Source organism: Eurosta solidaginis, chromosome 3, assembly GCF_040869045.1.
Source record: "Eurosta solidaginis isolate ZX-2024a chromosome 3, ASM4086904v1, whole genome shotgun sequence".
Classification (NCBI taxonomy): Eukaryota; Metazoa; Arthropoda; class Insecta; order Diptera; family Tephritidae; genus Eurosta; species Eurosta solidaginis.
The window spans coordinates 162,486,774-162,558,862 of NC_090321.1; the positions used below are offsets into that span (position 1 = coordinate 162,486,774).

General features: G+C 39.6%; 1 protein-coding gene and 2 long non-coding RNA genes across 6 annotated transcripts; all 3 read right to left on the minus strand.

The window, feature by feature from the left end:
- Positions 1–7,319: 7,319 nt before the first annotated feature.
- Positions 7,320–18,331, minus strand: LOC137244519 (uncharacterized). The gene is made up of 3 exons (XR_010951075.1): positions 17,540–18,331; positions 17,240–17,468; positions 7,320–8,516 (listed from the first exon to the last, which is right to left on the minus strand). It is a non-coding gene; the product is annotated as an uncharacterized lncRNA (long non-coding RNA).
- A 2,152-nt stretch (positions 18,332–20,483) lies between these two features.
- LOC137244518 (probable pre-mRNA-splicing factor ATP-dependent RNA helicase mog-4) lies at positions 20,484–24,104 on the minus strand. 4 transcript variants are annotated; one of them, XM_067773598.1, is made up of 6 exons: positions 23,893–24,104; positions 23,642–23,832; positions 23,432–23,579; positions 23,117–23,292; positions 22,792–22,855; positions 20,484–22,698 (listed from the first exon to the last, which is right to left on the minus strand). In XM_067773598.1, exons 1-4 carry the CDS (start codon positions 23,912–23,914, stop codon positions 23,243–23,245), a joined length of 411 nt encoding a protein of 136 aa, XP_067629699.1. In that variant the 5' UTR covers positions 23,915–24,104; the 3' UTR covers positions 20,484–22,698; positions 22,792–22,855; positions 23,117–23,242. The 4 variants fall into 4 exon arrangements, with proteins under 4 accessions (XP_067629699.1, XP_067629698.1, XP_067629694.1 ...); XM_067773597.1 differs by having other exon boundaries at positions 20,484–22,855; positions 23,189–23,292; XM_067773593.1 differs by having other exon boundaries at positions 20,484–22,855.
- A 22,791-nt stretch (positions 24,105–46,895) lies between these two features.
- LOC137244520 (uncharacterized) lies at positions 46,896–48,252 on the minus strand. The gene is made up of 3 exons (XR_010951076.1): positions 48,127–48,252; positions 47,253–48,053; positions 46,896–47,188 (listed from the first exon to the last, which is right to left on the minus strand). It is a non-coding gene; the product is annotated as an uncharacterized lncRNA (long non-coding RNA).
- Between the last annotated feature and the right edge of the window lie 23,837 nt (positions 48,253–72,089).

A 72,089-nucleotide genomic window follows, 5' to 3' on the forward strand; every position in this document is an offset into this window, starting at 1 on the left:
TTATAAGACAGCTTGATCCAGGCGACCCCCAAATAAGGGATATAAACCAACGCATCAGATTGCTTGTGGACGAACACAAGCGGGCGAAATGGGAAGAGCACCTAAGAGGTTGTAACCTCTCTACCGGTGTAGGTAAACTTTGGTCCACCGTAAAGTCCCTATCGAATCCGACTAAGCACAAAGACAAAGTTTCCATCGCCTTTGGCGATAAGGCGCTGTCGGATGCGAAAAAATGCGCGAGCGCTTTCTGCCGACAATATATAATGCATCCTACGGTCGACAAAGATAGACGGAGAGCCAATAGACACGCACATAAACACAAACTCAGCGCGTCACCAATTACCATCACCGCTGGAGAGGTTGAGGACGCCATTGGTCGCGCTAAACCATCCAAAGCAGTGGGCCCAGACGGCATAGCCATGCCGATGCTTAAAAACCTAGGGAAAGAGGGTTTAGCGCATGTCTTCAACCTGTCTCTTTCCACCTTTGTCATACCCGAGAAATGGAAAATGGCCAAGGTGGTCCCGCTACTAAAGCCTGGGAAACCAGCTAACGTAGGTGAGTCATATCGTCCGATATCTCTCCTATCGCCAGTGGCAAAGACGCTTGAAGCCATTTTGCTCCCTTATTTCCAAGCACATTTGCAGCTAGCCCCTCATCACCATGGCTTCAGAAAACTCCATAGCACTACCTCCGCGGTAAATGTCATTATAAAAAAAAAAATAAATGTAAGGCGCGATAACCTCCGAAGAGATCTAAGGCCGAGCTTCTCTTCCAATTTGTGTCGTGCTCCTTTTGATTTTTCCCTACAAATTGGCCGGACGGGACCTACATGTTTTATGCCGACTCCGAACGGCATCTGCAAGGCAGATGAGTTTTCACTGAGAGCTTTTCATGGCAGAAATACAATCGGAGCGCTTGCCATACACTGCCGAGGGGCGACCCCGCTTAGAAAAATTTTCTTCTAATTGAAAAATCTTATTTCTAAAATTTTGATGTTGCTTTGCCCGGGAGTTGAACCCAGGGCATACGGTGTGATAGGCGGAGCACGCTACCATCACACCACGGTGGCCACGATGGCTTTTGATACGGTCAACCATGGCTCGTTACTGCAAGACCTGGAAGGGTCTACCCTTCCCCCATGTCTTAAAAGGTGGACCGCAAATTATCTGGGTGGTCGGCAGGCATCGGTGCAATTCAGAAACGAAACATCAAAACAAAGGAGAATTAAGCAAGGGGTGCCACAGGGTGGTGTCCTATCCCCGCTTTTGTTTAATTTCTACATATCTAAGCTACCTTCACCACCGGAAGGAGTCACAATCGTTTTCTACGCCGATGACTGCACAATAATGGCCACAGGCCCAGGCCCAGAGATCGATGAGCTATGCAATAAAATAAACGGCTATCTCCCTGATCTCTCCAGTTTCTTCGCCTCGCGAAACCTGGCATTGTCACCGACTAAATCTTCCGCGACCTTATTTAATTAGCGTTTGGGAGAAAAACACATGTATGTATGCATAGAACTGCATGGAAGGGGAGGAAAAATTAATTATTATCAGTAGATTTGCAAGATTTTTGTCATTTTCCCTGCATCGCAGTTGTCATTACATTGCGATAAGAGAGGACATCAACACTTTACTACCCACAGCCAGTTAAAATTTTAGTAAATTTTGCTCTTTTCATCACTGTTTCAAAACGTGGAAAGTTATATATCGAGCATTCCATGGAGAATGGTACATTTTAGCAGACTTTCGCATTGCCGGCATTATTAATATTCAATCCCTAGAAGGTTTAGTGTAGTCATATCAATAGTTCCCGAGATGGTGGGGCTAGTACCACAATGGTGCTTGTTACCGGAACGTAGATAGATAGATAATTTATTGAGGATTGCACAGTGACTTGCACATCTCCTTCACAGCACCTCATCCTAGCCGACTTCCTTTATGAACCCCAGCAGTGTTATTGGCTTCAGGGATTCAATGTGGGAATGCTCTGGCCATGGTGAGCCCATAAACTTAGCCCTACGTCTTGAAATTGCGCCGCAATCTAGAAGGATATGGTCCACCGTCTGCTGATCCATCACAAAATCGGTATGTGTTGTTCGATATTATACCCAGCTTTTGCTTGTGACTGTTCAGCCTATTGTGTCTTGTAAGAATAGCCGTTAGGGTTCTTAGGTTATCTTTTTGAGAGGCCTATTAATGCCCTATATCGAGTTGTGCTGTAACCCCCTAACAGTAACTTAGATTGACTCAGGCCTGGCATATTGCGCCAGTGTTCTCTCTTTTCCCACCCTTCTGCTAATAAATGCCCCTGTGGGCCAACTGGCAGGAACGGCTCGAGATCGATGGGTCATGCAGTTGCTGCCTCTCTTTCCGTGTTGTCCGCGTGCTGTTGTTGTTGTAGCAGTGCTTCGCCCCATCCAATAGGTGCGACCGATCACAAATTGTCATCAATGTCCTCTAACGGGAGTCCAAAGAAACTTTCTGTTTCAACAGGGGTGGACCATAATGATAGGAGTGTTAGAGGCGTTGGTTCCACAATACAGTTAAAGAGATGGTTGGTGTCATGTGGGCACACATTACAAGCAGGACAATGTTTTGTATGTCGGGGTTGATTCTGGATAGGTAAGAGTTTAACCTGTTACGTTATCCAGCTCGAAGTTGAGCTAGAGTGACTACTCTCGTTTCCCTAGGGAGAGTGCGTTCCTCCTCTGCTAGTTTTGTTCTTTGAGTACAGGAATCACCGGCTTAGAGGTCCGACGCCTGTTTGTGGAGTTCACTGAAGACATGCTTGTGTTTTTAAGCTTCATATGGCTGTGTTCTCAGGTGCCGTATTTCCTCATAATGTAATGAGGCCGTGAACAACAAGAGCCACAAAAGATTTATAAAAGTTACGAGGACGCTGGATTTTGGAATCTAGCCCAGATCAACCTGTCCGATGCAACTATCCCTTGCACTTGAAACACTGACAAGAGTATTTATTTTTTTAATTTAATTTATTTATTATTACGGCTGTTTAGGCCTAAAACTTAAACTACTAAGTACAATTCATTGTTATAATCACTTATTTCTATTGAATATGCTGTTGGAATGCCATGTGATTCCGATCAGCATATTTACTAGCATGACAAAGGGACGAGTCTGGGAGCCAGTGCTCCCAGCTTAAGGCAACAAAATTTGGAACTTATATTTTTCAATTATATGTGTATTTTAAGCTGTCGGAATGTATTAGTCTCCGATCAACACAGCTAAACATGTCTTTGGATGTTGGAAATTGATAATAACGTGTATCCAATCACCCCTCAACTTTGTTTAGTAAAGACGCTGTCGGAATGCATGAAGATTCCGATTAGCACAGCTCAACATATAATGGGAGGTTGAAAAGGACATGTTTCCAATCCCCCCTGCTCCAACTTTTATTTGGCCTTATTTTCGTTATTTTTGTTACACATTATATAACTTTATTGTTATATTAATGCTGTCGGAATGCGAGTGATTCCGATCAGCAACAGTAAATACCAGCTGGAAATACCGAATTCCAGCGAAATTAGTTGTTGGAAATGTCTGGAGTTACATGTGGCGACCGATTTTCTTTTCCTTAGGGCCGGATGCATTGTATTTTGCTGCTTCCAATATTACCATTCCCTTTTCGCGCTCCAGTATCGGATATATCATGTAAAAAATAAGAGGAGAAAAACGTTATCTTATTGGAAGGGTTTTACAATGCTCCAATAAACTTTTTTTAAAAGTATTGAAGTTATTACTACTTTTTATGTGATTAGGAAGTTCATTGAAATATTTCAGGCCCTTATATATATGACCGTCGTAAAAAGATTCTTTTCCAGCAAATGCAGCAAACTCATTTCTCAGGACCGGGGTCAGGAGAAGGACCCGGATTGGGGTCGATACCTTTCACGGAAGAGGAGAGTATGGCGCAGACCCGCTGCAAGGATCTGCTGGGAGGATGAGAATTTGTGGGAGGGACGCAATAACTTAAACACTGAGTCCGCCTGCTCATTACCCTCTATTCCCCTGTGGCCTAGGACCCAGGGCAACAGTACTAGGTTGTGTGCTCCTAATTGATTTAGCTTTTCTACGCACTGAAGGACCAGTTCTGACTTTATTTCGACCGCCGCAAATGCCTTTAGTGGGGCCTGACTGCCTGACTGAGTATGGCAATTGTTTCATTGGGGTATCAGCGCTGAAGGTTCAGCTTAGCGCCATAACTTATGGAGAATACTTCCGCTTGAAAATGCTCGGATGTGCTTTTAGAGTTACTGATGTTTTGGCTCTGGGTCCGAAAACTCTGGCTCCAATCCCCTCTGGCGTCTTCGAGCCATCTATGTACCATACGATCTTGAGCAGACTAGTAATACATTGCACCCGCCCATACCTATACAGCCGTACCAAGAGACAGAGCAGCCCATTACATTTTGGCACAACCGGAGCACTGCTGGACATCCAATCTATATGAAAGCTATGTATTCAAAAGTGTTTGTACCAGTGACTGGTGCACACCGAACTGGACCAATGTATGCTATATTGATGCCTGCACAAATACCAAGCTATGCTTATGTGAATAATGTTACTGCTTATGTCCATTTGCACGGTTGAGCACATACAGTACCTACGTTTATACAAGGTGGAACACCACACTATCTACATGGCGATTTAGCCACCGATCACGTTGTTGTAAGAGATTAATTAAAATATGTTATTCATAAACACTGATTCTTATATTTTCATTATCATTAAACTGTAGACTGTAGACTCATGACGGGTATTCTTACTGGGCACTGCCTTCTGGCGTCACATGCCTTTAAATTAGGCTTGGTCAGTGATAGCAGATGTAGGAAGTGCGGGTTGGAGGAGGAAACGATGGATTACGTTCTGTGCTCGTTCCCTGCGCTTGCCATGCTAAGACTCCAGCTGACAGCTGTCAGATCTAGAAGCAGCAAGTGGCTTAAGTTCTAGGAAGCTTCTGGTATTTGTCAAGAGGACGGAGTTATTTTATAACATGTCCTGCTTGTTGATAGGGTTTTTAGCTTGGTCGTTAAAACAAACTTCTGGTAACACTACGGACTCATTCAGTCTATGTGAGGTCGCCATGAACCCGCCAGTTCAACCTAACCTATATTTTGTTTTGGTTTTTACTTTAGAATCAACCGTTTAAGTAAGCGATGTCAGCTAACTAAGCGCCTTCAAATGTAGATCCATAAGGAACATGGGGTCGCCACAGCCTCGGCTGTTAAAGAAACAGGATTCGCCACGGGTAGGTGAGGTTCACAATTGGGTTGGAGAAGCTATATATTGCGCTGGCAACCCATTGAACGGGTTGCGCTACACAGCCCCCTGAACCAATTTGGTATTTTAATCGCCTGTTGTTGTCATTTTAATCGCCTCTTACGCAGGCATGCCTACCGCGGGTATACTCTAAGCCCCCTAACCCGCTGGAGCCATGAGAAGCGTTAGTGACCTTGGGTGTCCCAAGGTAAGTTCCGTCGTGTCTTGTGTTGTTGGGTGAGCGGCCAGGCAGCAGCGTGCAACAAATGCACCATTCAGGAGGATACCCTTGCAGCAAACGAGTATATTCTGTAATAGCATATGATCAACTTGGAGATAACCAAACGTTTACTTTCCTGTCCAACAGGGAACTGGTTCTAGACCCTGCTGCTAAATAAGGATAGGCGTCGTCACATCCATTCGTTCCCGGGTTACTCGGGGAAATCAGTTTTAGCAGTACTTTGCACTTTTCATACTGCACGTCCATACAAGAACTTCGGATAATGAATTAAACAGTTGTTGTTGTTGTTGTTGTTGTTGTTGAATTAAACAGTCATCTGCATTTGTTTGTTTTTGTAGCACGTCTAATTTCCATCGTAACATCAATCAATTATCCCTTGTTATAATGTTGTGTTCTCTATGAATGCAACAGCGTAGTATCCTCGGGTACCCCTGATTCTAGTTATCTGAAATCTCCTTGAGTCCCTTGTGCCTTTGGCCTCAGAAAAGAGCTAATTGTGGAGCCCTATTTATAGAACAATTTTCGGGTTGAATATATTAAAAACTTTAATCTATCCTTACTGATATTACTTTCTTTCTCATTCTAGGTAATTTGTTTTTGACGATGTGCGCATAGCAATATCCAAATATTCCAGCTGTAGCTGAAGGAAGAACATAAATTTGCTCAAATTATAATAAAACTGCGACAACTATCCCCGCGCCTTTTTAGTACCACAGATAAGGCGCTAACAAGCATACTATGGGAAAGGGTCAAGACCAAAGGATGTTGTTGTTGTTGTAGCAATGCTCGCCCCACCTAATAGCCGCGACCGATCACAAATTGTCATCAATATCCTCTAACGGGAGTCCAAGGAAACTTGCCGTTTCAACAGGGGTGGACCATAAGGAAAGGGGTGTTAGAGGCGTTGGTTCCACATTACAATGAAAGAGATGGTTGGTGTCATGTGGGGACACATTGCAAGCGGGGCATACATTTTGTATGTCGGGGTTGATTCTGGATAGGTAAGAGTTTAACCTGTTACAGTATCCAGATCGAAGTTGGGCTAGAGTGACTCGCGTTTCCCTAGGGAGTGTACGTTCCTCTTCCGCAAGTTTAGGCTATTGCTCTTTGAGTACTGGATTCACCGGGGAATTCCTGACATAGAGGTCCGACGCCTGTTTATGGAGTTCACCAAGGACCTGCTTGTGTTTTTTCGCTTCATACGGCTGGGTTCTCAGGTGCCGTATTTCCTCAAAATGCTCACGGAGATGACTCCTTAGGCCCCTAGGCGGTGCTGGTTCGTCAATCAGATGTCTGTTGGGATGCCCAGGTTTCTGGGTATTCAACAGAAACTGTTTGGTCAGCATCTCATTTCTCCCCCTGATGGGGAGTATTCTCGCCTCATTATGCAGATGGTGTTCTGGGGACATAAGAAGACAGCCCGTGGCGATTCTGAGAGCAGTATTTTGGCAGGCCTGTAGTTTCTTCCAGTGGGTGGTTTTTAGGCTTGGCGACCATATGGGTGACGCGTAGCACGTAATCGGCTGGCTAATTGCTTTGTATGTGGTCAAGAGCGTTTCTTTATCTTTTCCCCAGGTACTGCCAGCAAGGGATTTGAGGATTTTATTACGGCTCTGAATTCTTGGAACAATTGCGGTTGCGTGCGCACCAAAACGTAGATCCTGATCAAACGTCACACCCAAGATGTTGGGGTGTAGGACAGTCGGTAGCGTAGTGCCATCGACGTGAAGGTTCAATATGGTCGACATTTGGGGCGTCCATGTTGTAAATAAGGTCGCGGAAGATTTAGTCGGTGACCTTATTTACAACATGGACGCCCCAAATGTCGACCATATTGAACATCCACGTCGATGGCACTACGCTACCGACTGTCCTACACCCCAAAATCTTGGGTGTGACGTTTGATCAGGATCTACATTTTGGTGCGCACGCAACCGCAATTGTTCCAATAATTCAGAGCCGTAATAAAATCCTCAAATCCCTTGCTGGCAGTACCTGGGGAAAAGATAAAGAAACGCTCTTGACCACATACAAAGCAATTAGCCAGCCGATTACGTGCTACGCGTCACCCATATGGTCGCCAAGCCTAAAAACCACCCACTGGAAGAAACTACAGGCCTGCCAAAATCTTGCTCTCAGAATCGCCACGGGCTGTCTTCTTATGTCCCCAGAACACCATCTGCATAATGAGGCGAGAATACTCCCCATCAGGGAGAGAAATGAGATGCTGACCAAACAGTTTCTGTTGAATACCCAGAAACCTGGGCATCCCAACAGACATCTGATTGACGAACCCGCACCGCCTAGGGGCCTAAGGAGTCATCTCCGTGAGCATTTTGAGGAAATACGGCACCTGAGAACCCAGCCGTATGAAGCGAAAAAACACAAGCAGGTCCTTGGTGAACTCCATAAACAGGCGTCGGACCTCTATGTCAGGAATTGTCCGGTGAATCCAGTACTCAAAGAGCAATAGCCTAAACTTGCGGAAGAGGAACGTACACTCCCTAGGGAAACGCGAGTCACTCTAGCCCAACTTCGATCTGGATACTGTAACAGGTTAAACTCTTACCTATCCAGAATCAACCCCGACATACAAAATGTATGCCGCGCTTGCAATGTGTCCCCACATGACACCAACCATCTCTTTAATTGTAATGTGGAACCAACGCCTCTAACACCCCTTTCCTTATGGTCCACCCCTGTTGAAACGGCAAGTTTCCTTGGACTCCCGTTAGAGGATATTGATGACAATTTGTGATCGGTCGCGGCTATTAGGTGGGGCGAGCATTGCTACAACAACAACAACAACAACATCCTTTGGTCTTGACCCTTTCCCATAGTATGCTTGTTAGCGCCTTATCTGTGGTACTAAAAAGGCGCGGGGATAGTTGTCGCAGTTTTATTATAATTTGAGCAAATTTATGTTCTTCCTTCAGCTACAGCTGGAATATTTGGATATTGCTATGCGCACATCGTCAAAAACAAATTACCTAGAATGAGAAAGAAAGTAATATCAGTAAGGATAGATTAAAGTTTTTAATATATTTAACCCGAAAATTGTTCTATAAATAGGGCTCCACAATTAGCTCTTTTCTGAGAGGCCAAAGTCACAAGGGACTCAAGGAGATTTCAGATAACTAGAATCAGGGGTACCCGAAGATACTTCGCTGTTGCATTCATAGAGAACACAACATTATAACAAGGGATAATTGATTGATGTTACGAAGGAAATTAGACGTGCTACAAAAACAAACAAATGCAGATGACTGTTTAATTCAACAACAACAACTGTTTAATGCATTATCCGAAGTTCTTGTATGGACGTGCAGTATGAAAAGTGCAAAGTACTGCTAAAACTGATTTCCCCGAGTAACCCGGGAACAAATTGATGTGACTACGCCTATCCTTCTTTAGCAGCAGGGTCTAGAACCAGTTCCCTGTTGGACAGGAAAATAAACGTTTGGTTATCTCCAAGTTGATCATATTCTATTACAGAATATACTCGTTTGCTGCATCCGACCAGTACATCCAGCGGATTAGGGGATCAGAATATACCCGCGGTAGGTATGCCTGTCGTAAGAGGCGATTAAAATACCAGATTCAAGGGGCTGTGTAGCGCAACCCTTCAGGTTGCCAGCGCAATATATAGCTTCTCCAACCCAATTGTGAACCTCACCTACCCGTGGCGAATCCTGTTTCTTTAACAGCCGAGGCTCTGGCGACCCCATGTTCCTTATGGATCTACATTTGAAGGCGCTTAGTTAGCTGACATCGCTTACTTAAACGGTTGATTCTAAAGTAAAAACCAAAACAAAATATAGGTAAGGTTGAACTGGCGGGTTCATGGCGACCTCACATAGACTGAATGAGTCCGTAGTGTTACCAGAAGTTTGTTTTAACGACCAAGCTAAAAACCCTATCAACAAGCAGGACATGTTATAAAATAACTCCGTCCTCTTGACAAATACCAGAAGCTTCCTAGAACTTAAGCCACTTGCTGCTTCTAGATCTGACAGCTGTCAGCTGGAGTCTTAGCATGGCAAGCGCAGGGCACGAGCACAGAACGTAATCCATCGTTTCCTCCTCCAACCCGCACTTCCTACATCTGCTATCACTGACCAAGCCTAATTTAAAGGCATATGACGCCAGAAGGCAGTGCCCAGTAAGAATACCCGTCATGAGTCTACAGTCTACAGTTTAATGATAATGAAAATATAAGAATCAGTGTTTATGAATAACATATTTTAATTAATCTCTTACAACAAAGTGATCGGTGGCTAAATCGCCATGTAGATAGTGTGGTGTTCCACCTTGTATAAACGTAGGTACTGTATGTGCTCAACCGTGCAAATGGACATAAGCAGTAACATTATTCACATAAGCATAGCTTGGTATTTGTGCAGGCATCAATATAGCATACATTGGTCCAGTTCGGTGTGCACCAGTCACTGGTACAAACACTTTTGAATACATAGCTTTCATATAGATTGGATGTCCAGCAGTGCTCCGGTTGTGCCAAAATGTAATGGGCTGCTCTGTCTCTTGGTACGGCTGTATAGGTATGGGCGGGTGCAATGTATTACTAGTCTGCTCAAGATCGTATGGTACATAGATGGCTCGAAGACGCCAGAGGGGATTGGAGCCAGAGTTTTCGGACCCAGAGCCAAAATATCAGTAACTCTAAAAGCACATCTGAGCATTTTCAAGCGGAAGTATTCGCCATAAGTTAGTGCGCTAAGCTGAACCTTCAGCGCTGATACCCCAATGAAACAATTGCCATACTCAGTCAGGCAGTCAGGCCCCACTAAAGGCATTTGCGGCGGTCGAAATAAAGTCAGAACTGGTCCTTCAGTGCGTAGAAAAGCTAAATCAATTAGGAGCACACAACGTAGTACTGTTGCCCTGGGTCCTAGGCCACAGGGGAATAGAGGGTAATGAGCAGGCGGACTCAGTGTTTAAGTTATTGCGTCCCTCCCACAAATTGTCATCCTCCCAGCAGATCCTTGCAGCGGGTCTGCGCCATACTCTCCTCTTCCGTGAAAGGTATCGACCCCAATCCGGGTCCTTCTCCTGACCCCGGTCCTGAGAAATGAGTTTGCTGCGTTTGCTGGAAAAGAATCTTTTTAGGACGGTCATATATATAAGGGCCTGAAATATTTCAATGAACTTCCTAATCACATAAAAAGTAGTAATAACTTCAATACTTTTAAAAAAAGTTTATTGGAGCATAGTAAAACCCTTCCAATAAGATAACGTTTTTCTCCTCTTATTTTTTACATGATATATCCGATACTGGAGCGCGAAAAGGGAATGGTAATATTGGAAGCAGCAAAATACAATGCATCCGGCCCTAAGGAAAAGAAAATCGGTCGCCATATGTAACTCCAGACATTTCCAACAACTAATTTCGCTGGAATTCGGTATTTCCAGCTGGTATTTACTGTTGCTGATCGGAATCACTCGCATTCCGACAGCATTAATATAACAATAAAATTATATAATGTGTAACAAAAATTACGAAAATAAGGCCAAATAAAAGTTGGAGCAGGGGGGATTGGAAACATGTCCTTTTCAACCTCCCATTATATGTTGAGCTGTGCTAATCGGAATCTTCATGCATTCCGACAGCGTCTTTACTAAGCAAAGTTGAGGGGTGATTGGATACACGTTATTATCAATTTCCAACATCCAAAGACATGTTTAGCTGTGTTGATCGGAGACTAATACATTCCGACAGCTTAAAATACACATATAATTGAAAAATATAAGTTCCAAATTTTGTTGCCTTAAGCTGGGAGCACTGGAGGATTGGAAACGCGTCCTTTCCAACCTTCCTAAAATGAGTGGCTCCCAGACTCGTCCCTTTGTCACGCTAGTAAATATGCTGATCGGAATCACATGGCATTCCAACAGCATATTCAATAGAAATAAGTGATTATAACAATGAATTGTACTTAGTAGTTTAAGTTTTAGGCCTAAACAGCCGTAATAATAAATAAATTAAATTAAAAAAATAAATACTCTTGTCAGTGTTTCAAGTGCAAGGGATGGTTGCATCGGACAGGTTGATCTGGGCTAGATTCCAAAATCCAGCGTCCTCGTAACTTTTATAAATCTTTTGTGGCTCTTGTTGTTCACGGCCTCATTACATTATGAGGAAATACGGCACCTGAGAACACAGCCATATGAAGCTTAAAAACACAAGCATGTCTTCAGTGAACTCCACAAACAGGCGTCGGACCTCTATGCCGGTGATTCCTGTACTCAAAGAACAAAACTAGCAGAGGAGGAACGCACTCTCCCTAGGGAAACGAGAGTAGTCACTCTAGCTCAACTTCGAGCTGGATAACGTAACAGGTTAAACTCTTACCTATCCAGAATCAACCCCGACATACAAAACATTGTCCTGCTTGTAATGTGTGCCCACATGACACCAACCATCTCTTTAACGGTATTGTGGAACCAACGCCTCTAACACTCCTCTCATTATGGTCCACCCCTGTTGAAACAGAAAGTTTCTTTGGACTCCCGTTAGAGGACATTGATGACAATTTGTGATCGGTCGCACCTATTGGATGGGGCGAAGCACTGCTACAACAACAACAGCAGGCGGACAGCACGGAAAGAGAGGCAGCAACTGCATGACCCATCGATCTCGAGCCGTTCCTGCCAGTTGGCCCACAGGGGCATTTATTAGCAGAAGGGTGGGAAAAGAGAGAACACTGGCGCATGTTCGTGGCCTAAGATCGAAATTAAGTACCTTTTATCTGAATAGTTTTATTTTTACTTCTCAAGTTATAGCTTTTACTGAAACCTGGTTAAAAGCTGACAATTTTAACTCTGAACTCTTTTCACGTAAATATGTAGTTTATCGGCGTGATCGTGAATCTAGAGCAGGTGGTGTCCTTATTGCTGTTGACTCGACGCTTCCATCTGAGTTGCTGCTATTGGACACCACAAATGACATTGAATTTATAGCAGTAAAGCTTGCCTTGCACAATTTTAGTTTGTTTATCTGCTGCTCGTATATACCGCCACGATCGGATATACACGTTTATACATGTCATAGCACTGTTATTTGCAGTTTGTACTCGCAATTGCGAGACAAAGACCGCCTAGTAGTTCTTGGTGATTTCAATTTATCATCAGTAAATTGGATCAATACCATCGACTCAAATTTCATGACTCCCACTACTCAGCACGAGTTTTTAAACAGCCTGCTAGATACATCTCTTCTCCAAATTAATAATGTTTTAAATTCCAAAAGGAAAATCTTAGACTTAGTTTTTACAGATGACTCTGCGGGTATTACTCTAACCCGAACTCCCCCATTATCCCTTCCTGAAGACCCTCTTCATCCTACGCTTGAGATAGTACTGGATGTTGTCTGTGATGCTCGATGTTTCTAAGCCCAATTCCCGACCCCGGTCGAGATGTTTTTCAAAGACGAATTTTAGTGAGCTCAATAATTTGATCTCTGCCCATGACTGGTCGAGTCTTTATGCGTGTACAGACGTTGAAACAGCGACTTCCTTGTTTTATAGTTCTCTTGATGCTTTGTTTGAAAGCTGTGTCCCCCTTCGTTATTCCAGTACCACCACGGGTAAACCACCTTGGTTCTCAAAGCAACTATTAAGACTTGATAATATTAAATCTAGACTCTATAAGCGTTTCAAAAGATCTGGTAAAGCTATTGATTTATCTAAATATTTAGTGGCGCGCTCAAATTTTCAACGTCTTAACCAGCAGTGTTATAAAGGTTACTTATCATGTTGCAAATTCCAATTTACTAATAATCCGAAACGTTTCTACAGATTTGTTAATTCCAAAAGGAAAATTTCTGGTTTCCCATCTACTTTTATTTATGGGTGCAAAAACGCAAATTCTGATCACGAAATCGCTGATTTATTTGCTGAATTCTTTAAATCAACCTATTCATCCCAATGTGTCCAGTCTAATCTTTACCCATATTGCTTGGAAAGTTCTAATAATATTTTAAACCCATTTATTGATAAAGATACTGTTCTTAATAAACTTCTTGCATTGAAACCGATATCTTCGCCGGGTCCGGATGGTGTTCCTAGTTGTGTACTTAAGTACTGTGCTGTCAGCTTATCAGAGCCTATCTTTAAATTATTTAAACTGTCTCTGGAATCCGCATCATTCCCATCTATTTGGAAACAATCGTTTATTATACCTTTGCATAAAAAAGGTAGTAGGTCTAATATTGAGAACTACAGAGTTATAGCTAAGCTCTCAGCTATCCCTAAAACTTTTGAGCAGATAATTACATACCAGCTTCAATACTTGTGTAGCTCTTTAATATCACCTTGTCAACATGGTTTTGTTCATCGGAGATCAACTACTACCAACTTGCTTGAATTTACGTCTTTTGTTATGAATGGTTTTTTAGTTTGCAAACAAACAGATGTAATTTACACCGACTTTAGTAAAGCATTTGACTCTGTTAATCACGAGCTCTTAGTTACCAAACTTGATCTTCTGGGTTTTCCAGCGCCTTTATTAAGTTGGATTTCAAGTTATCTTGAAAATAGGACTCAGCGAGTTTTCTTTAACAACAATCTTTCAAAGTCGTTTGATGTAACTTCTGGCGTGCCCCAGGGTAGCCATTTGGGTCCATTACTCTTTAACCTGTTCATTAACGACTTACCAAAGGTTATATTACATTCTAGAGTTTTTATGTATGCAGATGATGTAAAACTTTGTTACACATATCTGCCTTCGAACTTGTTCTGTTTTAATCAGCTTCAGGCCGATCTGGACTCATTTCAAAGCTGGTGTACTGCAAATTTACTTTTTTTGAATTACTCTAAATGTAAGCAAATGACTTTTCACCGTGTGAAGCCGGTCCTATCATCTTATACACTTAACGGCGACCCCTTGGAGCGGATATCTATTGTTACTGATCTAGGAGTTATTTTTGATCCGAAATTAAGTTTTACCACACATATTTCAACCGCTATAAACAAAGCAACTGGTGTATTAGGTTTTATCAAACGTTGGGCTAAAGAGTTTGATGACCCTTATTTCACAAAGATCCTTTATACCTCGCTGGTACGTCCTATTCTCGAGTACTCTTCATGTGTCTGGTCTCCGATCTATCAAATCCATGTTGATCGGATTGAGTCGGTCCAGAGACGGTTTTTAATTTTTGCATTACGAGGTCTCAACTGGGAATCAAGTACTCATCTTCCACCATACAGGAATAGACTTCTTCTAATTAATTTGCCATCTCTAGAGAATCGTAGAGTATTACTTGGCGTTATGTTCATTCACAAGCTCATCATTGGTGTGATTGACTCCCCTGACCTAATCAGTCAACTAAATTTTGCGGTTCCTGCTAGGGCGTCCAGGCATTTTGTGCCTTTTCATTTACCTCTATGCCGGCAAAATTTTGCTAGAAACAGTCCCCTGCGCCATTGGTGCTCGCGGTACAATGATTTGTATAACTGCATTGGCTTTGAATGTTCGTTTGCTGCTTTACATACTGCTATACTCTTATGTTTAGCCTGATATTTTAATTTTATTTTTTCTTATACAATGCGATGTCAAATGTTTATAACATACAAATTTTCTATGTACCTTTTTTGAATTTTTTAATTTTAAGAATGGCTCTGTATTTTACATATATTTGCTGATGTACATATTGGGCTACCGCAAGGTTCAGTATTGGCACCGCTATTGTTTACAATATATATTAACGATATTAAAGAATGCTTGAAATATTGCAATATTCGACTATTTGCGGATGATGCATTGATAACCATTAGTGAAAGAAGTGAGGGCTTTGCGGTATCGAAAATGCAAGAAGACTTAGACTCCCTTTGCAAATGGCTATGCCATAGAAAGTTGAAAGTGAACGTGGATAAAACCAAAAGTATGATATTTTGCAAAAATCAAAGCATTATGGGTGCCAATACCCTTAGCAATATTACTCTGAAGATAAGAAATGTTGAAATTCAGCAAGTAGACAAGATCAAATACCTAGGAGTCTGGATCGACAAAAACCTTAGATTTGGAGAACACATAAATTATTTAGAAAACAAAATTGCAAAAAAAATTGGTTTTATGTACAGAACTTGTAAATATATTAGTCAACGACACAAATTATTAGTGTATCGATCAATTATTGAACCGCACTTTATCTATTGTCCAACAATCCTGCTATTAGCAAATGACACACAAATAAAAAAACTGCAGATACAACAAAACAAGGCAATGCGTTTAATTTTAAAATGTTCGCTTAGAACACAAAAACTACAATGCTAAATATGTTAAACTGGCTCAGTGTAAAACAGTCGATATATTATTTCACATTGAAATTTATACATCATATGAAATTGGGAATAACACCGAATTATCTGAACGGGAGAATACATTTTAATCAGGAAATACATAACTATGGAACTAGAAGCAGCGGAAATATAAGACTGCCTAGAGTAAGAACGGAGTTCGCGAAGAAGACTTTAGAATATATAGGTTATAAAATGTACAATGAATTACCAAATGCGATAAAAGACTGTGAAAATATTAATAAGTTTAAAGCAAAATTATTTTTATACTGTAAGTCATTAAGCATGTAATGTATACAATTTATTTATATATATATATATATTTTTTTTTTTTTTTTTACCTTGAACTAGGTCTTAAAGACCGTAAATAAATAAATTATTATTATTATATATATATCTGTCTATTACAATAATTAGTCGACCGCTTTGTGTTTGCGTCGACTTTAAATAAATAAATAAATAAATAAAAATATGCCAGGCCTGAGTCAATCTAAGTTACTGTTAGGGGGTTACAGCACAACTCGATATAGGGCATTAATAGGCCTCTCAAAAAGATAACCTAAGAACCCTAACGGCTATTCTTACAAGACACAATAGGCTGAACAGTCACAAGCAAAAGCAGGGTATAATATCGAACAACACATACCGATTTTGTGATGGATCAGCAGACGGTGGACCATATCCTTCTAGATTGCGGCGCAATTTCAAGACGTAGGGCTAAGTTTATGGGCTCACCATGGCCAGAGCATTCCCACATTGAATCCCTGAAGCCAATAACACTGCTGGGGTTCATCAAGGAAGTCGGCTAGGATGAGGTGCTGTGAAGGAGATGTGCAAGTCACTGTGCAATCCTCAATAAATTATCTATCTATCTACGTTCCGGTAACAAGCACCATTGTGGTACTAGCCCCACCATCTCGGGAACTATTGATATGACTACATTAAACCTTCTAGGGATTGAATATTAATAATGCCGGCAATGCGAAAGTCTGCTAAAATGTACCATTCTCCATGGAATGCTCGATATATAATTTTCCACGTTTTGAAACAGTGATGAAAAGAGCAAAATTTACTAAAATTTTAACTGGCTGTGGGTAGTAAAGTGTTGATGTCCTCTCTTAACGCAATGTAATGACAACTGCGATGCAGGGAAAATGACAAAAATCTTGCAAATCTACTGATAATAATTAATTTTTCCTCCCCTTCCATGCAGGTCTATGCATACATACATGTGTTTTTCTCCCAAACGCTAATTAAAAAAATTAATTGGTTTTCACATGAACTTCGAACTCTGTCGTATTTGCATTCTTCAGTTGATTATCAACAAAAGCATGGCAAATTATCACTAAAAAATTCATACATGTTCCTTATATATTTAATATGGTAGCCAATTTACTTACCCTTTCTGGTGCGATGATTCCTGGACAATCGGGCCTGACTAGACGCGATTTTTTTTGCCTTAAGAGAGCGTGCTTAACGCGAACCATATCATGTTATGGCACACCTTTGGTGATGCAAAAAACCAGACATTTCTGCTTCTAATGCTTCTAGAATAGCACCAGCAGCTCCCGGTGGCGCCACATAAATACCAGTTGCATGCCGATCAGTTGCCTTTTTTTCTCCGGCTACCTATTCAATTTTAATTCACATTACATTATCTACTATTGCAATTTTAATCACTACAAATCAATATAAATTACCGAAGCAAATACTGGCAAACCAAGATGCGTAGTTCCACTCTTTTTTAGGGAAATACATCCAACCAGTTTGGTACCGTATTCCAAAGCATGTTGCTTGTAAAGTACCTTGTATCCTTGGCAAATGACACGTGAATCTGCATTTAATTGTAGATTTCCTCTGATTTTGCCATATTCTGAGCTGAATCGCAACCCGGCGGAGATGCTATCTATTAGAATAATATAACATTTTTTTATTATTTAAAAATGCACATATGTACGTATGAATGAAAATCAGAGATTAAATAATGTTGTTGTTGTAGCGATAAGGACACTCCCCGTTATCGACTTTGTTGGTCCTTTGCCGGATGCAGATCGGGTACGTTCCGGGAACCATTAAGGTACTAGCCCGACCATATCGGGAGCGATTTAGTTGACATGAAACCTTGTAGGCCATCCCGTCGATTCTATACAACTTAATATGGTAACGATTTAAAAGACGGTGCACCACCTAATTTTTATCAAAAATTATCAAACGTGGAATCAGAAGAAGCGCCTCGAGCTCCTTTTTTATTATTATTTGATATTTTTAAATTGGTGGTGTACCGTCTTGTAAAACGTTACCCTTAATATTATTTTGGGCGAAGGCCGCCAACGCAAAAAGGTGTTCTCTGCAACAAAATTTTAAATTTCCGTCACATGTCACAACTAAAATCACAAGATATTTTTCGTTGTAAACAAATATATTTTTTTTTGCGTTTCAATGTTTTCCGGAATAATTAATGAACTGTCATTTCGATGACAGCATGAAACGTCGATGTGTTAGTGAGAGCGAAAAAAGCTTTGAATGTGTGGGTGAACTGGTTACCTTCGTCTTGTAGGGATCCCCTGCAAGAAATGCGATTAGTCTAGGTTGAGTCCGGGTTGAGTCGCAAGGGAGTATGCGACCAATGCCAGTTTTGATCTCTTTGTATGAGTTCAACTGTCCCTTTTGTTTGAGCATGTCCTATGAAGAGACTAATTGTACCCATTTATACCCGAAAGGGATCGATGGGATCAATCCCCTTTGTACCCATATGGGAACATAAGAGAGTAGTCCCTTTTAGGTCCAATAAGGATTCAAATATAGACCAGTCGCATTTTTACCCCAATGGTAGTAAAATGATACTCACCGATGTAATCCATTTAAAAATAAAACAAAAAACAAAATTTTTTTAGTTTCATTTCCGGTTTATATTGAAATAAGCAAGTTGAAAAATTGAATCTTTTATAATTTGTATATTACTCAGGTACTACGTTAATGCTACTCATTAAAACAATTCACAAGCATTTTGTTAATTAGAAATAACTTAAGTTTCAAACTTTTTTCATACATTAGTTGATCAGACTTTTAATAATAGATGGCTTTATTTATTTTGAAATTATATTAATATATTACTTCATCACATTTTTAGTTAGTTTATTTCATTCATTATTTTTATACCTTTCATGAACATGAAATGGTATATTAACTTTGGTCCGATGTTTGTAACGTTGAGAAATATAGAAGATAGACTCACCATTAAGTATACCGAATTGATCAGGGCGACGAACTGAGTTGATATAACCATGTCCTTCTGTCCGTCCGTCTGTCTGTTTGAACGCAAACTAGTCCCTCAAATTTTGAAATATCTCAATGAAATTTGGCACAAGGATGTATTTTTGTATTATATTAGACATTTGTCGGATTCGGTAGGATCGGACCACTATAACATATATCTCCCATACAGCCGATCGTTCAGATAAGACGATTTTGGTCATTCCTGCCGCAATTTAAAACGTATAAACGTGAAACTCGGTGAAATATATTCTATTATAATATATTAGAAGATATAATTAAAAAAATTACTTTGATCGGAGCTATATATATTATATATCCCATGCACCCAATCGTTCAGATAGAAAGGTTTTTGGCAATTTCTCCCTTAATTTCCGATATAAAAACGTTAAACTTGGTGATATTTATTCTAATATATCATAGAAGATTTCCTAAAAAAATCTCTTTGATCGGAGCTATATGTATATAGTATATACTTATCCCATACAACCGATCGTTCAGATAGAAAGATTTTTGGCCATTTCTCCCTTAGTTTCGAATATAAAAGCGTGAAACTTGGTAATATATTCTAATATATCATAGAAGATCTCCTGTAAAAATCATTTCGTAGCTATATACAATATATATCCCATTCCGATCGTTCAGATAAGGGGGTTTTTTGCTATTTTTTATTTTATATTTATCTTAAAAATCGTTTAGGTATGTACATCTTTTCACTATATATTTCTTATCTTATATATCCGATTATTTGGAGATTACGAACGGGATAAGATTACTGTTCAGCCCCATTCATGAAAGGTATGAAGTCTTCGGGACAGCCGAAGACAATCCCGTCCTTACTTGTTTTAATTAAAAATATATCTACTCTTATCAACGCTGAAACTTGGCCAAATCTCTTTTAGCGTGGCTTGACAAAACTTTTTGATTTAATTTGGCCATTTAGTGAACATTTTAGCGCTTTCTTATTGTGTGCTTATAATTTGATGTGAAAGAACAAAAAATAATATGTTTGTAAATAAACGATTGCAATGAATTATTAGGTAATTCACAAGGTCTTATATTCCTCATATGTATTTGCTACGATCTTAAACCGCTCATATCTTCTTTTTTTTTATTTATTTTTATTATATAAAATTTGGATAAAAACTACAATTCAGCAACTTATGTATATCAGATGCACTAAGTTATTGCCAAATAATTTTTTGTTTTTTATTTTTGAAAATTTCAAAGAATTTTTATTAATAAGGATAAGCGGTGGCATACATTTAGATTTTTACAGGCTTTTTATAGATAACCCTCCTTACGGATATACTTAAATACGATCTACAACAGAATTTGGTGTTCACGAGTGTCGTATTTAAAAAGATAGTACATAAGACAATAGGAGACCTAGTGAATTGACCATATAAATTATTTGCGAGTAACATATTTGTGCCAATGCAGTAAATGTCAAGTAACGCGTCAAAGTTTTATCAGCCTCAAACTATTGTCCCAAACTTAATCGACTACCATATATGTAATACTCATATATTGCTACTTCAGGCTAGGTGCTCTCATAAATATCAGAGTGCCAATATATTGCAGTTTAGATGTTTTAGTTTTTGTATTCAATAATCGAATGTACCTTAATTAAAATTATTTCTTGTCACACATATGCTGCTGCAGTCACACAAATTTTGTAGGCTGTATTGTTTTGATTTAACTGATAACTCATTGCGAGCATTTTGTATTAGCAATATAAATAAAAACAATATATATATGACTACGAACCTTTTTTTAGTGTTTCTCTTTAAAATTTAGTATTTTGTTCTTGTTTACTATCTTTAAAAGATATGCATTTAATTCAGAGGTAATTTATATAGACAAGTGTGGGAAATTTTTAAATTTAAAATTAACTCACCCTTAAAGTTATATAAAATGATATATGTTTATTACAGGGATGCACCTTAACGTTAAGCTAATCGTTTATCAAAAAATTTCCACCGTTTCCGTTGAAACACTTCGAAATATTAGCCGTGTTTTTTAACACGCGTATATCCGTTTACGCTTAAACTTTATATTGACTGCTAAGGGACAAACTATAAATACACCTCTGAAATTGCTGCGCATAAATTTTGTCCTACTAAATTTCAATACGCATTATACTCAGATGTAACTGAAATATGTGTCTTTGTGTCACCCTCTACACTAATTCTATGTATTCTATGTGTGTCCACAATTCATCGCAACTGATTCAGCTATATGTTATACCCTATGGCCATCAGAGCGTTGCGTCTCCGCTTTTCGGTACACCGTGTTGCTGTAGCTAGTTGTTTAACCACAGCCGCTAGATGGGTCTCCTAAGCATTATCTAAGCGAAGATAGGCGTTTTTTAACACGCGCAAACGAAACGTATACGCGCGTGTTAAAAAACACGGCTATTATCGATAAAGAAATTATCAAGATAAATTGTATCTCGTTTTTAACCGAAACGAAAAGCTTTAACGTTTTTAACGTTAACGAAAACGTGATACTTTATGTTTGAATTGTGCTGGCAATGCTATAGTCATGGTGAAGCCGTAAGGTGGCAACAACGAGCGCACATACACACATAAACTCTATGTAATTTGTTTGTGTAATTCGTTGGTGGTAATGTCAAAAATACTCTGAGAAAGGTTCGTACTGTCAAAATTCATGAGAAAAGTTGCAATCAGCTTGGATAATGCTTTCACCTTTAATGACTCCGCCATCAATCAGCTTTGCCAGCATAGTTTGAAATTAATAATCAACATAAACGATTTGATTTCGTTTTGATATGGCAGAAAACGAAACGAAATCATTTCGTTAATTTGACGATCTTAACGTTAATAAACGAAACGAAATAACTTCGTTTTGTTTATTAACGTTGATTATCGTAACGAAATGATATCGTTTCGTTGGTTAAGCATGCCTGGTTTATTATATCGATTTCATACAGAAACTTAATCGAATCACAATTTGGTATTATGAAATTTGTTTGCCATTTGTTACATTGACAATAAAATCCGACCAATTAAACAAAACGTACCAGATTTTTGACTACACTAGGCATTCAATAAAGCAATAATGAGATCATTCGGAATTTGCAGTTTGTACGGAAGATTGAGTTCAAGAAAGGCTTTGTGATAAAGATTAACCTCCTGTGTGCATTTTGCATTAAGTACTTTGTTTTAATATTTAAGAGTGTGCGAATTTTTTGTATTGAACAAGAACTTAAATAATTCACATAGTAATTAAGTATATACATTGAGTATATAATAAAATCTTAGAAATAAACGAAAAATAATAATTCATAACACGACTTTTTGTTGCCTTAAATGCCTGTTGTTTTGCACAACTTTTGGACAAACGAAATGTCCTATTATTATTATATTTTTCGTAAAATATTGTATATCCTAAAACTAACTTCAGAGTTTTGGTGTCGAACCGTTAATTTTTTTGTCTAAAAAATATGGTAGCGGCTTCTATAGTTATTATTTGTAAACGTATAGTAAAATTTACTCCGATTGTAGTAGAATTCAAATGCAGTTATGTATGATAGACAACCCTCTAAAATATGTATAGCGAACTTGTCAGGATAAGGTGATGGCAAAGCGAATTCAACCCAATGCAGAAGAGTGTCAGGTCAAAAGAATATATGCATTGATTTCGATCAACTTACATATTGTTGTACTAAGGCATTGTTATGATTGTGACCCCTGTTTTTTTTGTCGATGAAGTTTCTTCTATAATAAATTAAAAAATTATCATTAATATTGTGCATCAATAATCCTGTAAGAACTGAATTAATTTCGATTAGCGTTTTTTTTTTGCAAGCTAGTGGAAATAAAACGCTAAGTAAATTTGCGATTTGCCTAGAAAGAACAACACGAAGTAACCTAATTTAGTTGGGTAAGCGGATTGGCAAAGCAGCTAAAAAAAGAGCCAATTAGCCGAACTTCTTTCACCACCTGCATAGTTCCGCCATGACGAAAGTGTATAGCTACCTGTATCAAGCCATTGATTATAGACTTGCAACAAACTCAAATGATCACCATGCATATGACTGAAGTTCTTACGTGCTGTATCGGCATGTATGATTTTATCTTGTAGACGATAGAATGTTGCGCTATTCACAGAAAGCATCGCAGCAATTGATACCAATTCTTCGGAATAGTTGTACCTAAAATTACGGAATTCAAATTTAATAGTACTGTTTACAATGTATGGAATTCCGAGTATGAAATCAAACTAATTTATACGCATTGATTAGTTACATTTCAAACTCGGAATGCAATTTTTCCAAACTATTTCTCACTAACCAACACATTTACCCATCATTGGATCAATTGGAAATTCGGCCATACGTCTACCCAAATTGGTTAGTTCACCATAGTGATTGAGCGCACCCAAGGTGTATAATTGTTCTAGATTTAAGTTTCGGCGATATTTGTAGCCAGCACAACTTTCCTAAAATTGGGTGGTGGAGGTTCGAAAATGGTTGCTTGCATATCACATGTAGATTTACATACACTGGTATGATGAGAAGACGTATCTTTGGAACCCAAACGCTTAACACGATCTTTTAAAACTTCTTGGCATGTTTCAATTTCATCTTGTATACGAAATATAGGCGCATCATCAAAGAGTTTTGAAAATTTATCAGCATCCAAAGTTACACTGGAAATTAAAAGCTTTAATTCTGGTCGGAAGCGTGCTATAACTTTGGATATAAGAAAATCATTAAATGTTTGGAAAACTTAAATTTGAGAAAATTACCTACCCTTTTTCAAGTCATACGGCATGTAATAGCTCGTTATCCTTAACAACTCACGGCCTTTTTAATGTTTTTTCGCAACTTGTACTGATTGCTTTTTGTTTTCCCAAAAATACACAAAACGTTTGGCAAACAGTGTTAAAATTAGAGTTGACCGATAAGAACGATATATTTCCGATACATTTACGGTTGAAAACATTTTAATTAAATTAAAAGAAAGGAAATTTACACAACAACATTTTGTATTTTGTATGAAAAATAATATAACAGCATATCAGCTGTTCGCTCAAGGGTCTACTGTGACGTAGATTCGCAGAACGAAGCAATTTTGAACTCGTGAATGCGCAATCTGGGTAGGTGATTGGTGTTTGATCACAAATCACACACAGAAAATTGCGCATTCACGACTGTAAAGTTGCTTCGTTTTGCGCATCTACGTCACACTTGACTGCTTGATCGAATGAAATAAAGAGAGAAAAAACAAGAGCTAAGGGAAAATGACGCAAAAAAATTGCCCATAAAAAACAGCTGATCTTTTGTTTACATGTGCAATGCGCAATCTTGTGTGTGAGATTTTTGGTGTTTAATACCACTCCCAACATTCGACAGAAAAAAATCGATTGTTTTCTTAAAATTAAACTATCGATAGTGCCATCGTTAGTTTTGCAGCTCTTGATAACAAAAAACAGCTGTTATATCTTTTCCGTGCATGAAAACATTGAACTTTAGTGGTGTATGTCGGTGTTGTTGACATCATTTTATTGCAATGTTTATTATATATTCTCTTCGTTTACTTCACCAAGACCTAACTTGAAAAATTGGGCCCACTTTGCGAAGGTGGCACTACAGCCACTGCAACTGACACCGCTGAGTTCAATAAATCTGCAGGTACTCCACCAGAAACAATTGTTGACTCCTTTATAACAGACAGTAGTATGTTAATTGGAGTTAATGGCAACCGAGAACAAATCACTAAAACTATTTCACGTGCTCCTGAGCTGGAAAAATATTTAGATCACATTTTTTTAGAGGAAACCCAGCAAGTGCGATCTAAAGAGGTAAACCTGAGTGCTAAAGCTCCAGATTTACATGGAGTTTGATCAGTGCTGAATATTTTTGCAGTATACCGGGTGAATGTACTGAAAAGCTAAAATAACATGCAGAAGATAATACAAAATTTGCGCAAGAAGCGGAATTAATCGAAGAAAATATGATCTTAGCTATGAGGAGGTATGGTGAAATATAAAATAATTTATTCGTATCACTTGGGATATGAATAATAGACTTCGGGCGGTTGGAGAAAAAATTTAACCAAGGAAACATGCAGAAAGCTAATTGAATATTGCAGCACCCAAAGAATAAATAAATGATTGTTATTCTTTTATATTTTTGTGGGTACAAATATTTCCTTGGATGATGTGTACTACTTGCGATGATTGAGGTGAAATGATTCCACAGTTATTAAAAAATGCCAAAATTCAAAATATGGTTTGTACAAAAATGCAGTAGGTTAAGTTGGCTGTAGTAGAGAGTGGTGTTTATTTTTTTTTAGTTAAAGGATCTTTAATAAAACAAATATACTTGATTTTCCTCAAAGGAAAAATTAGTCCTACTCTACAATTATGTACAAATTTACAAACACATGAAATATATATGATCCTATATATACTTCCAAAATAATAATAATAGTGTTTTGTCTCGGTAAATATCCGGGGAGAGTAAGCCCCCTTCTCTTCCAATATGTGATGTGCTGTTTTTATTGTTCCCATTGATTGGTTATCCTAAATGTTTTTACCCGACTCCGAACGCATATGCTTAGGCAGATGAATTTCTTGCTGAGAAACTTTTCAAAAAGGATTAAAAATATTATCCGAAAAGCTCTACATTTGTCTTAAATAATTCGATTCCTGTCTTAAAGGGCTTAAAACTGACTAATCCCAACTGTACCCAAAAGGGACTAAAGGGGATCAATTATGCCCAACTGTAGACAAAAGAGATCAATCGGGGATCAAGCTCTTTAGGGATTAATCGCGCGATTTTTTGTAGGGGAGCTTGTTCTTGTTCGTTTTTTTTTTTTTTGTGGATGCTATTTCGCACTGTTGTACTTCTTAGGTTCAAAAAAAGTGTAGTAGCTGCTAACGAAAACTGCGTAAAATTTTTATTGTAAAATTACAAAGAAATATCCTTATTTACTTTCAAACGAGCACTTAATTACATCTCTTTAAAATCCATATGTTTTGGAAAATTTTAATTAACAAATTGTGATATTTTATTACCGGGGACGATTGCTAAAACACGACCAAAACCGTCGGGGGAGGTATTAATAGACGCATTTTTGCCTCGCTTCCAATAATTCGATTACTGTTTCGTCTTTGGACTATTGATAGCAGGACAAAACGCGTCTTTTCATATATCTTTCCACATTTTTGGACGGTTTATTGCAGTCGACCTCTGTTTCAAACTGTTTTCCGAGGAGAACTTTTGAACAGGTAGAAAAACTTCGCACCATGTTTGTATTCTTAATACTGGAATAACTACGCGTCTTCAGATACTCCAATTCAAGACTTTGGTATAATTTTCTGTAGGACCCATATAGGTGCACTACATTTTCATACTAAATTCGTTCAAAAAAATTTACAATCACAGCAACCCATATCTGATATTCCGCTACTTTTTGTTTCCCTGCGTCGCTTTCCACGACAGCAAACCCGGTAATTTTGACACTTCGTTCAGTGTCAAACTCATGTTCCACGCAGGTTCCACTGGGTTCCACGCTAGTTTTGTTGACCGAAGTCTCAAACTGCAGTGTGTTAGAAAGAGAAAGGAATTGTTTCCTTCTCATACATATCATACTTGCAAACTTGTACTATGGATATCACACTTATGCGGCAGTTAAGCCGTGGTTACTCACGAACGTACGTAGAAAAAACGTGTCAGCTGACACGACCTATCTTATGAGTGTGCAATGTAAACGAAAACTCACCGACGTGCAACGCCCGTACGTACGTAGCCCGGAACGTAGAAATCAAAACAATTTTGATTTTTTCCGTAAGAACGTGTCAGCTGATCGCTCTCTCACTAGACAGAGTTGCCTAGTAAACTTTTGTGCGCTAATTTTTGACCGTTTGCACTTTTATGCAAAAACACCTAATTAAAGTTTGAAAAATTGTGAAAATAATTCGAAATAATTATGTAAAAGTGCAGATTATAAATATGTAATCTATTTATACTTATTTAATATTTATTCCGGCCTTTTACAATATCAAAAATTAAATTGGAAAAAGTTGATGTTTCCATAAGCATGCATGCAAAATGGCCAATGGCAACAGTGCTTATCTGTAAACAATACACACACAAATATGTTATGTGATTCCCACGCTTGATTGATTGATTGAGGCTTGAGAGCTCGGTCAAATGTGCTTCGTACGACAAACGTCCTTACGTACGGCAAACGTCGGTGGGTAACTGCCGCATTACCCACCGACGTGTGTGGTACGCACGGACGTTTGTCGTACGAGGCACGTTTGACCGAACTCGCAAGCCCGTAGGAATCAATGTGTGCGTCTGTGTACATGTATATAACATATTTGTGTGTGTGTTGTTTACAGATAAGCACTGTTGCCATTGACCATTTTGCATGTATGCTTATGGAAACATCAACTTTTTCCAATTTAATTTTTGATATTGTAAAAGGCCGGAATAAATATTAAATAAGTATAAATAGATTACATATTTATAATGTGCACTTTTACATAATTATTTCGAATTATTTTCACAATTTTTCAAACTTTAATCAGGTGTTTTTGCATAAAATTGGAAACGGTCAAAAATTAACGCACAAAAGTTTACTAGGCAACTCTGTCTAGTGAGAGAGCGATCAGCTGACACGTTCTTACGGAAAAAATCAAAATTGTTTTGATTTCTACGTTCCGGGCTACGTACGTACGGGCGTTGCACGTCGGTGAGTTTTCGTTTACATTGCACACTCATAAGATAGGTCGTGTCAGCTGACACGTTTTTGGTACGTACGCTCGTGAGTAACTGCCGCATTAGTTTGATTCACAATGGATACATTATCTCTGTGCCAAATTTCATTTAAATCGGTTGCGCCGTTCCATAGTACAGGCCTACAAGTAGGATATGTAGCAGCACACACATACACAGTCACGCTCACTTGATAAAATGCTTGGGCTTGTTCGTTTTTTTTTTTTTGTGGATGCTATTTGGCACTGTTGTAGTTCTTAGGTCCAAGAAAAGTGTAGTAGCTGCTAACGAAACTGCGCATGTTCCACGCAGGTTGCACTGAGTTCCACAATAGTTTGACACTGACCGAAGTGTCGAACGGCAGTGTGTTAGAAAGAGAAAGGAATTGTTTCCTTCTCATACATATCATACTTGTAAACCTGTACTATGGCGCCGTTCCCGAGATCGTTCGGCTATACAAATATACAAGAATTGCACGTTTAAAGATATAAGTTTCAAAGTAAATTGACAGAAAAGAGTGAAATTATTATAGCGTAAAGGCCCCGGCACAATGACATTTTTCATATAGATGCCTTTAACACAAGCTTAAAGCCCCGACGCATAAAGCTGCAGACATTGGTGCTTTATCGGTAACCTTATAACAGCTGATTCGACCAACCTTATGGGAATCAATGCAATGGATTATTGGTGCCGCTAAGGTCGTAACCGTATCGTAGCCAACAAATTGGTTTTTGGTTTACCGTCGTAACGATAAACAGCTGATTACGTTAGGGATACGACTACAGCGATGACTCCCGCTTAAGCAGTTTTTTTTTATATAGATGAGTTTAATACAATCTTATGCCTTATGAGTAGATTGCACGTATTTTTATAGAGAACGGTAGAATGAGCGACACTGGCGCCATCTGATATTGAAAAGTAGCCAACTCTCAAATTTTGTTGCAAGCAAATCATAAGAATTTGACTTTTGCTTTGGCTAAAGGTGTTGGCACACTTTGCAAGTGAAATCTATTTCATTAGCCGTGTTTTTTTATACGCGTCTACGTTGACGTTTGCGCGTAAAAAAAACGCTTATCCTCGCTTAGATACTGCTTAGGAGACCCATCTAGCGGCAGTGGTTAAATAACTAGTTACATAACAGGGTGTACCTAAAATCGGAGACACAAACTTCTGGTGACCAGAATGTATAACCAAAGAGGATAAATACAATAAGAGCCGACACTCGTTATTTTTTAGGCATTTACTCGATGTAAACTATGAGGTAGTCGCTATTTTTTTTTTGGGCGAGATGTTTATAAATGTCTTCTATACATTTTCTTGGGGTATTTTTGTTTATTTTTCCGACTGTATTTAATTAATTATTTAATTCTCTTTCCAGAAAACACGTTTGCATAAAGTGACAACACTACATGGATAATTGGGAGCTAATTCAAAAATGCCCCTCATAAAACAAAAGTAGCGACTATCTCACAGTTTACATCGAGTAAATGCCTAAAAAATAACGAGTGACGGCTCTTATTGTATTTATCCTCTTTGGTATAACATATAGCTGAATCGGGTTCGATGAATAGTGGATACACACCATTTTTGAGGTGATACATAGAATTAGTGTTGAGGTGAAGCATAGAGACACATATTTAAATTACATCTGAGTATAATGCGTATTGAAATTTGTAGTACTAATTTTATACGCAGCAATTTCAGAGGTGTATTTAAAGTTTGACGCTTAGCAGTCCACATAAAGTTTAAGCGTAAACGTACATAGATGTAAAAAACACAGCTATTTTTCGAAATTAAAACGTGAATACGAGACAAAATATGTTAGCAAGAATTTTTGTTGTATATGAAGAATGTTTATAACAGTGCTTCGCGAAATTTTGTATGTGAATGGGCAAGGCGCAATAAACTTCAATTGCCAAGTCTGAAGTTCCTTCATATTTACCAACACAGCATCTTGGTTGATTGTGGCGATGTTATTGGAATGGTGGGCAAATTAATGGTGATTTATAACCATAAAGCCATAACCAGATAAAACAGCTGATCGAACCTACCTTATGGAAATCAATGTAATCGATTAATGGTGCCATACCATAACGCTAACTCGATTACATTGATTTCCATAAGGTAGGTTCGATCAGCTGTTTTATCTGCTTATGGCTTTATAGTTATGTCACCATTAATTCGCCCTTTATAACCATAAAACCATAACCAGACAAAACAGCTGATCGAACCTACCTTATGGAAATCAATTTAATCGATTAATGGTACCATACCATAACGCTAACGCCATAACCATACCATAGCCAACCAATTGGTTTTTGGTTTCTCGCCATATCCATAACCTAAAAATATTTGAGTTGGTGAATTTACTGCCTCATTCTGTTTGACGATATCGTCTCCAAAACGATCATCGTTCGTGTGTTCGTATTATGAATTGCAATACGATAGACAAAACGATAACAGCTGACTGTTACGTAACGAAAGTGCTCAATTGGTATTCTGCATCACGAAAAGGTGCTACAAATACGAAAACAAAGTGTTAGGTATTCACCTATCGTTTTGGTTGAAAATGAGCGGCACAAACAAAAAAGTGGGTATTATTAATTATTTAGTTATTATTGCATAAAAAAAATTGTATTTCATATTAGAAGATTCAAAAAAGACCACCAGCGCCCAATTCCTCGTGCTTGTTCATGAGCTGGAAGCAAATGTGGATCTGGCCAGAGTATCACCTGTATATGGCGCAAATAGTAGAGCAATAGCTTGATACATTTTTATTATGTTTATATCACTATATTTATTTCACTAACAACTTTATTTTTATTTCACTTATTTTGTAAACTTTATGGACGTGCGCAAAAACAAAACATATGTGCACCGAGTTGCAAGTTTGACACTTGATATCGTGAAGTTGACGAACGACGTAAAGCTACACGATAAACGGCAACGTAAGATTCAGAATACCAAGAGCACACGATATCGTCCAAGCAGGTATCGTTCGGCAAACAGAATGAGGCCGTTAATAACTTTTTGTAGATTTTGTTCATTGTTTTGGATACGTTATGACTAAGAGACTTATTTTTTGTGGAATATGTTTGTAGTTTTTTGCGTTTTCTTCATTTTTATGAAACTTTCACGATTTTTAGGTTAAGGCACCATTAATCGATCACATTGGAGATGGTTATGGATATGGGTATGGTCGCGACTATGGCGTTAGGTTTAAGGAAGTTTAATTGGCCCTTTATGTTACGGAGCTATAAAGGTCCGAACACATAAGAATAGCCTATTTGACGATCCCCATACAAACACATGCAGTCAACTCATCTGTCAGCTCACGATAATGCAGTTGACTGCATGTGTTTGTACGGAGATCGTCAAATAAGTTCTTCTTATGTGTTCGGGCCTTAAATGTGGGTCATATGGCAGATGGTAAAGAGCCTGGCAAAGTTGACATAGTCATAACGCCATAGCCATAACCATATTTTTACTTTTCGATATCAATTGGCATCAGTTATGTACCTTAACCTAAAAATCGTGAAATTCTCATAAAAATGAAAAAACGCAAAAAAATTACAAACATATTCCACAAATAATAAGTCTCTTAGTCAAAACGTATGCAAAACAATAAATAAAATAAACAAAAAGTTAATAAATTCACCAACTCAAATATTTTTAGGTTATGGATATGGCGATAAACCAATGGATTGGCTATGGTATGGCACCATTGACCAATTACATAGATTTCCATAAGAGCGTTCCATTGAGTTATCGAGCTCTGGCTCACGATCAAATCTCATTGGAACGATCTGCATCAACTTAATGAGAGCTGGTAGCACTAATATAAAACATCTGTTTTGTTGAAAATAAGAAGAAACTACACAAAAATTTAAGATACTGATAGAATTATTAACATATAATTAGTTTCGCACGCAAACACACTCTTTATTATCCTTACATTTTCTTCAAGTTGTTTACTCTTTCCGTGTTTTTGCTTATTTCAGTGCTACCATGGCTCAACTATATGGTTGGCTCATCTCATCAGCTGATTTTTTTTTTTTTTTTCATTTCACTGGAGTAGGGATTGTCAGGAGATGGCAAACTCAAAATGAAACCAACACATTGAAAACATTTTCTTACTACACACAAAAGCTTCTAAGTTTTATGTTTTCATTCCATTCCATTCACCTAACACCAACACGCTGATTTTGACAATCTGAACAAAGGTATGTTGTTGCTGTAGGGATGAGCCAACCATATAGTTGAGCCATGAGTGCAACGAGCTGAAAAGTGGTTAGCTGTCAAAAAATCTACTATTGAAAACGAAACGAACAGAACTGCTATACGGATCAGAAATTGAACCAGATAAATATCAGGATCACAACGTTGTTGCATTTGCATGTTAAATTTACCTGGTTCACGCGTCATTGGAACGTAACTAAACGGCCAATTAAACTTCCTTAACCATCTCCAAAGTGATCGATTAATAGTGACTTAACCTAAAAATCGTTAAAATTTCATAAAAATGAAGAAAACAAAAAAATTACAAACATATTCCACAAAAAATAAGTCTCTTGGTCATAACGTATCCGAAACAATGAATAAAATCTACAAAAAGTTATTAAATTCACCAACTCAAATATTTTTAGGTTATGGATATGGCGAGAAACCAAAAACCAATTGGTTGGCTATGGTATGGTTATGGCACCATTAATCGATTACATTGATTTTCATAAGGTAGGTTCGATCAGCTGTTTCATATGGTTATGGTTATGTCACAATTAATTGGCCCTTAAGGTTGGTTGAATCAGCTGTTTTATAAGGATACGACACTTTTGCCAGGGTTTTAAAGGCCAATTAATGGTCTTATCCATAACTAGATAAAACATCTGATCGAACCAACCTTATGCAAATCAATGTAATCGATTAATGGTGCCATGTCATAACGGTAAAGCCATAACCATGATAGCAAACCAATTGTTTTTGTTTTTTCGCCATATCCCTAACCTAAAAAAAAGTTGGACCCACTTGCAGAAACGAAAGTTATTTTTTTTAGCTCAGAGTTAATTAAAAAAATTTGCCAAAATGTATGAGGGGTTATATGTCAACTTAACTCTTAAAGTTAAAAAGATAACTTGCCGTTCTGCAAGTGGACCTTATGGATAGAGTGTATATATGTACATATTATCATAATGACTGTAATATTTTTTTTACCAGCCCGTTTTTAAGTAATTTCCATGTTGTTGTTGTTGTAGCGATAAGGTTGCTCCCCGAAGGCTTTGGGGAGTGTTATCGATGTGATGGGCCTTTGCCGGATACAAATCCGGTACGCTCCGGTACCATAGCACCATTAAGGTGCTAGCCCGACCATCTCGGGAACGATTTATGTGGCCACATTAAACCTTCAGGCCATTCCCTCCCTCCCTACCCCCAAGTTCCATGAGGAGCTTGGGGTCGCCAGAGCCTCGTCTGTTAGTGAAACAGGATTCACCGCGGATAGGTGAGGTTGACAATTGGGTTTGGAGAAGCTATATATTGCGCTGGCAACCTGAAAGGTTGCGCTACACATCCCCTTGAATCTGGTATTTTAGTCGCCTCTTACGACAGGCATACCTACCGCGGGTATATTCTGATCCCCTAACCCGCTGGGGTTAATTTCCATGTAACAATGCTTTGTTCCGATCAATATGCTTATTAACTCAATCATGTTGGTGTTGGTGTAGCAGTGCTTCGCCCCATCCAATAGGTGCGACAGATCACAAATTGTCATCAATATCTTCTAGCGCGAGTCCAAGGAAAGTTGCTGTTTCAACAGGGTTGGACCATAGTGGGAGGAGTGGAGAATTTGGTGTCATGTGGGAACACATTGCAAGCAGGACATACATCGTGTATGTCGGGGTTGATTCTGGATAGGTGAGATATTAACCTGTTACAGTACCCAGATCGAAGTTGAGCTAGAGAAGCACGTTTCCGTAGCGCATGTCTTCAACCTCTTCCGCCAGTTCTGGGTATTTCTTTAAGTACGGGATTTGCCGGGCAATTCCTGGCATAGAGGTCCGACGCCTGTTTGTGGATATCACTGGGAACCTGCTTGTGTTTTTTTGCTTCATACGGCTGTGTTCTCGGGTGCCGTATTTCCTCATAATGCTTACGGCGATGACCCTTATTAAGCCCCTGGTAGGTGTAGCCTCATCAATCAGATGTCTGTTGGGATGACCTGGTTTCTGGGTATTCAACAGAAACTGTTTGGTTAGCATTTCATTTCTCACCCCGTTATGTAGATGGTGTTCTGGGGACATAAGAAAACAGCCCGTAGCGGGTCTGAGGACATTTTTTTGGCAGGCCTGTATTTTCTTCCAGTGAGTAAACTTTAGGCTTGGCAACGATATCGGGGCCGCGTAGCATGAAATCGAGCTGCCAATTGCTTTGTAAGTGGTAATGAGCGTTTCTTTGTCTTTACCCCAACTGCTGCCCGCAAGAGATTTGAGGATTTTATTACGGCTCTTGATTTTCGGTACAATTGCTGCTGCATGCTCTCCAAAATGTAGTTCCTGATTGAACGTCACACCAAATATTTTGGGTGTAAGGCAGTTGGTATCGTAATGCCATCGGCGTGGATGAACAATATGGTCGATATTTGGCGCGTCCGTGTTGTGAATAAGGTCACCGATGATTTGGTCGTTGACAATGTCAGGTTTCGCGAGGCGAAAGAACTGGAGAGACCAGGGAGATAGCTGTTTACCACAAAGCTCATCGATCTGTGGGCCTGGGCCTGTGGCCATCATTGTGCAGTCATCGGAGCAGAATACAATAGTGACTGCTACTGGTGGTGAGGGTAGCTTCGATATATAGAAGTTAAACAAAAGCGGAGATAGATCATCACCCTGTGGTACCCCTTGTTTAATTATTCTTGGTTTGGATGTTATGTTCCTGAATTGCGCGAAGCTTGCCGATGCTTAAAATAATAGGCAAAGAAGGAATTAATTATCTAGCGCATGTCTTCAACCTGTCCCTGCCCACCTTCGTCATCCGCGAAAAATGGAAAATGGCCAAGGTGGTTCCGCTATTAAAGCCTGGGAAACCAGCTGACATAGGAAAATCTTACCCGATATATCTCCTATCGCCAATAGCCAAGACATAAAAAAATAAATATAAGGCGCGATAACCTCAGAAGAGATCTAAGGCCGAGCTTCTCTTTCAATTTGCGTCGGCTCCTCTTGATTTTTCCTTACAAATTGGCTGGACGGGACCTACATGTTTTACGCCGACTCCGAACGGCATCTGCAAGGCAGATGAATTTTCACAAAGAGCTTTTCATGGCAGAAATACACCCGGAGCGCTTGCCAAACACTGCCGAGGGGCGACCCCGCTTAGAAAATTTGTTTTCTAATTGAAAAACCTTATTTCTAAAATTTTGATGTTGCTTTGCCCGGAGTGTGAACCCAGGCCATACGGTGTGGTAGGCGGAGCACGATACTATCACACCAAGGTGGCCGCCAGTACACTTGAAGCCATTCTGCTGCCCTATTACACTGCAAATTTTCGTCTTGCCAATCATCAGCATGGCTTTCGAAAACTAGATAGCACTACCCCCGAGCTAAACGCTATTAACATTCTCGTTGCGCTAGACCTACCAAATGCTTTTGGTACGGTCAGCCACGGCACGTTACTGCAATACTTGTAAGGGTCCTCCCTTCCTCCAAAATTTTGATGGCAAATTATCTGTCTGATCGGCAAGCTTCGGTGCAATTCAGAAAGATAACATCTAAACCAAAAAGAATTAGACCCTCACCACCAGTAGGAGTCACTATTGTATCCCACTCCATGACTGCACAATGATGGTCAGATGGCAGATCGATGGGCTTTGTAATAAAATAAACAGCTATCTCCCTGATCTCTCCAGTTCTTTCGCCACGCGAAACCTGACATTGTCAACGACCAAATCATCGGCGACCTTATTTACAACATGGACACGGCATATGTCGACCATATTGGACATCAACGTCGATGGAATTACGCTACCGACTGTCTTATACCAAATCCGCAATGCTACGCGTCCCCGACAGGCGTCGGACCTCTATGCCAGGAATTGCCGGCGAGTCCAGTTCTTAAAGAAAAATACCCAGAACTTGCAGAAGAGGAACGCACTCTCCCTAACGCTCATTATCACTTACAAAGCAATTTGGCAGCCGATTGCAGGCTACGCGTCCCGATATGTTCGCCAAGCCTAAAGGCTACTCACTGGAAGAAAATACAGGCCTGCCAAAAAACCGCCCTCAGAACCGCTAAGAGCTATCTTCTTATGTCCCCAGAACACCATCTACATAATAATAAATTTAAGATACTGATAGAATTATTAACATATAATTAGTTTCGCACGCAAACACACTCTTTATTATCCTTACATTTTCTTCAAGTTGTTTACTCTTTTCGTGTTTTTGCTTATTTCAGTGCTACCATGGCTCAACTATATGGTTGGCTCATCTCATCAGCTGATTTTTTTTTTTTTCATTTCACTGGAGTAGGGATTGTCAGGAGATGGCAAACTCAAAATGAAACCAACACATTGAAAACATTTTCTTACTACACACAAAAGCTTCTAAGTTTTATGTTTTCATTCCATTCCATTCACCTAACACCAACACGCTGATTTTGACAATCTGAACAAAGGTATGTTGTTGCTGTAGGGATGAGCCAACCATATAGTTGAGCCATGAGTGCAACGAGCTGAAAAGTGGTTAGCTGTCAAAAAATCTACTATTGAAAACGAAACGAACAGAACTGCTATACGGATCAGAAATTGAACCAGATAAATATCAGGATCACAACGTTGTTGCATTTGCATGTTAAATTTACCTGGTTCACGCGTCATTGGAACGTAACTAAACGGCCAATTAAACTTCCTTAACCATCTCCAAAGTGATCGATTAATAGTGACTTAACCTAAAAATCGTTAAAATTTCATAAAAATGAAGAAAACAAAAAAATTACAAACATATTCCACAAAAAATAAATCTCTTGGTCATAACGTATCCGAAACAATGAATAAAATCTACAAAAAGTTATTAAATTCACCAACTCAAATATTTTTAGGTTATGGATATGGCGAGAAACCAAAAACCAATTGGTTGGCTATGGTATGGTTATGGCACCATTAATTGATTACATTGATTTTCATAAGGTAGGTTCGATCAGCTGTTTCATATGGTTATGGTTATGTCACAATTAATTGGCCCTTAAGGTTGGTTGAATCAGCTGTTTTATAAGGATACGACACTTTTGCCAGGGTTTTAAAGGCCAATTAATGGTCTTATCCATAACTAGATAAAACATCTGATCGAACCAACCTTATGCAAATCAATGTAATCGATTAATGGTGCCATGTCATAACGGTAAAGCCATAACCATGATAGCAAACCAATTGTTTTTGTTTTTTCGCCATATCCCTAACCTAAAAAAAAGTTGGACCCACTTGCAGAAACGAAAGTTATTTTTTTTAGCTCAGAGTTAATTAAAAAAATTTGCCAAAATGTATGAGGGGTTATATGTCAACTTAACTCTTAAAGTTAAAAAGATAACTTGCCGTTCTGCAAGTGGACCTTATGGATAGAGTGTATATATGTACATATTATCATAATGACTGTAATATTTTTTTTACCAGCCCGTTTTTAAGTAATTTCCATGTTGTTGTTGTTGTAGCGATAAGGTTGCTCCCCGAAGGCTTTGGGGAGTGTTATCGATGTGATGGGCCTTTGCCGGATACAAATCCGGTACGCTCCGGTACCATAGCACCATTAAGGTGCTAGCCCGACCATCTCGGGAACGATTTATGTGGCCACATTAAACCTTCAGGCCATTCCCTCCCTCCCTACCCCCAAGTTCCATGAGGAGCTTGGGGTCGCCAGAGCCTCGTCTGTTAGTGAAACAGGATTCACCGCGGATAGGTGAGGTTGACAATTGGGTTTGGAGAAGCTATATATTGCGCTGGCAACCTGAAAGGTTGCGCTACACATCCCCTTGAATCTGGTATTTTAGTCGCCTCTTACGACAGGCATACCTACCGCGGGTATATTCTGATCCCCTAACCCGCTGGGGTTAATTTCCATGTAACAATGCTTTGTTCCGATCAATATGCTCAATAACTCAATCATGTTGGTGTTGGTGTAGCAGTGCTTCGCCCCATCCAATAGGTGCGACAGATCACAAATTGTCATCAATATCTTCTAGCGCGAGTCCAAGGAAAGTTGCTGTTTCAACAGGGTTGGACCATAGTGGGAGGAGTGGAGAATTTGGTGTCATGTGGGAACACATTGCAAGCAGGACATACATTGTGTATGTCGGGGTTGATTCTGGATAGGTGAGATATTAACCTGTTACAGTACCCAGATCGAAGTTGAGCTAGAGAAGCACGTTTCCGTAGCGCATGTCTTCAACCTCTTCCGCCAGTTCTGGGTATTTCTTTAAGTACGGGATTTGCCGGGCAATTCCTGGCATAGAGGTCCGACGCCTGTTTGTGGATATCACTGGGAACCTGCTTGTGTTTTTTTGCTTCATACGGCTGTGTTCTCGGGTGCCGTATTTCCTCATAATGCTTACGGCGATGACCCTTATTAAGCCCCTGGTAGGTGTAGCCTCATCAATCAGATGTCTGTTGGGATGACCTGGTTTCTGGGTATTCAACAGAAACTGTTTGGTTAGCATTTCATTTCTCGCCCCGTTATGTAGATGGTGTTCTGGGGACATAAGAAAACAGCCCGTAGCGGGTCTGAGGACATTTTTTTGGCAGGCCTGTATTTTCTTCCAGTGAGTAAACTTTAGGCTTGGCAACGATATCGGGGCCGCGTAGCATGAAATCGGGCTGCCAATTGCTTTGTAAGTGGTAATGAGCGTTTCTTTGTCTTTACCCCAACTGCTGCCCGCAAGAGATTTGAGGATTTTATTACGGCTCTTGATTTTCGGTACAATTGCTGCTGCATGCTCTCCAAAATGTAGTTCCTGATTGAACGTCACACCAAATATTTTGGGTGTAAGGCAGTTGGTATCGTAATGCCATCGGCGTGGATGAACAATATGGTCGATATTTGGCGCGTCCGTGTTGTGAATAAGGTCACCGATGATTTGGTCGTTGACAATGTCAGGTTTCGCGAGGCGAAAGAACTGGAGAGACCAGGGAGATAGCTGTTTACCACAAAGCTCATCGATCTGTGGGCCTGGGCCTGTGGCCATCATTGTGCAGTCATCGGAGCAGAATACAATAGTGACTGCTACTGGTGGTGAGGGTAGCTTCGACATATAGAAGTTAAACAAAAGCGGAGATAGATCATCACCCTGTGGTACCCCTTGTTTAATTATTCTTGGTTTGGATGTTATGTTCCTGAATTGCGCGAAGCTTGCCGATGCTTAAAATAATAGGCAAAGAAGGAATTAATTATCTAGCGCATGTCTTCAACCTGTCCCTGCCCACCTTCGTCATCCCCGAAAAATGGAAAATGGCCAAGGTGGTTCCGCTATTAAAGCCTGGGAAACCAGCTGACATAGGAAAATCTTACCCGATATATCTCCTATCGCCAATAGCCAAGACATAAAAAAATAAATATAAGGCGCGATAACCTCCGAAGAGATCTAAGGCCGAGCTTCTCTTCCAATTTGCGTCGGCTCCTCTTGATTTTTCCTTACAAATTGGCTGGACGGGACCTACATGTTTTACGCCGACTCCGAACGGCATCTGCAAGGCAGATGAATTTTCACAAAAAGCTTTTCATGGCAGAAATACACCCGGAGCGCTTGCCAAACACTGCCGAGGGGCGACCCCGCTTAGAAAATTTGTTTTCTAATTGAAAAACCTTATTTCTAAAATTTTGATGTTGCTTTGCCCGGAGTGTGAACCCAGGCCATACGGTGTGGTAGGCGGAGCACGATACTATCACACCAAGGTGGCCGCCAGTACACTTGAAGCCATTCTGCTGCCCTATTACACTGCAAATTTTCGTCTTGCCAATCATCAGCATGGCTTTCGAAAACTAGATAGCACTACCCCCGAGCTAAACGCTATTAACATTCTCGTTGCGCTAGACCTACCAAATGCTTTTGGTACGGTCAGCCACGGCACGTTACTGCAATACTTGTAAGGGTCCTCCCTTCCTCCAAAATTTTGATGGCAAATTATCTGTCTGATCGGCAAGCTTCGGTGCAATTCAGAAAGATAACATCTAAACCAAAAAGAATTAGACCCTCACCACCAGTAGGAGTCACTATTGTATCCCACTCCATGACTGCACAATGATGGTCAGATGGCAGATCGATGGGCTTTGTAATAAAATAAACAGCTATCTCCCTGATCTCTCCAGTTCTTTCGCCACGCGAAACCTGACATTGTCAACGACCAAATCATCGGCGACCTTATTTACAACATGGACACGGCATATGTCGACCATATTGGACATCAACGTCGATGGAATTACGCTACCGACTGTCTTATACCAAATCCGCAATGCTACGCGTCCCCGACAGGCGTCGGACCTCTATGCCAGGAATTGCCGGCGAGTCCAGTTCTTAAAGAAAAATACCCAGAACTTGCAGAAGAGGAACGCACTCTCCCTAACGCTCATTATCACTTACAAAGCAATTTGGCAGCCGATTGCAGGCTACGCGTCCCGATATGTTCGCCAAGCCTAAAGGCTACTCACTGGAAGAAAATACAGGCCTGCCAAAAAACCGCCCTCAGAACCGCTAAGAGCTATCTTCTTATGTCCCCAGAACACCATCTACATAATAATAAATTTAAGATACTGATAGAATTATTAACATATAATTAGTTTCGCACGCAAACACACTCTTTATTATCCTTACATTTTCTTCAAGTTGTTTACTCTTTTCGTGTTTTTGCTTATTTCAGTGCTACCATGGCTCAACTATATGGTTGGCTCATCTCATCAGCTGATTTTTTTTTTTTTTTCATTTCACTGGAGTAGGGATTGTCAGGAGATGGCAAACTCAAAATGAAACCAACACATTGAAAACATTTTCTTACTACACACAAAAGCTTCTAAGTTTTATGTTTTCATTCCATTCCATTCACCTAACACCAACACGCTGATTTTGACAATCTGAACAAAGGTATGTTGTTACTGTAGGGATGAGCCAACCATATAGTTGAGCCATGAGTGCAACGAGCTGAAAAGTGGTTAGCTGTCAAAAAATCTACTATTGAAAACGAAACGAACAGAACTGCTATACGGATCAGAAATTGAACCAGATAAATATCAGGATCACAACGTTGTTGCATTTGCATGTTAAATTTACCTGGTTCACGCGTCATTGGAACGTAACTAAACGGCCAATTAAACTTCCTTAACCATCTCCAAAGTGATCGATTAATAGTGACTTAACCTAAAAATCGTTAAAATTTCATAAAAATGAAGAAAACAAAAAAATTACAAACATATTCCACAAAAAATAAGTCTCTTGGTCATAACGTATCCGAAACAATGAATAAAATCTACAAAGTTATTAAATTCACCAACTCAAATATTTTTAGGTTATGGATATGGCGAGAAACCAAAGACCAATTGGTTGGCTATGGTATGGTTATGGCACCATTAATCGATTACATTGATTTTCATAAGGTAGGTTCGATCAGCTGTTTCATATGGTTATGGTTATGTCACAATTAATTGGCCCTTAAGGTTGGTTGAATCAGCTGTTTTATAAGGATACGACACTTTTGCCAGGGTTTTAAAGGCCAATTAATGGTCTTATCCATAACTAGATAAAACATCTGATCGAACCAACCTTATGCAAATCAATGTAATCGATTAATGGTGCCATGTCATAACGGTAAAGCCATAACCATGATAGCAAACCAATTGTTTTTGTTTTTTCGCCATATCCCTAACCTAAAAAAAAGTTGGACCCACTTGCAGAAACGAAAGTTATTTTTTTTAGCTCAGAGTTAATTAAAAAAATTTGCCAAAATGTATGAGGGGTTATATGTCAACTTAACTCTTAAAGTTAAAAAGATAACTTGCCGTTCTGCAAGTGGACCTTATGGATAGAGTGTATATATGTACATATTATCATAATGACTGTAATATTTTTTTTACCAGCCCGTTTTTAAGTAATTTCCATGTTGTTGTTGTTGTAGCGATAAGGTTGCTCCCCGAAGGCTTTGGGGAGTGTTATCGATGTGATGGGCCTTTGCCGGATACAAATCCGGTATGCTCCGGTACCATAGCACCATTAAGGTGCTAGCCCGACCATCTCGGGAACGATTTATGTGGCCACATTAAACCTTCAGGCCATTCCCTCCCTCCCTACCCCCAAGTTCCATGAGGAGCTTGGGGTCGCCAGAGCCTCGTCTGTTAGTGAAACAGGATTCACCGCGGATAGGTGAGGTTGACAATTGGGTTTGGAGAAGCTATATATTGCGCTGGCAACCTGAAAGGTTGCGCTACACATCCCCTTGAATCTGGTATTTTAGTCGCCTCTTACGACAGGCATACCTACCGCGGGTATATTCTGATCCCCTAACCCGCTGGGGTTAATTTCCATGTAACAATGCTTTGTTCTGATCAATATGCTCAATAACTCAATCATGTTGGTGTTGGTGTAGCAGTGCTTCGCCCCATCCAATAGGTGCGACAGATCACAAATTGTCATCAATATCTTCTAGCGCGAGTCCAAGGAAAGTTGCTGTTTCAACAGGGTTGGACCATAGTGGGAGGAGTGGAGAATTTGGTGTCATGTGGGAACACATTGCAAGCAGGACATACATCGTGTATGTCGGGGTTGATTCTGGATAGGTGAGATATTAACCTGTTACAGTACCCAGATCGAAGTTGAGCTAGAGAAGCACGTTTCCGCAGCGCATGTCTTCAACCTCTTCCGCCAGTTCTGGGTATTTCTTTAAGTACGGGATTTGCCGGGCAATTCCTGGCATAGAGGTCCGACGCCTGTTTGTGGATATCACTGGGAACCTGCTTGTGTTTTTTTGCTTCATACGGCTGTGTTCTCGGGTGCCGTATTTCCTCATAATGCTTACGGCGATGACCCTTATTAAGCCCCTGGTAGGTGTAGCCTCATCAATCAGATGTCTGTTGGGATGACCTGGTTTCTGGGTATTCAACAGAAACTGTTTGGTTAGCATTTCATTTCTCGCCCCGTAGATGGTGTTCTGGGGACATAAGAAAACAGCCCGTAGCGGGTCTGAGGACATTTTTTTGGCAGGCCTGTATTTTCTTCCAGTGAGTAAACTTTAGGCTTGGCAACGATATCGGGGCCGCGTAGCATGAAATCGGGCTGCCAATTGCTTTGTAAGTGGTAATGAGCGTTTCTTTGTCTTTACCCCAACTGCTGCCCGCAAGAGATTTGAGGATTTTATTACGGCTCTTGATTTTCGGTACAATTGCTGCTGCATGCTCTCCAAAATGTAGTTCCTGATTGAACGTCACACCAAATATTTTGGGTGTAAGGCAGTTGGTATCGTAATGCCATCGGCGTGGATGAACAATATGGTCGATATTTGGCGCGTCCGTGTTGTGAATAAGGTCACCGATGATTTGGTCGTTGACAATGTCAGGTTTCGCGAGGCGAAAGAACTGGAGAGACCAGGGAGATAGCTGTTTACCACAAAGCTCATGATCTGTGGGCCTGGGCCTGTGGCCATCATTGTGCAGTCATCGGAGCAGAATACAATAGTGACTGCTACTGGTGGTGAGGTTAGCTTCGATATATAGAAGTTAAACAAAAGCGGAGATAGATCATCACCCTGTTGTTGTTGTAGCAGTGCTTCGCCCCACCTAACAGACGCGACCGATCACAAACTGTCATCAATATCCTCTAACGGGAGTCCAAGGAAACTTGCTGTTTCAACAGGGGAGGACCATAGGGAAAGGGGTGTTAGAGGCGTTGGTTCCACATTACAATTAAAGAGATGGTTGGTGTCATGTGGGGACACATTGCAAGCGGGGCATACATTTTGTATGTCGGGGTTGATTCTGGATAGGTAAGAGTTTAACCTGTTACAGTATCCAGAACGAAGTTGAGCCAGAGTGACACGCGTTTCCCTGGGGAGTATGCGTTCCTCTTCCGCAAGTTTTGGATACTTTACTTTGAGTACTGGGTTCACCGGGCAATTCCCGGCATAAAGGTCCGACGCCTGTTTGTGGAGTTCACCAAGGACCTGCTTATGTTTTTCCGCTTCATACGGCTGTGTTCTCAGATGCCGTATTTCCTCAAAATGCTTACGGAGATGACTCCTTAAGCCCCTAGGCGGTGCTGGCTCGTCAATCAGATGTCTGTTGGGATGCCCAGGTTTCTGGGTATTCAACAGGAACTGTTTGGTCAGCATCTCGTTTCTTTCCCTGATGGGGAGTATTCTCGCCTCATTATGTAGATGGTGTTCTGGGGACATAAGAAGACAGCCCGTGGCAATTCTGAGAGCAGTATTTTGGCAGGCCTGTAGCTTCTTCCAGTGGGTAATTTTTAGGCTTGGCGACCATATGGGTGACGCGTAGCACGTAATCGGCTGGCTAATTGCTTTGTATGTAGTCATGAGCGTTTCTTTTTTAACCCCATTTAATCATCACCCTGTGGTACCCCTTGTTTAATTATTCTTGGTTTGGATGTTATGTTCCTGAATTGCGCGAAGCTTGCCGATGCTTAAAATAATAGGCAAAGAAGGAATTAATTATCTAGCGCATGTCTTCAACCTGTCCCTGCCCACCTTCGTCATCCCCGAAAAATGGAAAATGGCCAAGGTGGTTCCGCTATTAAAGCCTGGGAAACCAGCTGACATAGGAAAATCTTACCCGATATATCTCCTATCGCCAATAGCCAAGACATAAAAAAATAAATATAAGGCGCGATACCTCCGAAGAGATCTAAGGCCGAGCTTCTCTTCCAATTTGCGTCGGCTCCTCTTGATTTTTCCTTACAAATTGGCTGGACGGGACCTACATGTTTTACGCCGACTTCGAACGGCATCTGCAAGGCAGATGAATTTTCACAAAGAGCTTTTTATGGCAGAAATACACCCGGAGCGCTTGCCAAACACTGCCGAGGGGCGACCCCGCTTAGAAAATTTGTTTTCTAATTGAAAAACCTTATTTCTAAAATTTTGATGTTGCTTTGCCCGGAGTGTGAACCCAGGCCATACGGTGTGGTAGGCGGAGCACGCTACTATCACACCAAGGTGGCCGCCAGTATACTTGAAGCCATTCTGCTGCCCTATTACACTGCAAATTTTCGTCTTGCCAATCATCAGCATGGCTTTCGAAAACTAGATAGCACTACCCCCGAGCAGGGATGCACCTTAACGTTAAGCTAATCGTTTATCAAAAAATTTCCACCGTTTCCGTTGAAACACTTCGAAATATTATCGATAAAGAAATTATCAAGATAAATTGTATCTCGTTTTTAACCGAAACGATGTTTGAATTGTGCTGGCAATGCTATAGCCATGGTGAAGCCGTAAGGTGGCAACAACGAGCGCACATACACACACAAACTCTATGTAATTTGTTTGTGAAATTCGTTGGTGGTAATGTCAAAAATACTCTGAGAAATGTTCGTACTGTCAAAATTCATGAGAAAAGTTGCAATCAGCTTGGATAATGCTTTCACCTTTAATGACTCCGCCATCAATCAGCTTTGCCAGCATAGTTTGAAATTAATAATCAACATAAACGATTTGATTTCGTTTTGATATGGCAGAAAACGAAACGAAATCATTTCGTTAATTTGACGATCTTAACGTTAATGAACGAAACGAAATGACTTCGTTTCGTTTATTAACGTTGATTATCGTAACGAAATGATATCGTTTCGTTGGTTAAGCATGCCTGCCCCCGAGCTAAACGCTATTAACATTCTCGTTGCGCTAGACCTACCAAATGCTTTTGGTACGGTCAGCCACGGCACGTTACTGCAAGACTTGTAAGGGTCCTCCCTTCCTCCAAAATTTTGATGGCAAATTATCTGTCTGATCGGCAAGCTTCGGTGCAATTCAGAAAGATAACATCTAAACCAAGAAGAATTAGACCCTCACCACCAGTAGGAGTCACTATTGTATCCCACTCCATGACTGCACAATGATGGCCAGATGGCAGATCGATGGGCTTTGTAATAAAATAAACAGCTATCTCCCGGATCTCTCCAGTTCTTTCGCCACGCGAAACCTGACATTGTCAACGACCAAATCATCGGCGACCTTATTTACAACATGGACACGGCATATTTCGACCATATTGGACATCAACGTGATGGAATTACGCTACCGACTGTCTTATACCAAATCCGCAATGCTACGCGTCCCCGACAGGCGTCGGACCTCTATGCCAGGAATTGCCGGCGAGTCCAGTTCTTAAAGAAAAATACCCAGAACTTGCAGAAGAGGAACGCACTCTCCCTAACGCTCATTATCACTTACAAAGCAATTTGGCAGCCGATTGCAGGCTACGCGTCCCCGATATGTTCGCCAAGCCTAAAGGCTACTCACTGGAAGAAAATACAGGCCTGCCAAAAAACCGCCCTCAGAACCGCTAAGAGCTATCTTCTTATGTCCCCAGAACACCATCTACATAATGGCGCGAGAGTACCCCCATTAGGGGGAAAGAAAGGGTCATCTCCTTAAGCATTATGAGAAAATACGGCACCTGAGAACACAGCCGTATGAAGCAAAAAAAAAAAAACAAGCAGGTCCCCAGTGATTTCCACAAACAGGCGTCGGACCTCTATGCCAGGAATTGCTGGCAAATACAGTGCTTAAAAAAAAATACCCAGAACTGGCGGAAGGGGAACGCACTCTCCCTAGGGAAACGCTCGTCACTCTAGCTCAACTTCGATCTGGGTACTGTAAACTCTTACCTATCCAGAATAAACCCCGACATACAACCATCACTTCAATTGCAATGTGGAACCAACGCCCCAACACCCCTCTCACTATAGTCCACCCCTGTTGAAACAGCAAGTTTCCTTGGACTCCCGTTGTTGCTACAACAGCAACAAGTATCCCCTCATATCGTGGTTGCTTGTTTTTTTTTTTTTTCAAGTTATGCCGATAACCATGAATGGAGTGTATAAAAAAGTGACATTGTCCCCGTTGTTTCACAGCATTACTTTTGCCGATTATTTTAGTATACAACCATACTTGGTATTCAAATAATGGCAGATGGCAAATATCCAGCACAAATGGAAGAACGACATAAGCAAGGTTTCTTTACACTTTTTAACGAGTCAGTTGCTATGGTCATTTCAACACAGCCCTCATTGTAATGGAAACACAGCTCTTCTCCTGATTTAATTAAACGCTTCGCAAATAATCCTGTCAAGTTTAAGTGTCAGTAATCATATATTTTTTTTTATGTATTTATTAATACAGAACTTACCAACTTTTGGAATAGGGCAGTCAACACGGACACTAAATATTTCACAGTTCGGATCACAACTATGATTTAAATATCGACCGATATTACCCCTTTTTGTTGGGTCAACAATTGTTAATGAAGTTGATGAAGTGCTTTTTCTATTTGTTAAATGTTCATTCATACAAAGTATATAATTCATGGAAGACCCTTCGTTCCTCTTTATACGTTCAGTTGCTTCCTTCAGAGTCAATAGCTCTCCCGCATATTCACAAATGAATCCACCTTTGGGGATATCCTGCATTGTTATAAGACCTTTGGAGCCATACACATCAGAATTAACGATTTTCAACCCTTGCCTAGGTCCCTTTTGAACGAGTCGGTTACAACAATGAATAGCTTTACATTTACATAGAGAATTGCATTCATATATGAGATCGTTATGTGTTCTTGAGGTCAAAACAAGTTCATTTGAGTCACAGTTCCATTCATAATTTTTTCCGTGAGGACATATATCGTTGTTAGATTTGCTGCCATCACATTCACACCCGTTTAAGATAATAGAATTATATGCTTGTACAAGCTCATTGTAGTCCTTGCAACAGTCTGAGTTTCTTTGCCTAGTTAATACATTTTCTAGAACGTACTCGACATTGGAATTTATATGCTCGTATTCATCACAAACACCTAAATCCATATTGTAAACATTTTTTCTTAATTCAGCTGAAGCCATTATGAAATAGTGATGGACGATATCTCCAAAGATGATCATCTATGACATGACGGAACGATACAAGGTGGCAGCACGGGACAGCTGATTATAAACTATAAACAAAACAACGTGGTTTATAAAATAGAATGCAAAGGAAACAACGATGAAAATTGCAATAAAATTTACATAGGCACAACTAAGCGCGCATTGGGCACGCGAATAGCCGAACATGAAGCTGATATTAGGAAGCAAAAACAAAACACAGCTCTCTCGCAACACGCAACAACACACAAGCATATGATTGATTTTGCAAACACGAAAATTATAGACAAGGAAGCCAAAGAAAAAACACGATACACATTAGAGAGCTTACGGATTTTGAAAAACAGAGATAAAACGATAAACAAGAAAGAGGACACAGACGGTATCGCGGCTAGCTACCTATTATGCTTATGAGCTTTAATATTATTTAGTTAACTTTAGTATGACAAGTGTACCACATTAAATGGTATCGTTTTTAATTGTAAAAATCAGTTTTTTAGTTTAATGACAACAATCAATGTCTAAATTCGTATTTTAGCTTCAATGTTTAAATACCAATGTAAGTGAATGTTTTCAATTTATTGGTGTATGAAACTATGTTCTTCTAGAGATTATTTTAAATCATTAACTGTTGTTGTTTGGTACGTTTTATTGTTAAAAATATAGATTCGCCCCTGAAGATGCCAAGGAAAGTTGGCGAAACGTTGGGCCGTAAGGTGAAATAACTCGTTTTATTTGCACTCAACGCATTTAGATCGAACGAGCTTAAAAATACACAAAAAAACTTTTTTTGTTTAATTTGATACATCAACTTCCGACGCAGTACGATTTTGACATTTGTGCATCGAATTTACAAAAACAAATTATATTGAACTTTTATTTAAGTTTTTAGGTATGTCACCATGCTGCCACCTTGTATCGTTCCGCCCATGGCTCAATTATATGGTTGGCTCATCTCATCAGCTGATTTTATTTATTTCATTGCATGGTCGATGGGATTGTCAAAAGGAGATGGCAAACTCAAAATGAAACCAACCCATTGACAACATTTTCTTACACATACAAAAACTGTTAAGTTTTATTTTTATGTTTTCATTCCATCAAGCATGCTTAACCAACGAACCGATATCATTTCGTTACGATAATTAACGTTAATAAACGAAACAAAGGCCCCTATTATGAGCATCTTTCGATCTTCGATCTTCGTTGGCTATCGAACATCGAAAATCGAATTAGAAGTTGGTATTATGACACCTCATCTCTGTCGAAATTTTCGTTGTGTACCGAATTTTGTAGCGAATAGAAATTTGTTGTCGACGCTGTATCGAACAGAAAAAGAATTGTTTAAAATGTAAATTTTTTGTATTTATGTTCTAATTTTTTACTACCTAGTAGTAATTTTAAAATATTTGAATTAATTGTATATAGGTCCAAGGTCGTGAGTACAAAACAACAGCTTGAAAGACTGGTTTCAATTATGGAAAAAAATTCCCATATAGCAAAATGAACTTGCACAAAGGTTCATGTGACAAAAAAGTGGGATGATATAACAGTGGAGCTGAACTGTTTAGGACCACCAGTAAGAACGACGGAAAAGTGGATTAAGGTGAACTAAAGAACCATAGAAGTCAATTCTGTATAATACAACTTTATTTTTGTCGTCTCAGGTGTGGGCTGACATGAAGTCAAAAACAAAAACAAAATTGTCGGAGAACATAGTGGAATACCGTGCAACTGGTGGTGGACCAAACAGGTTAAATATCTTTACGCATTCAGAAGAGTCTATAATGGGTTTGTTAAGTCTTCAGACCAGTGTAGATCCACCTGGACAAGAGCATGGCCTTAGTACTAATGCGAATGAAGAATGTGAAGATATGATTGTGGAGCGATTATATAGTGATAACTTAGAATCGGATAAGAATTTGGAAGTAAGTGGACAAATGCACCTGATGAGGAGAGGCCACGAAAAGCAAATCGAAAAAGTGCAGCAAAAACGATAGGCTCAAACTATTGCAAGAGCAGACAGCAAATCAAAAAAATGTTTAAGAAGAGATGCTGAAAACATTGGAAGAGATCAAAAAAAGTGCTCTTGAGACAGAAAAGTATGCGAAGAGAACGTATAGCTTGGAGTACTATTATAAACGTGATTTTTTGAAATTGAAACAGGAAAAGCTGGAGTTGTATAAAATGAAAAAATAAGGCCATCACAAATTTATGCTTTAAGTGCTGAACAATACCTGATTTTTTTTTTTTTAAACAAACATATGAAACTGAAGTGATATTTTTTATACCAAATTTATAATAAAATTTAAGACTGTATTATGAAAACCATAATGAATTTACCAAATATTTTTTTATATATATACATGTATATGAATTTTTTATTTCAATAAAATGAAGTATCTACAAAACTCGCAATATTTAGTTTCTGATTTCTTCTGCTTCCAAGTTGGTTGTGGATTCAATTTCGGCGAATGGGATATCATGGTCGTCCTCTTCATTAGATAACTCTTCTACAGAAATTTGTACTGTGCAAAGCCGCACACACGTTTATAATTTGTATTTTTCTGGTGTGTAGGAAGGGCTCTTGCTGTTCCAAATGTGATTTCAAGGCCGACATATTGAACACACAAGAACCATGTGTTGCTCCCGGATATTTTGCATTTATGTATCGTATAGTCATAGAATGGTCACAAACCTAAAAAATATTTGTATAAAGATGTAAACTTATGTATTTCCAACCTGAAACTAATATCAAAATGGTATACTTACAATCATAGCATTAATGCTGTAGAATCCTTTTCTGTTGTAATAAAAATTCTGTAATCCTTTTTTGGGAGCAACAACTTTAATGTGTGTGCCATCAACACAGCCAATAATCCCTGGAATTCTGCTAACATTATAGAAATGCAACTTTGATTGATGTAGCTCAGCCTCCTCATAATTGAATTTTATCCATCTTTCACAAATAAAATTTTCCAAGACATTCAACACCTCTGTTAGAACCACAGACACATTCGGCTGGGCAAGTACGAATGCATTTTCGTTTCCAATGCTCAGTTGGTAGGATCCCCAAGCACAAAATCGGAGAACTGTTGCATATTTTAGAATATTAGGAATATGCTTGGCTCTTGTGCATTGCTGAAGCAGTTCATCTGTACTGGACAACAAGTCCATGAACGCTTCTTTGGACAGTCTGAAGTTTTGAATAAATCTATAAACAAAACTTATAATTTCAACAATTTAACAACTTATTTAGAAAGCTACACTTACGTGGTGGAATTCATTTTCAAAGTATTTGAAGCATCCCTCACGCGTCTTCTACTTCTGACTAGCTCCAGTAAGCTTTTCTCTTCTTCTGACGAATCATAAAACCACAATTCCGTCGTAGTCGTACTTTTATTTTCAATATTTGCATTTAATAACTAGATCTGCTTTTGTCTATTAATTTTATTTTATTTGACAGCTGAAGGAAATGTGCTATTGTGAACTTTTGAATTTATCGAAATTCACAATAATGCTTGCCTTCATCGAACGTGCGTCATAATACCGAATGAAAATTCGTTCGATCAGCTCTTTCGACCACAGTCGAAGATCGAAAGATGCTCATAATAGCGGCCAATGTCATTTCGTTTATTAGCCTTAAGAACGTCAAAGTCCCGTTAATTTGACGTTCTTAACGTCAGTAAACGAAACCAAATGACTTTGTTTCGTTTATTAACGTTGATTATCGTAACGAAATGATATCGGTTCAAATTACCGTTAATTTGACGTTCTTAACGTCAATAAACGAAACCAAATGACTTTGTTTCGTTTATTAACGTTGATTATCGTAACGAAATGATATCGGTTCGTTGGTTAAGCATGCCTGCATTCCATACCATTCGCACCAACACCCAATACACAGATTTTGACAATTTGAACAGACATATTTTGTTGCTTTACAGATGAGCCCACCATATATAGTTGAACCCACAATTCACACACATAAGATTGTGCATATATTTTGATGCAAAAAATATTCAATCTAGTCAAATGACAACGATTGTTCCCTTACTTAAAGCTTTTCCATTTCACAAGACTTCCATGGAAATTCTTAACAAAGAATGGCGATCATTAATGTTATATGATAAGGAAAAAATAGAAAAAATATTTTCCCGCGATATTCTTAAAGGATGGATAAAATTGGGAACTGAAAAGTATCTTCTAGAAGAAAATTTGTTTGAAAATTTGAGTGAATAAATGTGCTCCTTAGCAATATTACCTCAAGGTTATGCAGCCGCAGAAAGGTCGTTCTCTATAGTGAACGACATAAAAACCGCCAAGCGTAATGGATCAAAAATTTCAAGCATTACCAATCAAATATTAATAAATTGTATTTGTTGGCGACCTTATTCTTCAAATAACTATCTTATTTAGCTGGCTCGAGGTCTGTGTTGTGTAAAATAAAACACCGTTGATGATTTTTTCTTTTTTCTCAACCAATATATTTCGACTGCTCTGCGGCAATCGTCATCAGGGTTACAAAACTTATAAAAACAAAAATAATAATAAATAAACAATTAACAAATTATCACAAAAAATTTGTATCATTATCTGCCCTCACTAGGGTAGGCACCTTGTCGTTGGTGTGAGGGCTTAGCCGAACTCCATAGCGCCCGACTATGAGGCGGAGCTGTTTAGGACTGACATCTACGCCGTTTCGCCTCATAGGAGGGCGGCGGGATGTCGGTGACCAAGAACTGCCAACCCCCTAATCCAGGGTGTTATGCGGACCGTGCCTATTGGACGATTTGCAGCCAGGGGATAAATTCGGCTGTATTCGAACGGAGCCTTCCCGATACCGGGCCATCTCGGGAAGTATTTATGGCCTTACCGCAGTAAGGGGCGCTGCTGTGGCGGACGGTTCTTTCCCCGTATATAATACTGGACCGCTGAGCCCGCCTTGTCGGGCAGGTGGTCGTACGACCAAGATGAACAACTCATTACCTGAATGTAATAAGGAGAATGTAAAGAGGAGGACTGAGTCGCAATCCAAGGACGACAAATACGAATTAAGCGATGCGTCGGACTCGGGGAGCGAGAGTAGTGCTGATTCAATGAACTCCGTGTTGGAGAAGCACACAAATTAAAACGGAGTAGAAGAGTGGAGAAGGGTACGGAGCAGAGGAAGTAAAAGAGCTCTCTCGCAGTACCGTGCAGCACTAAGAATTGTACAACGCTTGGGAGCAGTGGTCGACCCAACAGAAGTGGAGATCGAGCGCTTGGAATGGGCCCATGAAGCGGTAGAAGTAGGTCGAAGGCAGTTCAAAAGGTTTGCTGCGAGAAACCCTCGGTTCTGCAACCGGTACGAGGAGGAAGAAGCGTCGAATGGCAGAATGAAGAGGCAACGTTCGGCAGAAGGTGACAAGCCTGCTTTCAAGAGGCAGAAAGGACCCAGTCCTAGAGCCGCGGAGCAGGGCAGTCGCATAGACAAGACAAGTAGGCCCAAAGCTGTAAGACAGATGGGTTCCAATAGCGAGGTAGCAACTACCTCGAAAGCTGCCAGTCAGAGGGAAGTTCCAACTACGGAAGTAGGAGATAAGCCAAAGGGAGATAACGCTAAGACTCCGGCTTTCTCGGAGGCGCTAAAGGGAGTTAACGCGAAGAGTCCGGTGTTCTCGGAGGTTCCAAAGGGAGATAACACTAAGACTCCTGCTTTTCCCGAGAAGATGAGTGATGTGGCAAAGCAGTCACTGACTGTGGCGCTGGTTGATCGTAGCAGTCCGTTCGGGCAAATGACTACTGAAAGGTGGAGATCTGTGGAAAGGGAGCTTATTAGCTTAATGCTTAAGATGATGCTGGACCAACCAAGTAAGCCCCTTCCAACCTTTGATTCGGGGGGATGGTATAATGGTGTGAAGATGATAGCGTGCGACAACATCGCGAGCTTGCGGTGGCTGGAGGAAGTCGTTCCAAACCTCCAAAGGCAAGGCACGAACGCGCGGTTTGAGGTGGTGGATAAAGCGCAAATCCCCACGGTACCAAAAGTTAAGGTATGGATACCATGCGTGATGAAGTCGGAGGATACACTGCGACTTCTGCAGAATCAGAATACGAACATACCGACACAGGATTGGAAGGTACTTACTGTATCTCGGCCTACCGAGGATGGTCAGTTCTACATCTTCCAAATAAACAAGCAGGCGGAGGATATTTTGTACACGCAGCTTGGCAAAATGTCCTTTGGCACTGGCAAAATTTACATGCGACTCAGGAAAAGAAGTCCCGAGGATAAAAATCCTAACACGCTGGAAGTGGGCGAAGTCGAAAAGGACCTCAGAAGCCTAAGGGAAAAAAGACAGGTGGAGGTCCCCGACGTCACCACGAACGTGCTAGAAGAGGACCAACCGCTAAATGGTGCTGTGACTCGCACAGAGGAACACACGGCACAACATTCACGAGGGGCTGAAGGGGGCCTCGAATACTCTAAACCAAACGGGCAGGAGGAGGACGACGACGTCAAGACGAAGGTGCTGGAGGGGGACAAACAGCCCAATGGTGCTGCGAGTCCTACAGATAAACCTCCAACACAGTAAAGTGGCGTCGAGCGAACTCCTCCTAACCCTTGAGGAGGGTTCGTTTGACGTGGCGCTGATCCAGGAGCCGTGGCTCTCATCGGGAGGAAAGGTTTCTGGACTTAGCGCGCGCGGGTTTGGCGTTTACTACGCACAAACGGAAGGACGGGTGCGAGCTGCAGTAATGGTAAGGAAACAGCTGCATTCATATATGCTGCCTAATTACACCACCGAGGATCTCGTAGCGGTGGCCGTTGAGCAAAAGAATAAGCAGGCATTTATCCTGGCGTCCTGCTACATGGCCCATGCTGCGGAGGTTCCACCGATGGAGTGCAAAAGGTTAGTACAGGAGGAAGGGCGCAAAGGGCGGTTGGTCATAGGCGCAGATTCAAATGCGCACCACAATGCGTGGGGAGGAGCAGATACGAACGAGAGAGGCGAATCTCTATTTTGTTACATCCTACAAACCAATTTGCAGATAGCCAACAGGGGAAATGTTCCTACATACATTGGTCCAACATCCAGCAATGTTCTGGATATTACATTGAGCTCCGAGCGTGATATATCAAGGTATGATTGGATGGTTCTCGATAGACCATCCTTCTCCGACCATGCGTATATAAGCTTCAGCATCCCACTAAAGAGGGTAGAGAAGGGAGGAACCTTTAGAAACCCTAGGGCAACGAATTGGACTAAATTCCAGAAACATGTAGAAACGAAACTGGGACAACCCAAAGAGGTTGCTAATGTAGAGGAACTGGAGGAGTCGAATGAATTCCTAACAAGGACGCTTATGACTGCGTATAACAAAGCTTGCCCTCTAAGAAGATTCAGAGGAAAAGCAAAGCCGCCATGGTGGAGCAATGAGCTGAGTCTTCTAAGAAGACAGGTAAAAGAAATGTTTAAACTCGCAAAGACCGCGGAAAGCGAAGCGTGTCGGGACGAGTACAGGGATCTACTGAGGATCTACAAGCGTGAAATTACCAGGGCGAAGAGAAACTCATGGAAAAGTTTCTGTACGGACATAGAGTGCTCCAGTGAAACAGCACGGTTGAAAAAAGTCCTAGCAAAGGGAAACATAGTCCAGGGACTAATAAAGAAAGAGAACGGGGAATGGTCACGTGATAGTGAGGAATCCCTTGAGGTGCTTCTCGATACACATTTCCCATCGGGAGACGGTTTAGAAGAACCAGCAGACATCACTCACACTTCGATCACGGAGCTAGTGGTGCCGGGCTTGGTGACCGATACCAAGATCGAGTGGGCAGTGAAGACGTTTTCTAAGTTTAAATCGCCGGGCCCAGATGGTATATTCCCGGCCATGCTACAAGTCTCAAGTAGGGCGGTCGTGGAATGGCTTAAAATAATATTCGATGGGTGCATAAGACTGAATCATGTACCGCACTCTTGGAGAACTGCTCGTGTAGCTTTTCTACCAAAGGCGGGGAAGATCGGTCACGTGTATCCCAAAGACTATAGACCCATTAGCTTAACATCATTTCTGCTCAAAACCTTTGAGAGGCTGATAGATGTGTACATAAAGTCCAACGTGGATGAAAAGCTGCTCTCCACAACACAGCATGCGTACACCAAAGGCAAGTCGGTAGACACCGCATTGCATAGGGTGGTAATAAGCATAGAGAAATCCTTGGAATATAAGGAGTATGCTCTAGGAGTCTTCTTGGACATTGCCGGGGCTTTCAATAATGTTGCAAAATGGGCGATTATGGATGGTCTTAATTACATTAAAGTACATCCTGCCTTAATCAGATGGATCGGCTGCATGTTAAATTGCAGAAAGATTACATCACAATGGGGATTGTACGAGGCCACGAAATCAGTGGACAGGGGCACGCCGCAGGGAGGGGTGCTATCACCTCTGCTGTGGACACTGGTCATCAACCAACTGCTCAGGCAATTCGATGAGGGACCCCTAAAACTTACGGCTTACGCAGATGACGTTGCAATTGTCATAAGTGGAAAATGCCTTCCAACGATTAGTTCTTGGATGGATCGGGCGCTTCGGGATATTCATACCTGGGCATCTAATGTCGGGCTGAAAGTCAATGCGGAGAAGACGGATATGGTCTTGTTTACAAAGAGGTACAAAGTCCCAAATTGGACCAGGCCTAAGTTAGGAGCGGTGACCTTACAGGAGAAACCTTGCACAAAATATCTAGGAATCATCCTAGACAGTAAGCTGTCATGGAAGCTCAACGTGGAGGAGAGGGTCAAGAAGGCCTCATCGGCACTCTATGCATGTAAAAGAATGCTGGGGTGTACGTGGGGCCTATCGCCCTCTCTTTCTCATTGGGTTTTTACAGCGATTGTAAGCCCTATTCTATACTATGGAGTTCTTGTTTGGTGGAAAGCCACACAAAAAACAACATACCTCAAAAAATTAGAGGGGGTATGCAGACTATCGATGCTTTGCATTACGGGAGCCCTGAAAACAAACCCGACGGCTGCACTGTATGCCATTCTGCACATTCCACCTGTAGACCTGGTAGCAAAGAACAAAGCGTTAACGACCGCAACCAGGCTCGATGCTTCGGGGCAGCTTGAGCGTCGACCCTATGGCCATAGTAGTATAGCGTCCTCAGTCACAAGATGAACAGACTACATGATTCCCTACCTGCACTTTGAGGGAGATCTCAAGGCCACAATAGAGGTGGACGGTTGGCGCAAGGGTGCGCAAATGGCGGACGAGGCGATACATGTGTACACCGATGGTTCCAAAATAGTGGAAGGAGTAGGGTCTGCGGTATACTGCGCTGATCCGGAATTAAGCAGATCCTACAGGCTGCCGGATTACTGTAGCGTTTTCCAAGCGGAAATATTACCCGTAACCAAAGCAGTAGAAACCCTGGAAGAGAATAGCTTAAGCTGCAACCGTGTTAACTTTTATATTGACAGTCAAGCAGCAATTAAGGCAATAATCTCGCATAGCACAGCATCTAAATGCGTGTTAGAGTGTAAGCAGTCTCTGGAGAGAATCGGGACAGGGAGAAGCATACATCTATATTGGGTCCCAGGGCATATGGGAATAGATGGGAATGAAAAAGCGGACGAATTAGCTAAAAAGGGCGCATCCCTTGAAGCTTGCTCCGTAGACGTCCCAATTAGATTGGGCGGGATTAAGCGAAGGCGAGAGGTGCACATGATCCACCAAGCAGAAAAGGCGTGGGTTCAAGCGCGGGGCTGTAAAGTGTCGAAGATTATGTGTAGGTCTTACAACCTTAGACTAACACAGTTGCTTCTATCATTAAAAAGAGAGGGCTGTAGACTCATGACGGGTATTCTGACTGGACACTGCCTTCTGGCGTCACATGCCTTTAAATTAGGCTTGGTCAGTGATAGCAGGTGTAGGAAGTGCGGGTTGGAGGAGGAAACGATCGAGCACGTTCTGTGCTCGTGCCCTGCACTTGCCAGGCTAAGACTCCAGCTATTAGGAGTGATACAGCTGTCAGATCTAGAAGCAGCAAGTGGCTTAAGTCCTAGGAAGCTTCTAGTATTTGCCAAGAGGACGGAGTTATTTTATAACATAGGTCCTGGTTTTTGATAGGGTTTTTCAGTTTGGTCGTTAAAACAAACTTCTGGTAACACTACGGACTCAATCAGTCTATGTGAGGTCCTCATGGACCGGCCAGTTCAACCTACCTACCTACCTGCACATACGTTTCTTAGCACGTCTGCCCTGTGTGACGTGGAGTATGGTACTGTCTTCCTCTAAGCAAGTGTTTGTATATATGCGCGGAATTGTCCACGTCGCTCTTAAAGTTGAGTCGTATGTTAGTCGGTACGTTGATAATGTGTAACATTTCAAGAGTGAATCGTTTACTGTAGTGTTGTTCTTGTTGCAGTATTTTGGTCTCGTTAAAGTTAGGTATGTGGCCACTAGCTGCACAGTGTGCCATGAGTGCTGTTTTCTAGTTATTTTGTTGATGGCAGTCGTTGAAGATATCATGATCAAATTTGCAGGAACGTTACTAATATTAGTATATATGTGCTAAATAAAAATTAGCAAAATTGGATGAAGAACACGCCCACTTTTTAAAAAATTTTTTTTAAAATTCAAATTTTAACAAAAAATTTAATATCTTTACTGTATATAAGTAAATTAAGTCAAAATTCAACTCCTGTAATGATATGATGCAACAAAATACAAAAATAAAAGAAAATTTCAAAATGGGCGTGGCTCCTCCCATATTCATTTAGTTTGTCTAGAATACTTTTAATGCCATAAGTCGAACAAAAGTTTACCAATCCTTCTTAAATTTGGTAGGGGCATAGATTCTATGACGGTAACTGTTTTCTGTGAAAATGGGCGAAATCGGTGGAAGCCACGCCCAGTTTTTATACACAGTCCACCGTCTGGCCTTCCTCTCGGCCGTTAACACAATAACTTGAGCAAAAACCGATATATCTTTACTAAACTTAGTCCACGTACTTATCTGAACTCACTTTATCTTGGTATAAAAAATGGCCGAAATCCGACCATAACCACGCCCACTTTATCGATATCGAAAATTACGAAAAATGAAAAAAATGCCATAATTCTATATCAAATACGAAAAAAGGGATGAAACATGGTAATTTGATTGGTTTATTGACGCAAAATATAACTTTGGAAAAAACTTTGTAAAATGGGTGTGACACCTACCATATTAAGTAGAAGAAAATGAAAAAGTTCTACAAGGCGAAATCAGCAGCGTTTGGAATCTTGGCAGGAATACTGTTAGTGGAATTGCATATATAAATAAATTAGCAGTACCCGACAGATGATTTTTCGGATCACCTGGTCCACATTTTGGTCGATATCGCGAAAACGCCTTCACATATACATCTAAGGGCCACTCGCTTTTAAAACCCTCATTAATACCTTTAATTTGATATCCATATCGTACAAACACATTCTAGAGTCACCCCTGGCCCACCCTAATGGCGATATCTCGAAAAGGCGTCCACCTATAGACCTAATGCCCACTCCCTCTTAAAATACTCAGTAACACCTTTCGTTATTTACCCATATCGTACAAACATTCTAGAGTCACCCCTGGCCCACCCTAATGGCGATATCTCAAAAAGGCGTCCACCTATAGATCTAATGCCCACTCCCTCTTAAAATGCTCAGTAACACCTTTCGTTTGATACCCATATCGTACAAACATTCTAGAGTCACCCCTGGCCCACCCTAATGGCGATATCTCGAAAAGGCGTCCACCTATAGACCTAATGCCCACTCCCTCCTAAAATGCTCAGTAACACCTTTCGTTTGATACCCATATCGTACAAACATTCTAGAGTCACCCCTGGCCCACCCTAATGGCGATATCTCGAAAATGCGTCCACCTATAGACCTAATGCTCACTCCCTCTTAAAATGCTCAGTAACACCTTTCGTTTGATACACATATCGTACAAACATTCTAGAGTCACCCCTGGCCCACCCTAATGGCGATATCTCGAAAAGGCGTCCACCTATAGACCTAATGCCCACTCCCTCTTAAAATGCTCAGTAACACCTTTCGTTTGATATCCATATCTTACAAACACATTCTAGAGTCACCCCTGGCCCACCCTAATGGCGATATCTCGAAAAGGCGTCCACCTATAGACCTAATGCCTACTCCCTCTTAAAATGCTCAGTAACACCTTTCGTTTGATACCCATATCGTACAAACACATTCTAGAGTCACCCCTGGCCCACCCTAATGGCGATATCTCGAAAAGGCGTCCACCCATAGACCTAATGCCCACTCCCTCTTAAAATGCTCAGTAACACCTTTCGTTTGATACCCATATCGTACAAACATTCTAGAGTCACCCCTGGTCCACCTTTATGGCGATATCTCGAAAAGGCTTCCACCTATAGAACTAAGGATTACTCCCTTTTAAAATACTCATTACCACCTTTCATTTGATGCCCATATCGTAAAAACACATTCTAGAGTCACCCCTGGCCCACCCTAATGGCGATATTTGGAAAAGGCGTCCACCTATAGATCTAATGCCCACTCCCTTTTAAAATGCTCAGTAACACCTTTCGTTTGATACCCATATCGTACAAACATTCTAAAGTCACCCCTGGCCCACCCTAATGGCGACATCTCGAAAAGGCGTCCACCTATAGACGTAATGCCCACTCCCTCTTAAAATGCTCAGTAACACCTTTCATTTGATTCCCATATCGTACAAACACATTCTGGAGTCACCCCTGGTCCACCTTTATGGCGATATCTCGAAACGGCGTCCACCTATGGAACTAAGGATCACTCCCTTTGAAAATACTCATTAAGACCTTTCATTTGATACCCATATCGTACAAACATATTCTAGAGTCACCCCTGGTCCACCTTTATGGCGATTTCTCGAAAAGGCGTTCACCTATAGAACTAAATCCCATTCCCTTTTAAAATACTCATTACCACCTTTAATTTGATACCCATATCGTACAAACACATTCTAGAATCACCCCTGGCCCACCTTAATGGCGATATCTCGAAAAGGCGTCCACCGATAGACCTAAGGCCCGCTCCCTCTTAAAATGCTCAGTAACACCTTTCATTTGATACCCATATCGTACAAACAAATTCTAGAGTCAGCCCTGGTCCACCTTTATGGCGATATCCCTAAATGGCGTCCATCCATAGAACTATGGCCTACTCTCTTTTAAAATACTCTTTAATACCGTCCATTTGATACACATCTCATACAACCACATTCCAGGGTTACCCTAGGTTCATTTTCCTACATGGTGATTTTCCTTATTTTGTCTCCATAGCTCTCAATTGAGTATGTAATGTTCGGTTACACCCGAACTTAGCCTTCCTTACTTGTTAGTTTGGACTTAGTTGTACCGACATAAATACTATTGCAAGCTTCCTCAACCTTGCCTTTACAGGGAATTTTATACACAACGTTGCTTTTGCCCATATTTGGTATAGTTGACTTCGTTTTATTGAAAAATTGTTTTAAAGTATTAGACGGCTTATGTGTTATTTTTGTGTTATCCTTGTTGTAACAATCAGATTTAGCCAACCGTTCTGATAATTGAGGTACATAGGCCAGCGACTTAAAATTTAATGGTTTTCCGGGTTTTTGTGTGTTATTTGGCAATTTAGCTTTTTTGATTAACCTTCTTATTGTGTGTTTAGGTAAAGGCAAGGTTGAGGAAGCTTGAAATAGTATTTATGTCTGTACAACTAAGTCCAAACTAAAAACAAAGACTATCACAACATAAATCCGATCTAAAACAATGCCATCAACAAAATAACCAGAAAACAGCACGCATGGCACACTGTGCAGCTAGTGGCACATACCTAACTTTGACGAGACCAAAATACTGCAACAAGAACAACACTACAGTAAACGATTCACTCTTGAAATGTTACACATTCACCCTTATCGCGAGTTTTATTTTCACCCGAAAATATTCACAGTTTTTGTTCACCCTATCGCAGAGGGTGGCGAAAAAATGTTTCCTGTTCGAAAAAGATTTCACCTTATCGGCAACTCTTTGTTCGGGCGAAATGAACACCCAAATTTGTTCACTTATATTTTACAGGCGAACGAGAGGAAAACAAAACTTAAGTAATTTTTTGTTTTGAAATTTGATACTCTTATAATTATATGTTCTTTTATTATTAAAAATAAATCAATAAATAATGCACAATCAGAAGTTGAGTGGAAGAAGTGAAATTCCTGTATTGCTGTAAATTCTATTTTTTATGACAACGTATCAGTTGGCCAAGTTATCCATTGTGGACAAAGCAACGGTTCCAAAATGTTGAGCACCTCACTGAAACAAGATTGGCTAAGACCCACTTCATAGTCCTTTCCGACGCCTTTTCCCTATGCGAAAAAACGAAGACATGTACTCAACTTTACAATTGGTGGAACTCCAAATTTTTGCTTCAATGGTGGCAAGGAGTTGGTAGGAATAACTAGCAAATATTATAATGCCAGCTTGTTTAGCCTGTAATATTGGCGAAAGCTAATTGAAAAAAATTAACTTGTTATTCAAAAGTGCTGAAAATAGTAATTTTTAGCTTACAGTGAATCATTTAGCTCCAAAGGGTTAGAACTGTACCTTAATTGCCCCCGAATCGCTTTCACATATATATTCGCCTCGCGCTCAATCAATACCAACCTAAGTGCAATACTAAACATTATTTTATTAATTCTTTATTTATATTTTTGTTGTATTTTAAGGAAATATATGTTTGGTTACAAAATGTATACAATTGTAAGTAAATTATTTGTTCACTGCCAATTCGCAATACAGCATCAGCTGTTTCGAAGTAAACTTTTGTTCGCCCGAAATTGCCGATAGGCGGAAAAAGTTCACTCGAACGTACCGACTAACATACGACTCAACTTTAAGAGCGACGTGGACAATTCCGCGCATATATACATACAAACACTTGCTTAGAGGAAGACAGTACCATACTCCACGTCACACAGGGCAGACGTGCTAAGAAACGTATGTGCAGATAATGATAAAAATTTTTTGTGATAATTCCTTAATTGTTTATTTATTATTATTTTTGTTTTTATTAGTTTTGTAACCCTGATGACGATTGCCGCAGAGCAGTCGAAATATATTGGTTGAGAAAAAGGAAAAAATCATCAACGGTGTTTTATTTTACAACACAGACCTCGAGCCAGCTAAATAAGATAGCAAATATTAATAAGTAAACAAGTATTGTGTTGGACGGACTTTATTTCAGCCTCCAATTGAATTAATAAGATTTTATAAAAAATTTTAATTTTTTAATTTAATGTAATTAGGTGATTTTGTTCCCTGTATTTAATAACACCCATATGGAACTAGGTTTTTCTTTTGTTTTTTTTTTTTCTGACCATTTTTTTTTTCTGACCTTTTTTTTTTTTTGTCGAAAATTTGGTTTTTATTTTGAAAAATGTGTGCACAAATTCAATACAAGAAATAAATTTTTTTATGAAAGAAAGTAGTAGTCATCTACTCGCAAATATTTTCCTGTGCTATTTTCATCAGTTATTAATGAATAATTTTGAACGAAAATAAAAAAGTTTTAAGTAAACGATACCATGCTAGTGTCGCAGAAAAATACTGGTACATTGGGAAATCTTTGTTGTAATGAGACGTATCAGTAAATTTTCCTCAGTATTTCAAGCTCAAAATACAGGCAAAAAGCAAATATCATATAGGCGTAAGCTATATATATACAACTTTACATTCATTTTTTTGTTTTGTGTACATGTTTTTTAAAGTGTTATTTCCGTGAAATGTGCTTTATTTGTTTTACAATAAAATATGAATTGTTTTGTACAAATATAAAGTGTAGCTATTGTTTTCTTGGAAAAAAAATCTACCAACTTCTACCACTATTTTAACTTTTCGTCTACCAACATTCTCTTTTTAAAAGTCCGTGCACAGTCTATGATATTTCACTATCGGTGATTGCATCGCTCACAAATCCCACACACAAGATCGCGCATGTAAACAAAAGGTCAGCTGTTTTTTATGGGCAGTTTTTACGTCATTGCGAATGAAAAATCGCTAATACTGATAGTTATTGCTATCCCAATATAGCTGTAATTGGGGATTTTCCGTCATTTCATTCTTTTGAATGGCAATCACCTCTGGCAGCATTTCGCAAATAGCGATATTTTTTCATGAAGAATGAAAATCAACTCTGGTATCACTCGGTTGTGTTTACTTTTAGCTAGTTTGCTCCACGATTCACACACATAAGATTGTACATTCACGAGTTCAAAATTCCTTCGTTCTGCGCACCTACGTCTTACTTGACTTCTTCAGCGAATGAAAGAAAGAGAAAAAAACAAGAGCTAAAGGAAAATTACGTAAATATTGCCTTTAAAATACCGTTTACAAACATATATTCTCTCGCTGCGTACGGTCGTGTTTTTAATCGCTCTCATATTTTCACGTATTCTTATATTTTCCTTTACTTTAAATTGCCAAAATGGATGAATTTTGTGGAAAGTGTAATAAACAATTTTCTAGAACTGGTGACAATAATATAGTGCCGTGTAATGGGTTCTGCAAGAGGATTTTCCACAGAGCCTGTAGTGAGGGTATATCGGACTATGAAGTAAAGCTAATAAAGGCTAACCCTCATTTGCTTTACTTGTGTGAAAAGTGTGTGAACATGCCGGACAAGCTATCTAATATTTTGAACGCTATTCTTGTGGCTCAAAAACAAGGTTTCGATATAATTTCTAATGCTGTGTCTAAAAAATTCGATGATTTAAAAAATCATATAATGGACTCTTTGAAGTCATCCAACAACAATTTAAATGTTGCTGAGTCATATGGTTGTCCGAATGTCAGAAATAGTGCGCTATTTATTTCTGCTCTCCCCATGGCATCCAATAACAACAACCTAATACAAAGCAATCTAATGGATTTTCCCGCTACCCCGCTTGGCACGGAGTTCTCTAATTCCCCTATCGATAATCTGAGAGCTAATGCTTCATCACCTGCACCTACTACTACTCTTACATCTATACCTGCTGCTATTATTACTCAGCCGCAAACATCGAATATTCTCTCAACTAGTGCTACTACAAAGACAACTTCTACTTCGCCTGCATCTACATCTACAACTACATCTAAAAACGCCTCATCTTCTAAAGTCTCTCTTTCGTCTAAAACTACATCTACATCTGGAAATACATCAACATCAATTAGTTCCAATTCTACATCTAAAAATAAATCTACTGCATCCATATCTAAATCAACTAAAGCTAACAATCATAAAAATAATTCAAATGTGCCTTCTGATAATTCCAATAAGTCTGATGCTCAAATGGTTGTCAACAATGTGACAAATACTAGTGCAGTGTCGCGCTCTGCTGACACTGTATCGTATGCAGATGCTGCAGCTAGCGCAGTTAATGCAAATGTGCCATCTGTTGATGTTTCTGACAGACAATGAAAGAGTGCATCAAAAGAAATTACGCAAAAATCGCGTGTTGTTAGTGGTAGCAATGACAATGCTGAGTTGGATGTATTTGTGCGGTATAAATGGATTCATGTGTCCTCATTTAAGCCATCGGTCACTGAGGAGAGTATTGCTAAATACATCTCTGATCACTTTGGCATTGCTGCTTCTAATGTCGCTTGTTTTAAGTTAGTAAAGGGAGATGTCGACATTAACACTTTAGTGAGAGTCGCTTTTAAAGTTCGAGTGATTGAAAGTGAATATAGCAAACTTTTCAATGCTTCTCTTTGGCCCAGTAATGTATACATTAAGCCCTTCCGTTTTTTTCGAAAAGATGTAGAAATTCCCGCGGAGTCATAGATTTGTCTGACACCTTTCATAATGGCCTCAACGTCTATTATCAGAATGTTAGGGGTCTAAATACTAAACTAGTTGATCTTTTTCTCCGTAGTCATGAACTCTGTTATGACGTTTTGGTTTTTACTGAGACATGGTTGAAACCAACTGTGTTTAACTCTGAGATATTAGCAGATTCTTATGAGATCTTTAGGAATGACCGACGAAACAGAGTTGGTGGAGGCGTGTTAATCGCCGTACACACCAGGTTCTCTGCTGAGGAAGTGTACTTCGATGATTCTTCTGATGTTGAAATCCTCTGCGTGCGAGTTAAACTTTTATCTACTTATAAATATTTTGTTGCGTCTTATATTCCGCCCCAGTCCGATATTTCTATATACTTAAAACATTCTTCCCTATTGAAATTTATATTTGCTATGTCAAGGTCTGTTGATTCTGTCTTAGTGGCTGGCGACTTTAATCTGCCCTTTGTGTCTTGGAATTTTATTGACGGAATGCTAGTTCCCACTGCTTGTAATGTTGTATTCTACGAGTTTTTAAATGACCTTGCAGACATTGGTCTTTATGAACTTAACAGAATTCATAATAAATTTGGCAAATATCTTGATTTGATTTTTTCAGACGACACATCGAATTGTTCTGTTACTCGATGTGATCCAGTGGTATTGCCTGAGGATGTTTATCATCCAGCACTTTTAATTTACCTGGATTGTCTTAGCTTACCCGTGCGGTATACTGCCGATCCGAATGCGTCTTCCCGCCGGTTTCTGTTTAGAAAGGCCAATTGGTCTTTACTAATCGACGAAGTCTCTAAAATAAAGTGGCCTGAGTACGACGGAGATATTGAAGCGAGCTCCGTCCATTTCACCAACGTTTTACATGCGATATTCCTCAAATGTGTGCCTTTTACCAAAACCTCCTCAGCATCTCCAGTTACTGCTTGGAGCTCTAGAGAACTTAATTATCTAAAAAACAAAAAAACACGCTTCTTCAAGCGTTTCAAATTATCTGGCTCTAATAGTGACTATGCTGCATACTCCATCTTGCGCCTTAAGTACAACAGGCTACAGATAAGATGCTATAAGAATTATCTGATGAAGATTAAGCATCGGATCTCTTCCAATCCAAAAACATTTTATTCCTTCGTCAACTCCAAAAGAAAAATTAAAGGGTTTCCTTCTGTAATGAAGTATAACGATCGGATTTCCAGTATTGATTCCGAGATTGCAAATATGTTTGCTGACTTTTTTAAATCTAATTACTCGACTATCCCTGACTCCCCTCCGGTGGATTATCAATACATGTTACCTTCGCTTAACTCAGTAGGTATCCCATATATTCATACAGATGAGGTACTAAGGCATCTGGAAAGTCTGAAAATTTCCTACTCCAGTGGACCTGATGAAATACCATCTGTTGTGCTCAGAATTTGCGCTCAATTTCTTTGTCAACCCCTTACCTGCTTATTTAATGCCTCTTTGAGGCAAGGGATATTCCCTAAGAAGTGGAAGGAGTCGTTTATAATACCACTTTATAAAAGTGGGAGTAGATCTTGTGTCACAAACTATAGAGGAATAGCCAAACTTTGTGCTATTCCAAAACTATTTGAATCAGTTGTCACAAATCAACTGGCTTTTGCAGTATCTTCGGCAGTGGACCTGTCACAACATGGCTTTTGCAGGGGTAAGTCCATTGTGTCTAACTTGCTGGAGTTCACAACCCTCGTATCCAATAACTTAAGGACGAACTGCGAAGTTGATGTCATTTACACTGATTTCAGTAAGGCGTTTGACAAAGTTTCCCATTCCTTACTCCTACTAAAACTCGATCGATTGGGTTTTCCATCACGGCTTCTCTCTTGGGTCTCTTCGTACTTGGTAGGTAGAAAGCAAACCGTTGTGTTTAACAATTGTTTGTCTGAATTCATCAATGTATCTTCTGGAGTTCCACAGGGCAGTCACCTTGGTCCAGTGTTGTTTCTGATCTTCATTAATGACCTCCCAAATGTTTTGAAGCGCTGCATACCGCTGATGTACGCTGACGATGTCAAACTGGTTATGCCCATTCGCTCACCTGAAGATAGGGCACTTCTTCAATTGGATCTGAATAATCTGGTTGAGTGGTGTGACGTGAACGTCATGTCACTAAATTTACCGAAGTGCAAGTTTATGTGTTTTACGAGGAAATCTTTTAAAACCTATCAGTACATGATAGGCGATTATATCATTAAGCAAGTCACAAACTTTACTGATCTTGGCGTTATAATGGACCCTAAACTGGACTTCAAATTACATATCGAATCGTGTGTGAATAGGGCTAGAGGCACTTTGGCTTTCGTAAAAAGGTGGTCAAAGGAATTCAATGACCCCTATGTCACTAAAACTCTTTTTTTATCGTTAGTAAGACCTATATTGGAATATGCTTCCATTATCTGGAACCCGCGTTATCAGGTTCATAGCGACAAATTGGAATCGGTCCAGAAGCAATTTTTGCTCTTTGCTTTAAATCATTTGCCCTGGGATCCATCAAGGAACCTACCGCCCTATTGCAGCCGGTTAAAACTTTTACAGCTGCCTTCACTACAGAGCCGTAGGGAGATGCTTGGCGTTTTATTTATGGTAAAACTATTAAGGGGGATGATAAACAGTCCATTTCTGCTTGGCGAGGTGATGTTTAATGTCCCTTTTAGGCCCTCTCGGTATTTCCAACCGCTATATTTAAATACATGTAGATCGAATTTTCAAATGCATGAACCTCTTCGTTGTCTGTGTCAAGATTTCAATAATCACTGCAATAGTATTGATACTTGCGACACACTTTACACTATAAAAAAATATATACTCACTGCCTTGAACTCATAACTGTTTCAAAATCACATGTTCAACTAAATCGGTTACCTGCTCCAGTTACTTTGGGCGGGTGGCTTGGAATCACGTCCTTTCCAACTTCCCACACATCGCAGCCCTACTCATTGTGTGTTAAATATACATCAGCTGCTCGAAATCACGTCCATTCCGACAGCACTAATAATCAATAGTTACTTTGGGCGGGTGGCTTGGAATCACGTCCTTTCCAACCTCCCACACATCACTGCCCTACTCATTGTGTGTTAATATACATCATACATCAGCTGCTGGAAATCACGTCCATTCCGACAGCACTAATAATCAATAGTTACTTTGGGCGGGTGGCTTGGAATCACGTCCTTTCCAACCTCCCACACATCGCAGCCCTTCTATTATGTGTTAAATATACATCAGCTGCTCGAAATCAAGTCCATTCCGACAGCACTGATAATCATTTCCGTTGCTCGGCATCACAGTCCATCCCGACAACTGATTCAATAATATATGTATATACATATTTTATAATATAATTTTGCTCACTATGTATGCTTGTTAATTTTACACTGTAATCCGCATTTATGTTCATTCATTAATTCATATTTAGTCTGATTGATTGTAAAATTTGTAGACTAACAAATAAATAAATAAATAAATAAATAAATAAATAAATAAATGCGCCTCCTTCTATAATTAAAGCACAAAATCCTGAAAACTAGCTTCCTCTTGATTTTTCATTCATAAATTCTTCTTCTTAAGTTGTCCAAATTGATGGCAACATGGCATTTGATAAAATCGTCAAAAGACAAATTTTTGCGATTTTATAAATTCCAACTTCGATGCATATTGGGGGTATTCATTATGACGAGCATAACTACTTTCATAACCCCGCACTTTTTCTTTGAAATAATACCAAACTATTTATAAGCCTGTATGAAAGTACTAATATGGTAGTAAAAAATGCAAATAAAAATGCACAGATATTGCCTAGTAAATGTCCACTAACATATTAGAAATATAATCTAAAAATTTCCATCCATTATTCATATAAATTATTGCAAATAATTTTCTCATATCCTGAATTGCCGAGTTGTCACAGCTTATGGACATTTTTATTTGCTATTTGAAACCCCCTATCATATTCTGCCGAAAAATTGTTCGCGCAGTCACGCAGCCAAATTTGCAGCAACTGTGTTGCAGTTGCTACATAAGAGTGGTGTTTTACCCGTTTCTGGCGCGAATTCGCACTGTGACGTCATACTGTATATGCTGACTTGTTTATCACAAGACAAAGTAAGAATTTTACATTATTTTCATAGATAAAAATTAATATATGGGAGCGGCGAAATAAATTAAAGTAATTTTGCGAAGAAATATAACATTATTTCGCAAAAGAGCAATAAATTCGTTTATTTTAATTTTATAATAAATTCCCCTTTTAGGTGTGAGTTATTAAAGGTATAAACGGCAACACTTTTAACCACCGACGACACATAATTTGGCTCGTGCCTATTGTATGAGAAGGCGTTATTTTGGCATCCACTGCTTACGATCCATTTGCATGTGTCACGTCTTGCACTTCACCACTATTCCCCAAATTCATGTTAACTTAACAGGGTGCAAGACGTAACAGAAAATTCTCTTAACGATTTCCTCTGTTCGTCTGTTACCAAAAAATCTCTGATCAGAGCAGATATATTGGAAATTTGAATTCTCTGATTTTTTGCAAATAAATTATGATGGTTGGAAGGTTGAAGTCTTCGGCACAGCCGAAGACAGTCCTGTCCTTACTTGTTTTTTTTTATATTCAAAGTGTGAATTTGAATCTGTGCCTATGATTCAGGGCAAAACAAAAACAAAAGTGCTACAAGTGTATAGGGGTTGAGCAGCTCCGATGTAAAGAAATATATTGACAAGTATAAAATACATTATTCAGTCAACAAATATAGTCAAAAAAGATTCAGAAAGCTGAATTAAAAATTATTATAAATTTTTGATCTCCTAAAGTAAACACATTTGATTCAAATATGATTCCAAAATGTGGTTGAAAAAATATATTCAGTGTTTGATCATCTAAAGTATTCATATTTGATTATTTCTTTTGTTCAATTGTATGGTAACTCATTATTTTGTCAGAAAGAGTAATCAAATTATATTGATATGTAGGGAAATTGAAAATTTAATCACCTAAATGGTGAGTGGGTATAAACAAACCTAGATTGGTATACATATATGTACACACATATATTCCTAAACTAAAGATCAGCCTACACCCCCATTTCCCACCCACTTCATTGATACCAATATATCCATGCATAAGCTAACAAATGTTTGTACATTCACATGTTCAAATAAAAGACAAACTGTTTCAATCAACCACTTCCAACAAAAATTATTCTTACGCACAAGCATATGTACAAATCTATGTTCATATGTAAGCTAAGAAATATTTTTATATTCGCATGTTGACAAAGAAAACAAAATTCACTTCAACCATCCAACCATACGCACAAGCACACATACATATTTACATATGTATGCTCATGTTTTGTATGTAAACAGAGAATTTAAACACAATGAGAAGGCGTTTTTGCTAGATTCCAACTTTTTTGCATGTGAACACGTCTTGCACTTCACCACACACAATCCAATTTCAATGTTAACCAGTTAACAGCAGAAAATTCTCTGTCAACAGTTTCAGCTGGTGTATAAATTCTCTGGATTTTCTCTTAATATGATTTCTTTGTGGGAATATAGGTATTTAGTAGGATTAATTAAATTTAAATTTTATTACTTGTAGCAATATATTTGCTTGTTTTATGATTTAATATGAATTTGAACTTAATTAATATAATAATAGCAATATATTTGCTTGTTTTATGTTGATGCAAATTGCAGAAATTTTGCTTATTTCTTTACAAACAAAAACCTATTCATATACCCAAAATATGCCCTTTCATGAAATGTATGTAAATTAATCATACATTTATGAATTATCCCATCCCTTTTTGTTAATATATTAAAATGTTAGGAAAATGTATGCAAATTGAAATATGCATGCAAATAGTGTTTTGCCGACGGCATTTGCACATTTGGAATTTCTGTGCACCCGAAATCCATTGCATATTTATAAAACGTTAATTTGCATAAAACGTTTGCATATTAACCATGAAGTATGAATTATTAATAAATTGAAAAATTGAAATAAATAAAATTTTTGATAACAATTGAATAAATAAAAAAATATTTAGTTATTATTTGGACTATGGGTGGGAGGGGAGGTACCTATAAAGAAATTTCCTAAAGCATTTTATATGTGTTATTCAGTACAATGATGTAAGTACCTATGTACTTGAATATTTTCAAAGGCATGTTTGATAAGCCAAGTCACACTTAAAT

Coding starts and splice junctions, on each gene's coding strand:
- LOC137244518 (XM_067773597.1), bottom strand. CDS start 23,914: ATGCCGTATGACTTGAAAAAGG. Junction 23,833..23,892: donor GCCGTATGACTTGAAAAAGG/GTAGGTAATTTT, acceptor TTATATCCAAAG/TTATAGCACGCTTCCGACCA. Junction 23,293..23,431: donor AATGATGGGTAAATGTGTTG/GTTAGTGAGAAA, acceptor CCGTAATTTTAG/GTACAACTATTCCGAAGAAT.